Source organism: Oncorhynchus tshawytscha, linkage group LG06 (assembly GCF_018296145.1).
Source record: "Oncorhynchus tshawytscha isolate Ot180627B linkage group LG06, Otsh_v2.0, whole genome shotgun sequence".
Classification (NCBI taxonomy): domain Eukaryota; kingdom Metazoa; phylum Chordata; class Actinopteri; order Salmoniformes; family Salmonidae; genus Oncorhynchus; species Oncorhynchus tshawytscha.
Genome location: NC_056434.1, coordinates 47,168,147 through 47,240,235, shown reverse-complemented (window position 1 = coordinate 47,240,235; position 72,089 = coordinate 47,168,147). Strand labels below are relative to the sequence as shown.

Sequence of the window (72,089 nt, the reverse complement as noted above, 5' to 3'; positions counted from 1 at the left end):
GTCATCCTGAAGGTCCCAAAGATAAAATGTAGCATAATTTTGTTTGATAAAATCCATTTTTATATTCAAATGTAGGAACTGGGGTCTACAGTTTGACCCCACTGCTGTCTCTGCTGGCTCCACACCCACCCTGCCTATGCCATCTAGATGTGTGAAAGTGAGTGTATTTTCTGTAGGGAAGCTAATGATTCATCATGTATGACATTCCTGGGAGTGTTTAAACTTAAATGTTTTATTACCGTAGCATTTTATATGTTCTCTATAATTATGTACTTGAATATGTATAAACTGACCAATTCTGCACATTTGGGCAGACTCCTGGCAGACATGATACAAAATATTGTGTAGTGATGTAATTATTCACTTAATCAGTCTGAAACTTTACACACACGGCTGCCATCTTGTGGACAAAATATAAATTACACCTAGGATCCTAACTCAAGGTAATGTGTTATATTCTCCTACATTCATTTCACATTTCCACAAACTTCAAAGTGTTTCCTTTCAAATAGTATCAAGAATATGCACATCATTGCTTCAGGTCCTGTGCTACAGGCAGCTAGTTGGGTATGTCATTTTAGGCCAAATTTGAGAGATTGGGTGTGCCATTGGGCGGCGCACAATTGGCCCAGTGTTGTCTGGGTTTGGTTGGGGTAGGCCGTCATTGTAAATAAGAATTTGTTCTTAACTAACTTGCCTAGTTAAAGTAAAGGTTAAATAAAAAAATAAAAAGATTCTCTGGTCTGATGAAACCAAGATTGAACTCTTTGGCCTAAATGCCAAGTGTCATGTATGGAGGAAACCCGGCACCATCCCTACGGTGAAGCATGGTAGTGGAAGCATCATGCTGTGGGGATGCTTTTCAGTGGCAGGGACTGGGAGACTAGTCAGGATCAAGGGAAAGATGAACAGAGCAAAGTACAGAGAGATCCTTGATGAAAACCTGCTCCAGAGCGCTCAGGACCACAGTCTGTGTCGAAGGTTCACCTTCCAACAGGACAACGACCCTAAGCACACATCCCCCAAAAATGCCCTAGTGGCTTCGGAACAAGTCTCTGAATGTCCTTGAGTGGCCCAGCCAGAGCCCGGACTTTGAACCTGATCGAACATCCCTGGAGACTTGAAAATAGCTGTGCAGAAACTCTCCCAACCTGACAGAGCTTGAGGGATTTTGCAGAGAAGAATGGGAGAAACTCTCCAAATACAAGTGTGCCAAGCTTGTAGCGTCATACTCAAAAAGACTCGATGCTGTAATTGCTGCCAAAGGTGCTTAAACAAAGTATTGAGTAAAGGGTCTGAATCCTTATGTAAAGGTATTTACATTTTGGGATTTTAATATATATTTTTTAAATCCATTTGCTTTTTCATTATGGTGTATCATGTTAAGATTGAGGATTATTATAATTTAAAAAAATCAATTCTAGAATAAGGCTGTAACGTAAGAAAATATGGAAAATATCAAGTGGTCTGAAAACTTTCCGAAGGCACTATATACAGCCTAAATCAGTGGTTCCCAAACTTTTTATAGTCCCGTACCCCTTCAAACATTCAACCTCCAGCTGTATACCCCCTGTAGCATCAGGGTCAGCGCACCTGCAAATGTTGTGTTTTTGCCATCATTGTAAGCCTGCCACACACACACTATAGGATACATTTATTAAACATAAGAATGAGTGTGAGTTTTTGTCACAACCCAGCTCGTGGGAAGTGACAAAGAGCTCCTATAGGACCAGGGCAAAAATAATAATATAATCAATCATGTTGCTCTTTATTACATATAAAACCTTATTTCATCTACAAGACCCTGCTAGGTAAAGTCCCCCCTTATCTCAGCTCGCTGGTCACCATAGCATCTCCCACCTGTAGCACACGCTCCAGCAGGTATATCTCTCTAGTCACCCCCAAAACCAATTCTTTCTTTGGCCGCCTCTCCTTCCAGTTCTCTGCTGCCAATGACTGGAACGAACTACAAAAATCTCTGAAACTGGAAACACTTATCTCCCTCACTAGCTTTAAGCACCAACTGTCAGAGCAGCTCACAGATTACTGCACCTGTACATAGCCCACCTATAATTTAGCCCAAACAACTACCTCTTTCCCAACTGTATTTAATTTGAATTAATTTATTTATTTAGCTCCTTTGCACCCCATTATTTTTATTTCTACTTTGCACATTCTTCCATTGCAAAACTACCATTCCAGTGTTTTACTTGCTATATTGTATTTACTTTGCCTCCATGGCCTTTTTTGCCTTTACCTCCCTTCTCACCTCATTTGCTCACATTGTATATAGACTTGTTTATACTGTATTATTGACTGTATGTTTGTTTTACTCCATGTGTAACTCTGTGTCGTTGTATCTGTCGAACTGCTTTGCTTTATCTTGGCCAGGTCGCAATTGTAAATGAGAACTTGTTCTCAGCTTGCCTACCTGGTTAAATAAAGGTAAAATAAATAAATAAAATAAAAATGTGTTCATCAATATGGTGAATAACTCACCACAGGTTAATGAGAAGTGTGTGTTTGAAAGGATGAAAATAACTATGCAATGATGGGTTGTATTGGAGACAGTCTCAGTCTTAAATCATTTTCTACACACAGTCTGTGCCTGTATTTAGTTTTCATGCTAGTGAGGGCCGAGAATCCACTCTCACATAGGTACATGGTTGCAAAGGGCATCAGTGTCTTAACAGCTCAATTTGCCAAGGCAAGAAACTCTGAGCGCAGCCCTATCCAGAAATCTGGCAGTGGCTTCTGATTAAATTCAGTTTTCACAGAACCGCTTGTTGCAATTTCGATGCAATCTCTTGCAATCTCTCTTGTTCAGATATTGGTAAGTGGACTGGAGTCAGGGCATGAAAGGGATAATGAATCCAGTTGTTTGTGTCGTCCGTTTCGGGAAAGTACCTGTGTAATTGTGCACCCAGCTCACTCAGGTGCTTCGCTATATCACATTTGACATTGTCCATAAGCTTGAGTTCATTTGCACACAAAAAATCATACAATGATGGAAAGACCTGTGTGTTGTCCTTGTTAATGCAGACAGAAAAGAGCTCCAACTTCTTAATCATAGTCTCAATTTTGTCCCGCACATTGAATATAGTTGCGGAGAGTCCCTGTAATCCTAGATTCAGATCATTCAGATGAGAAAAAACATCACCCAGATAGGCAGGTCGTGTGAGAAACTCATCATAATGCAAGCGGTCAGACAAGTGAAAATCATGGTTATTAAAGAAAACTTTAAGCTTGTCTTTCAATTTTAAAAATTTAGGGAAAAAAGAGAAAAAAAACTCACCTAAATGCATAGCTCTGTTGGAACATGTAAATGTACTGTCTGAAAATGTGAAGATCTATATTTAATTTAAAAAAACATTTTTTAATATAAAAACATGTTTTATGTGAATCACATTTTTATTTGGTGTACCCCGACGGCATTGCGCTTGTACCCCAGTGTGGGAATACCTGGACTAGAGCTACAAAATCAAATTTCTCCGGGTGATTTAATGCTTAATTAAACAATCAAAATAGCACCGACATCACAAAAACGTTCTGCAGAAAAATCCATAAAAAATGTCTACGACTGTGAAGCCATTCCCGTTAAACCTGCGTAGACTACAGCTATCCAAGTAATGTTTTTCTTTATAGCTGAAATTTGCGTCAATCAGAGAATTGTGTAATTGTCTAATATAAACATTTTTACTCATAGGGTTAGCCAAATGAGCATATGGTATTTGGTCCATCATACTCTTGTCAGTGGCATTAAGTCGAAGTATTTTGTATGGTTGGATATTGGCCTGCAGTAGGTGTCATTAGTACTGTTCTTAATAACAATTACAGAGGTTAACAAATACTAACATATGTGCTATTTTCAAATATCTTCAGTTATTGTCACGCCCTGATCTGTTTCTCATGTCCTTGTCTCGACCCCCTCCAGGTGCCGCTTATTTTCCCCGGTGTATTTATCCCTGTCTTTCCTGTCTCTCTGTGTCGGTTCGTCTTGTTTGTTCAAGTCGAACCGACACAGAGAGAGTGTTTTTCTATTCTCTTTTACTAGTCCTCCCGGTTTTGACCTTTGCCCGTTTTTCTGGACTCCATTCCCGACTGCCTGACCATTCTGCCTGCCCTGACCTCGAGCCTGCCTGCCATTCGTTACCTCTGGAACTCTGAACTGGTTTTGACCTTTTGCCTGTCCACGACCATTCTCTTGCCTACCCCTTTTGGATTGTTAATAAACATCTTGGACTCTAAACATCTGCCTCCTGTGTCTGCATCTGGGTCTCGCCTTGTGCCCTCATAGTTATATTTATAGACATAGAACAGAAGTAACCTCGCTCTCAGTACAATAGTATTTCTCACTCAAGCTTATAGAAAATAAATATTGATAAGCGTTACATAAATGGTACACAGGTAAGACGTGTGTGATCTTAATGGTCATTCGCTGTTGTGATGGACAATGTGAACAAAACAAACCAATCGTATTTGATAGTTTGCCAAATTCAAAAGGCCTATTCCGAAGAGTTGCATTTTCCACAAACATTTATTTTCACTCTGAAAAGCTGGAAAAGAACTTGTCCTTGATGTAACACATAATATAATATTAACTTTGTTGATAGGTTTGACATTTTCAGAAATGAGCAGTCGCAGAGTAGACCTGCTCGTTCCAGGACAACACAAAGACGAAATGTAACCGCTACGTTTAAGGTTAGTCTTCTTAGGGCAGGAGTCCAGCGCTTCACTGCTGCAGGCGGTAAGAATATTTTAGTGCTATAGATTCATTTGCCACCGTTGTTGTTGTTGTTACATTCGTAAGAAGTATGCCCTTATTCAAAACCATATTTTTAAAAATTAACATTTGCCTTTTAGATGTCACTACCGCTCAGAGAATAGTGGTCCCAAGAGCACAATCTGATGAGGGTGGTCCCTCAAGGGAATTTCTCTGGCTGCTAATGAGTGCCTTCCTTTCCTCTGCAATATTTGAGGGACCTGATTGGCAACAATGCCTTACTTGCAACTCTCAAGGTGAGTTACACTTTTACACCAACAAAGGCAAGTTTGTTTATGGCAATATGTAGGACTTCAGTAAGAAGTGATTTTTGTATGTTATGTAATGTGTCCTTTATTTACTGTTTATCTTCTGTGTGACAGCACTCTATGATGGCGTATACAAGCAGGTGGGCTGCATGATTGCTGTCTGTCTGGTACATGGGGGTGTAGAGCTACAATTTCTTTCAGAGAGGCTATCCAGGCACGTGTGTGGCCTACAACCTCCTGTGCCAGAACTGAAAGAAATTGTGGAATATGACTTCAGAGAGAAGTTGGAGAAGGTAAGTCACTTTATACTGTGATGGATGTGATGTTACTGTTAATTTGCAGTAAAAAAAATATTAGGCTTGTAGTTGTTTATGAATACTTTTCCACGTTGATTTGGTTTCCTTTTGTTGGCAGTCAATCTTTTTAAGGGTATTGATAATCAGTTTAGTGTTTTGCTAATTTGTCAAAAACACTGTTATTGAGCTATCTAAGATTTAGTTAGCACAAACTGTTGACGAGCCACAGGAAGCAGTCATGGAGGCCTCCGAACAACTGGTCATGTTGGGTTCAATGCGATACATTTGGACATTGGAGGAGAGGGATGCCCTGGTGGAGTCAGCCACAAAGTTCTACTTAGAAAGCAGGCTCCGGGATGTTCTTGAGCCGTGAGTTTCCATATATCTAAGGAATATCATAAGCTGAGTTAAATTCTTCAGGGTAAATTCATTATGTGACTTTTTAAAAAACGTTATAGATTCAAAGAGGGTCTGGAGTGTCTAGGTCTCCTGCCTTACATGAATAGACACTCAGGCCTCTTCAGAGAGGTTTTCATCTACACTGAGCCTCTTTTGGCCAAAGACAAAGCTTCTCTCTGCAAAGCAGAGCTCTCCCCACCTGGTACCAATCAAAAAGCAATAGAGAGCAGAATCGTATGTTTCTGAAGGGACTTGCTGCTGGAGGTGGAAAGTTAGATGCAAAACCATGATCATTAAAGTTACACGGCCCACGTCAAAATGTATCACCTAATCACTCTCACAGCTGTGGGACAGCATTTTATAGCCTTGTTTTTTCATGGCCCCCCTAAGAACGTAATAGATCAATTAAATCCCTAACTACTTTCACTTGAGTATTGTGTTCTCCAATAAGTGTTAATTATGGACTTTAATGCCCCCCCTTATTTTTTCAGAGGGGAACACATACCATTTATTACCGCTGGAGGAGTCTTCGGCCATTCCTAGGCTGGAATTCCCAGTGGAGCCAAAGCTACAGTTCTTACACAAACAAGAGAATGAGTCTGCCAGGATCTTCCCGGAAGCAAATACATGCAGCATTGGTTTAAGGCTGCCAATACACCCTAGTAAAGTTCGGAATACTGCAGCCAATGTTAATTGGTGATGTGTCCCAAGAGGATTGATATATTATGAAAGTTTCAGACAGGATCGGCCATCAGCAAAAGACAGTTGTTTAGCGAAGGTTTTCAAAAACATTACAACCAACCAGAATCGGTTGGACACAGTAATACATAATGCAGCTTTAATATTTTAATAAATGTATGATTTCTTAGTAGAGTGGGTAAACGGAGCATTATGCTAAGTAGTTAATAGTAGTTAATAGTAGTTATAGTCATGTATGTCAACTGACTATAATGTTACAATATGTTCAATGTTACCATAAATAAATCTTACAGTAAATATGGACAACATTTCATTTACATGTGTTATGGCAATAAAAGACACTGTAGTTGGAACATAGGTTGTGGTGCAGCAAGTTGATGAGGAAAGTGGAGGTGTACTGGTGGGACTTTGAGTGAAGTGACTGAGGGCAGAAATGGATATCAGGGTGCCCAGGAACTTGAAGCTGCTGTTCATCTCCATGTCAATGTACAGTAGATGGGAGAATGGTCAAGTCTCACCATCTACTTTGTTTTGCTTAGGCTGAGGCTGTTGTTCTATCACCATTATGTCAGATCCCACAGCACCTTCATGTACTCGTGATCAGGTGGTACCATGGTATTGTCGTCATCATGTTTAGGTGTTGTGTCCATTATGGGGATAGACATTCTTGTGATAATGTAAAAAATGTAATTCGTTTTACAGGGTTTACACTCAGAGGCCTGAGTCTGCTAACCAGTTTGTGGGTCAGGATGGTGTTGAAAGCAGAGCTATAAAAGAAACCACGCTCTGACGTAGGTAAAAATGCATAATTGACAAATGTGTTGGGACAATAGGCAAACTGGAGTTGGGCAAGTGAATTTTTGCTGCCATGTGCAACACGATATCTATTGTTCCAGTTTTTAAAATCGATATCGACTGGGCTGCAGTGAAGATGGTAAGGAGCTTTGATATCATGGGGACCTAACTTCAAACGTCCTTTCCTGGTACACCCACACAGACACCGCTGTCAAAAATGCCAACCAGCGGCTCTCCACCCTACGGTGGCTGAAGACGTTTTGCCTGACGTCAAACATTAACAAGAGTGTCGGATTGAAGTGTCTGGAAAAAATGTAAACAGAACCATAAGAGCAAATCCCTTTTTTAAAATCTTTACTGGCACAGTGGTTTTTAAATCATTCCTAATTGTAGTCACTTTCAATTAATTTATTGACTCCAAGAACCGTAGATTGTTTGTAGTTCATTACATTAACACACAACTGACATTAAACGTTGCTTGACAATAGATTGGGAAACATGTTTTAATAGCATTGGATATTTGATTGGGCTTAATGTTGCATACCTTGCCGTGTTGCGCATTCCAACCAGGTCAGAATCACCAGAATTAACCGTGATACTTGATGAATCAGGTCTTCTCTACTGCTTTATCAGCCTCTCCCTTGCCCACTCCAAGCTCCTCTTCATGGCTCCCTTCTGCAAGACACAATTGTGTGAAAATAAAGCAGAAGGAACCCTATTCCTTTGTTGCAGTACTATATAGTACTGGGTATATGCCTGAAGTTGTTATTTTACCCTAATAGGCATTGATGGAATGTAAATATTCAAAAAACGAAGTGAACGTCCACATTAAAGTCTATTCTGTTCGAAAACGGATATGTTGTAGATGTTAACAAAGGTTTTACAAGGTTGTCACTGGACAAATTTGTTTTATGTGAGCTTTTCAGTGTCTTCATGCTAATCGTGAGCTAGCGCAGCTAACGCTAGCATTGAAATGACAGCCAGTCAGGCTGAAGAAGTTGCCTACCTTCAGCTGTTGTTTTGCTTAAATGCAAGGTTTTGGGCTAAAAACTTAACTCAAAAACATGTCCTTCAATGCTGGCCGATAAGTCACATTTAGGTAGCTTGTCTTCCTTTAGTCTATGATAAAGCAAAATAGAGACAACATAGTACAAAAATCAACAACTACCAGGATTATGAGTAGGGTGTTTTTGGAGTATCTCTGTTGTCTAATCTATATATGCCTGGCCCTGCATTCAAGCAACAATCTTTCTAGCATGTAATTTACCTCGATTGTGTTAACATAGTCCAATGTGTTCCCATGGCTGTTGTAGTTGATGTTTTTTCATCAGAGCTTTTAATAAAACACAAGATGGCGCCGTTCACTGCGGTTAGCAGTATGGCCGGGCAGAGGCTAACTATAATATAATATGGCCGGGGTTCGAGGCTACCTACGTTAGCTAAATTAGCTAGCCAGTATCTGACTTAGTTTATGCTAAGCACGGCTGATCCTGGTGCTTGATTGTTAGCCGAATTTTATAGCCAGTGATGAGAAACAGATCTTTCCACTGCAAACTAGCTGATAAACATTATGATTCAGTAACAACAATTTTCAAAGACAAAATCATTATCTTGTGAAGGTTCATACTCTGCTAGTAGTGGAAAAGGAAGTTCCTTCAAACTGTGAAATCTGGTTGAAAGGAGGACCTAGGGAAATTGGATGGTAAAAGAACATTAAAGAACGGCTAAATTAGCATGTTAATTTGACATGTGCAGGACTGCTTGCAGACGTTTATTTCGCACATGCTGGACCACCTGCAAGCACATTTGCACGAGCTTAATTTAGCGAGTGAAGACGCTAATTTAACGCATGCATGTGTTCATTTAGTACCTGCACCTGCTTACTTAAGTAGCGTACATAAGTAGCGTTAAAACATATTGTTTTGACCACGTGCTTTATGACCCAAACAGCGTTCCATAGACTGCTGCAACTGGTGGTACACGACTCCAGGATTTTTGTATTCGACCCGGACTCCTGTGTTTCCCAAAACATGCTGAAACGAATGCGCACACACGTACACACCACCTCATTATTGCATATTCATACTAGGAATAATACATGTGTATTCTAGAGAGGACTTGCATGTGCATGATGCTGCCCATTTGCTTATCAACTTATAAAAAGGCATATTTTATTTGAATACATGTGTATAAACTAGAATATTTCAGTCACATTTCTGCTGTGCAACCTTGACAGCTCCCCTGGTATTAGGCATCGCACTCTCTTCGCTGATAGGCATATTCTTTGACGATAGCTTGTGTAATTTAAATAGCCTAAAACCAGAGAGGAAGAGGCGAAGTAAACAGGTAAGTTAAGTGTTATAATAATTAACACTGTACATTTTTTACAAAAAAGAAATGAAAGACAAAACGAGAACCCTGTCTAACATGAATAAATTAGACTAATTCAATCCCTATGACAGGCGCGTAGGCCTATGTCAAAATGCAATTAAAAAAACAACAGTAGCACCAATTACACATTTACAAAAATTGCAGGGTTAACTCATGCCCATTCACAGAGACAGCGGAACAATGTTTTCACAGTTGGGTGCAGAAAAAAAGTTCCAAACAACCAGTTGACTGGTTTTAAAGAAATAAAAAACTGTGAAAACAATCAAACATATTTGTCATAAGATTTCAGTTCCTGGAGTATCCTTTAGGTGTTCTTCAAATTGAAACGGTGGGGGTACCCCTATAAGTTCTTTGAAGAACCCTTTTTAATGGATCCTCAAAGAACCTTTTGAAGAAAATTTGAGTAATTGTTTTACATACCCCACCAGCCCAGTTATTATTATTATTATTCATTATAATATACATAATAATAACAACAACACAATCCTCTAGTTCTCAGTGTTTGTTATGATTTTAGTAGCAAAGTCCAATGGGTATATCCTCTGGCGTGTTGATGTTCTCCGTATCCATAGCCAGAATGATTTTGCAGCGAATGGTGATCGAGCAGGTTTCCTGTTATATTCATCAGAGGTGTAGGTATATGCCTCCTTGTCTGTATACCTGCAGACAGACACAAAAGTGAGCATTTTTGGCAACAAAAAAAAACAATACCGATAACCGATATTTAAAAACGTAAGCATTCTAGTACAGTTAAATAGTTAACACACCCACATGGACGCAGCGGTCTAAGGCACTGCATCTCAGTGCAAGAGGCGTCCCTACAGTCCCTGGTTCAAATCCAGGCTGTATCACATTTGGCCCAGCGTCGTCTGGGTTTGGCTGGGGTAGGCCATCATTGTAAATAAGAATTTGTTCTTAACTGACTTGCCTAGTTAAATAAAGGTTACACACACACACACATACACACACACACACACACACACACACACTCTCTGGCAGCTTAGGACAGACGGGAGACTCTGCGGGCTCAGGACAGACGGGAGACTCTGCGGGCTCAGAACAGACGGGAGACTCTGCGGGCTCAGAACAGACGGGAGACTCTGCGGGCTCAGAACAGACGGGAGACTCTGGCGGCTCAGGACAGACGGGAGACTCTGGCGGCTCAGGACAGATGGGAGACTCTGCGGGCTCAGAACAGACGGGAGACTCTGCGGGCTCAGAACAGATGGGAGACTCTGCGGGCTCAGGACAGACGGGAGACTGGCGGCTCAGGACAGACGGGAGACTCTGGCGGCTCAGGACAGACGGGAGACTCTGGCGGCTCAGGACAGATGAGAGACTCTGGTGGTGCTGAGCAGGAGAAAGGCTCTGGCGGCGCTGAGCAGGAGAAAGGCTCTGGCAGCGCTGGACAGACGGGAGACTCTGGCAGTGTTGGAGAGGAGGAAGGCTCTGGCAGCACTGGACAGGCGGGAGCACCTGTAGGGAGAAGACGGAGAGACAGCCTGGTGCCGGGGGGCTGCCACCGGAGGGCTGGTGCGTGGAGGTGGCACCGGATAGACCGGACCGTGCAGGCACACTAGAGCTCTTGAGCACCAAGCCTGCCCAACCTTACCTGGTTGAATGCTCCCCGTAGCCAGGCCAGTGCGGCGAGGTGGAATAGCCCGCACTGGGCTGTGCTGGCGAACCGGGGACACCATGCATAAGGCTGGTGCCATGTATGCCGGCCCGAGGAGACACACTGGAGACCAGATGCGCAGAGCCGGCTTCATGGCACCGGGCTCGATGCCAACTTTAGCCCGGCCGATACGAGGAGCTAGGATATAGCGCACCGGGCTAAGCACGCGTACTGGGGACACCGTGCGCTCCACCGCATAACACGGTGCCTCACTAGTACAACGCCCTCTCTCCACGGTAAGCACGGGGAGTTGGCGCAGGTCTCCTACCTGACTTCGCCACAATCCCCGTGTGCAAGACATTTTTGGGGCTGCCTCTCGGGCTTCCTTGCCAGCTGTGTTCCCTCGTATTGCTATACTCAGGCTATACTCAGCCTTGTCTCAGGATGGTAAGTTGGTGGTTGAAGATATCCCTCTAGTGGTGTGGGGGCTGTGCTTTGGCAAAGTGGGTGGTGTTATATCCTTCCTGTTTGGCCCTGTCCGGGGGTGACCTCGGATGGGGCCACAGTGTCTCCTGACCCCTCCTGTCTCAGCCTCCAGTATTTATGCTGCAGTAGTTTATGTGTCGGGGGGCTGGGGTCAGTTTGTTATATCTGGAGTACTTCTCCTGTCCTATTCGGTGTCCTGTGTGAATCTAAGTGTGCGTTCTCTAATTCTCTCCTTCTCTCTTTCTTTCTCTCTCTCGGAGGACCCGAGCCCTAGGACCTGAGCTCCAGGACTACCTGACATGATGACTCCTTGCTGTCCCCAGTCCACCTGGCCATGCTGCTGTTCCAGTTTCAACTGACCTGAGCCCTAGGACCATGCCCCAGGACTACCTGACATGATGACTCCATGCTGTCCCCAGTCCACCTGGCCATGCTGCTGCTCCAGTTTCAACTTCCACCTGACTGTGCTGCTGCTCCAGTTTCAACTGTTCTGCCTTATTATTATTCGACCATGCTGGTCATTTATGAACATTTGAACATCTTGGCCATGTTCTGTTATAATCTCCACCCGGCACAGCCAGAAGAGGACTGGCCACCCCACATAGCCTGGTTCCTCTCTAGGTTTCTTCCTAGGTTTTGGCCTTTCTAGGGAGTTTTTCCTAGCCACCGTGCTTCTACACCTGCATTGCTTGCTGTTTGGGGTTTTAGGCTGGGTTTCTGTACAGCACTTTGAGATATCAGCTGATGTACGAAGGGCTATATAAATAAATTTGATTTGATTTGATTTGATTGCTGGCTCGTCCCTCCGGCTGCCTCTGCTCTCCTAGCTGCCTCCACCTGTTCTCATGGGAGGCGATCCCTTCCAGCCAGGATCTCCTCCCATGTGTAGCAACCCTTGCCGTCCAAAACGTCCTCCCATGTCCAGGAGTCTTGACATCGCTGCTGCTGCTCCCCATTACCACGCTGCTTGGTCCTTTTGTGGTGGTTGTTTCTGTAAAGGTTTCCGTCTGGAGAAAGAAAGGAGGACCAAAGCGCAGTGTGGGAAGTGTTCATGATGATTTTAATAAAAGAAAGCACTGAACACTGAATCAAAACAAAAACGATGACGTGTATTTACAAAACCGAAACAGTACCTTGTGGCCCAAACACTCACACGGAAACAAACACCCACAAACCAAAAGTGAAAACCAGGCTACCTAAGTATGATTCTCAATCAGGGACAACAATTGACAGCTGCCTCTGATTGAGAACCATACTAGGCCGAACTCAAAAACCAACATAGAACAACAAACATGGACTGCCACAACCAACTCACGCCCTGACCATACTAAAACAAAGACAAAAACAAAGGAACTAAGGTCAGAACGTGACAGTTGTGCTGTTTTGTTGTTCATTTGTTCAGTCGTTTCATTCTCAACCAGGATCTCTATGGAACGCCATTTGGGTCTTTGCATGTCAAAAAATATACTATTTAACACTATTGGAAGTGTCAAATAACACTATTTGGTGTGTCAAATAACACTATTTGGTGTGTCAAAAAAGCTTGTTGATCAATCAGGACATGAATATAGCTAACTATATAGCTAGGTGTAATCATCTAAAATAGCCCTTATTTATAAGACAGTTCTTATTTGATTAATGGTGGTCGGACCCATCTATGTGAAGCTAGCCACAATAAGGATTAGCCACAATAATGGACTTTGCGGTTAGCCTTTAAAATAAAAGTATGGAATAATTCTACTATTTGTATTCATTTGCATCAGTGTCAATGACATACTTTTATATTGAAGGCAAACCACAAATTCCACTATTGTGCCTAATCTTTATTGTGGGTAGCTTCACAACACATAACCCGGTCCGGTCTTGCCTCACTCGCCAGATGACGCTAGCTGGCTGCTTATCCGGGTTAGATTTGGGCAACAGGGTTAAGTAGCTGGCTAGCTTTTTATTTTCATGAACTGAAGTTCAATTTCATTAGGTGAACAATAAGTGGCAACCTAGCAAATACTTTCTCACAAGGATTCCGAAATCATTGCTAAGAATAATGAAAATGACTGCAGTTCCTACTGGTCATTGTTTTCAGGCTGGTTGTATTGGTACTAGCTAGGTACCAAGCTAAAGCTAGCTACCCCAGAAGTTGCGGTCGAACAAATGATGCTTTATTATCAATGCGTTATTGTAAACACATAGTTCGTGGCTGGTGTTTGCATGTTTTCAGACTTTTTTTGTACAGCTTTGACAGTGGTACTGTATCTTTTTTGACACCCAAACGGCGTTCCATAGTATGTATGTTGTGAAGCTATTACTGTGTAACTCCGGTAGGGCAACATCTGAAAAATAGCGCACTTGGTAGTGTGTACCGTTGCTCGACAGCCAACATCACCCACGACAGAAAACGGTTGATTGTCAAGGGCAACTCAACTCATTATAACATCTTTGGTCTGACAGATCTTTGGTCTGACAGCTGGCCAATAGCATAGCATTATCTCAGTACAACCTAAAAAAGTATTTTATGAATACCATTATCTTGGCTTTGATGAATTTTGCCTATGAGTTGTCTCGCTGAAAATGTGTTACTTTTTCAAAAGACTGCTTGACTTGTTGACTGCTCGATCCACACAGCAGACATTGTGGGCTAGTTTAGGAATGCTGGGTTTTGCACATCGACGTTAAACTAGACATCGGCATTTTTAGCTAATATCGGCCTATTCAGATATGTTCACCGATATATTGTACATCCCTAGTTCAGATATCTGCATGCAATACAGCTAGCCTTCAACATATTCTTATAGCCTACATATTCTTACCCGTTGATATCTGTTGAATTGTGTCCATTTTCTCTTTTAGAACGATGGGCACAAATATGAAAAGATAGATGGTATCATATTAAACAATATACATTTTGATTTAGGACAAACCTGATATTGAAGAGATCTTTACATTTTTCAGTTAAGTGTCTGCACCTCTTGTCCTTTCAAGATGTGTCTGTACTTGCACTCTGTGAAGCATTTATTTGGGCTGCAATCTGAGGTGCAGTTAACTCTAATGACTGTATCCTCTGCAACAGAGGTAACTCAGGGTGTTCCTTTCCTGTGGCTGTCCTCATGAGAGCCAGTTTCATCATAGCGCTTGATGGTTTTTGCGACTGCACTTGAAGGAACTTGCCAAATTCTTGACATTTTCCGCATTTACTGACCTTCATGCCTTGACCTTTTCACACATACCAACAAAGGGGTGTAATTATTCTACAGTGGTCTCTGCAGCATACACCACTGTAGAATGTGGTTAGAACTTCAAGTTTCGGTTGATGCAACAATCAGCAATTGAGCTGCCCACACTTCTCTCACATAAAAAGTTATGTCCAGAATGTGACCAGTTTATTTTTGGATGCAATGTTCAGACATTCACAGAAGTAGCTACAGCATAACACAATCATCCAACCTGGAAAATGTAGGCTACATTTGTCCTAGTGCTAACGGAGAAAAAAATGGACATAACAAGTGGTCATAACTTTCGTCTGACAGAAACTACAATATGAATTAGCTAATAGCAATTACTATTTATAATTAATCACATCATGGGTGAGCTCACCATTGATGTAAATAATTGAGTAAAACACTTTCTAGAAATCGAAAGTAATCCGACGATGGATAGTTTGTGCATGCCGCCATGTTTGTTTTTTCGCATAAACCAAAGATAAGAGGAGACAAGATGAGTTTTGTCTGTTTATAGTATGCATGTATAGTATGCATGTTGAATGGGGTGTGTCTTCTAAGATCATTCACTTCCCTTCATTCACTTCCGGAAGTTTACCCGAAAGATGAGTGAACCATTCCTTCAACTCATTATAACATCTTTGGTCTGACAGATCTTTGGTCTGACAGCTGGCCAATAGCATAGCATTATCTCAGTACAACCTAAAAAAGTATTTTACACACATCATAGGTGTCCATTACAATCTATGCAATAATCACGATGCATTATTTGTCACCAGTACTTGAAAACATGTGAATAAAACTGTAAATACATTATGCTACATACATACATACTGTATACGCCTACAGTAGAAACGACAACACAATATACAGAAAATAAGGAACTTACTGTGATAGGAACACACACATGTCCAAAGTTATTATTTGTAAGGAAAACAACAAGGAGGGCAATGCGAGCCCAGCCAGAACATTTTCCAATTTGTGCAAGACTGTGCAAATGTCTGCAAACATGATCTGGGCAAACATTGGTGAAGTGCGTGGGCTCTCCTCGAAGAGAGAAGTTTGTCCTGCTCAGTAAAGCCTCGAACATAAATTGTCCGCAACATTGAAATGGGCTACTTCTATGAGAATTAATGAGGAGGCGGAACAAACCTTAATTAAAACTGTTAGAAAATACAACTTGTTAGAAAATATTTTGAAATTGACAAGTTGTAACACAGTTTATAGATAATTAGCAGGCTGCGCGTGTTAACTGTCCTGTTGCGTAATAATCACATTTTGGAACAGTGAGTGCATTCTGACATCACTTGCATAAAACAACTCACGCTGGGGTGACCGTTAGATATATTTGGAACTCACATATGAAAAGGTTAAAGAAGGGCTATCTTCTGTATACCACCCCTATCTTGTCACAACACAACTGATTGGCTCAAATGCATTAAGAGGGAAATAAATTCCACAAATTAATTTTTAACAAGGCACACCTGTTAATTGAAATGCATTCCTGGTGATTTCCTCATGAAGCTGGTTGAGAGAATACCAAGAGTGTGCAAAGTTGTAATCAAGGCAAAGGGAAGAATATAAAATATATTTAGATTTGTTTAACACCTTTTTGGTTACTACATGATTCCATAAGTGTTATTTCCTAGTTTTGATGTATTCACTATTATTATACAATGTAGAAAATATTAAAAATAAATGAGTGAGTAGGTATATCCAAACTTTTGACTGGTACTGTACATAAATACAGTCTACTATCAATGAAGAGGGCACACGCAGCAAAAACACTGCAACAAAACCGGGACACAGTGCCATTCGCTCGAGCTTGACAAGCCCTACTGTCTGGTAATGGTATGGGAAGTAGCTACCTTTTAGCCAATATCAGGGTGACAGTCACGGTAAGCACACGGTAAACTCATCCTCTGGCTTAAAAACATAAGTCCAAACTCTCCCAGTATCGTAGCTCAATTTACGGTAGGTGCGTGGTAAGAAACGGAAGAAATAAAAACCTCAATCAAAACCGTCTAACTATAGCAGAACGCACCCACTTTACATTCAACACGCCCACTACTTCCCCTAAGATCTTTATAACTAAACCAAGATAGGCCACAGCCAGTCGTTTCAAATTTGAAGAAATTAGTCATAGTTGGCAGAACAAGCAAGGAGGTAGGCAGAGCCAAGCACGAGCTAGCGAGATCCTATTGGCGCGTTCTAGCATATATTTTCATATTTCCGTTAGGGAACGCCTACTCTGTGAGACGCGAGTGTGGTGTCCGTCATTGTAAAGAATTTGTTCTTAACTGATTTGCCTAGTTAAATAATAACCCTCATCGAATATTAAAATCAAGATACAAAAATGAGAAGTATCCACCAATCCAAAGAAAGGATAGGCGGATACTTCTCATTTTTGTATCTTGATTTTAATATTCGATGAGGGTTATTATTTAACTAGGCAAGTCAGTTAAGAACAAATTCTTTACAATGACGGTCTACTGGGGTTAACTGCCTTGTTCAGGGGCAGAACGACAGATTTGTAACTTGTCAGCTCAGGGATTCGATCCAGCAACCTGTCGCCCCCTTTTTCAGGAAAAACCTTCTCAAATCTCAGTAGCACTGATAAACTTAAACGTTTTCCTCTTTTCTACAGATCAACCTTTTGGCCTCAATCACTATGTCTACCTTCACATCTTCACATTTGTTTTGATACCATAGTGTGAGGGACCCAATACTCATCCCACTCTATATCTATAAACTCAGACTACCAATCGATCTAAGATTTATTTTTGCAGCTCTCACATTGGAGAGCAAGTTACCACTGTAGATACGGATCTAAAATAATTTTGCATGTTACTACCTCACGGTGAAGGTTAGGATTTTTGGAGGTAATCTGATCTGTGTCTAAAGACCTATTCGCACGGGACGAGTATTACTAAATAATTTTGGTTATGTAATTATAACCCCAGAATGTCCGTTATTCCAGAGCACGATTCGGACGGGACTATTTTTTTCCAAACTGCCACCTCTAATTCTTTCTCTTTTTCAATAAATTGACAGTTCTGTCTGAAGCCTGGAGGTTCCATCAGCCTTCAGATGTGAGCCAAACAGCGCACTTGCACTTGATATGCATTTTTAGGCTATGGATGAGAAAGCGAACTTGTCATTTCCAAACGTTTAGCTCAGTTGTATGCTGCTTTGCGATCTATTAACAGCAAGAGTTGCATTAAATAGACGCAATATTTGTTTATGATGCATTTAGCTTAGTTCAATTAATTCGCACAAAACGTATTTACAAAATCATTCACTGTGAAAGTAGATACATGTACTATAGGCCCTTCATATATATACTATATGCAGCACTTCGTTTAATTTATCGAATCAGTTACTGTTTTCTTACTCAAACCGCGAGCAACATCTGTCAAACTCAGACATTTCTCAGGGATGTCGATTCGCACGGGGCAAGTATTATCAGAGGACTTTGGAGTTTGCCAAAAAAAACAGTAGGTTATTCTGGCTGGAATTGTTACTCTCCTGCCATGTAAAAATTACTGACATGGCAGATTCGAACCGCACTAAAATTACAGATGTGCTGTTTTGTGCTTGTGCACATAATTACGTTACCCCAATAAAACGAATCCCGTCCGAATATGGCTTTAAAGCTGGGCAACAACTCCAAGTAGTGGAGAAATGAAGTGGTTAATATCATTATTGGCACAGCCAAAACAGATAGCAATAAATACTTGTGGAAAAATTCAATAACGTCGAATATAAGATAAAACATCAATGTCTGTCTATTTTGTTCATATTTTAAGCAGATGGATTGTTTCCCAGCAGCCAGTGATATAATTTGTCAAGCTCCGTGACTTCGGAAACACCCCTCTCCGCCCACCTCCAGTCTACTGTCCCGAGAGTGGAGTTTGCGCAATGTTATCAGCTCCGCCATTGACGGAATCGCTGGAGAAAATTGCACATAGCCTGTCGCGTTTGCTCTTAGTAAGTATTCGACGTCTAGATCATGTATTCTCACAACTGAATTTAGTGTCGTTAATACATACAGTTGTTTACATCTACATGATTGGATTTGCATAAACTGTACGGCAGAAGTTGTCAAGCCTCCTGCATCGTTAGCTAGCTTACGCACACCTAGCCAGCAGCGAGCGTGTCGTGCACGGCTGCGTCGCCCGTGTGCTCCACTCCATGGATCCAAGAATCGCCTGGTTTCAGCCAGAACAGCTCGGCCCTGCCAATAGCGCGTGGATGAATATTTGGGAAACGACACAAGGTCTGGGCAATTTGAGTTTGAGTAATCATAACAACCACGGCTCTGCTGTGTGGAACACGCCCACCACCAAGACGAGCCCTAGTACAACGGTATCCGTGAACAGGGTCACGGGAAACGTGATTCAGAACGGAGTCCCCGACGCTGTCACGAGCAGCAGTGAGACGAGGATGCAAGGGACGATAAATCCAAAAGGCGATAATGAAATAGAACATAAATTCGACCTATTGGAAGCAAATATCAACCAGCATCCTGCGGGGAGGGGTAGTAGTGGACCTTGGGTAGTGGGTGGCACTGCGTTCGGTAGCTGGAGAGAACGAGAGAGAGAATGTGGACTTGGGAACAGACGGAGAAGAGACAACCGAGCGAGCACTTTCGGATTTAACCGCAGTTTATTGAGTATTGGCAGTAACTCTGCAGTGGACGACGCTGGGTGCCGTGGAGTTGGTTACACAGGCACGCCTTGGAAAACCAGGAACTACTCTGCAGGGATTTTGGGGTAAGGAAGGATGCCTGGGGCAGCAGAACTCCTCTACACACACGTGTCATGTTTGAACTGGCAGGATGTCAATGTATTACAGAACACAGGGAGGGACATTGGTGTGTGTGTGTTGCCAATAAGTTATAGCCACCTGATAAGTTGATCTACATGAGGAGATTTCTCACACAGAATGATCACATATTGCCTTGTCTTTTCTAGCTCGTCAGTGATAAAGATGACTTTTGCTGAACATCATATGTACTATTCAGCAGCAGTTTAGAATATGGGAAGTCTTATCATAAGACTCATGCAAACACACATTTGGGATCATGTGAGTTGAAAGAGTAGGGGTCCACATTAGAGTAGACCGCTATTATTATCCTCAGTTTTGTTTCCTTCCTCAGAACATGACCAGGTAGATCTGAACTGGCACCACACAAGGCTAGCTCAGCTCTGTTACATTCCAATGACTCATCTGGTTCAGACTCCACAAACTCCTTCCTACTTGACATACTGAGAAGTTCGTGGTACAAGTGTTTTTCAGTGAGAAGCGTGCATTTCTCAATTTTCCGTTTATCATTTTATAATAGTATGTGCTCCTTGAATTATGGATATTTCATCGCTATCCTATATAGTTTCAGAATCAGAAGTAGGTCCTACACCCGAAACTATTAAAATGGCTAGGGGCCCATTCTATGAGCTTTTCAGTTAACCCCACCACTGATCTGAGACCTGAACATGTAGAAATTAAACCGTCCTTTTCATTTTAATCTTATCTCCTCTGCTGTATTAATAGCCTAGCGCAGGGGTCTCCAACAGTATCAGTAGCTCACAGCACACCTATGAGTAGCTTACCAAACAATTATGTTCCACTGCAAACTGTCATAAACAAATCTCACAAGTATCAGACCCCGCAAGTTCCCAGCTACTTACTAATGAATGCAACACTGACATTATCCAGGGCTTGACCTTCACTTTTTTTTTTTTTTGCCTTTGGGCAAGTAGGACTGATTCTTTACTTGTCTGAAAGCTCAAGTCGCTTGTCGCCAACCCCCAAAAAATGGTGACACTTTTTTTTTTTTTTTTTTTTTTTTTGGTACGATGCAAGGAACCACTGTACAAAATAACCTTAATTATTGTCTCTGGTATTGACAATGGGAGGCTGCTGGCCTCTTATCCCATGTATCATATCTTCTGCTGTTGTGGCCTTGAGCAAGGCACTTAACCCCCCACAAATTAAAATACTACACTGATGGGCAACTGACTCAACCATGTGGTCTGTCAACCCTCCATTTTGGAGAGCTACTATCCAACCCTGCTCAAACACACCAGTCAGCTTATCAAGGTCCAGTTGATTGCCAGATTATTATTATTATTATTTTTTTTACAATGTGATGTTACCCCCAATCGTTCTCCTTAATGCTGAGAGCTAAACTGAGATGCATCATGTCCCATTTTTACAGTCGGACTCACGACCTTCCAATCTCAGGACAGACACTCTAACCACAAGGCCACTGAGATGGTCAGTTAGGCTATTCTAATAATATATATGTTTACTTTGTCAGAATTACATGGCCAGTATTGAGTAGAGGAGAATCTGAGCCAATTTTGAGTGCTGCCCTAAATGCACCACCATCAAGCAGCTTAGGGAAGAGATCCTCTGTCTGTTAGCTCAGCTGCGAAAAATGATAACATGCTTCTGAGTAAACCTCTGTAACCCAGGCAAATCGAATCTGTTTTAAATGCCTCCTATAGCAAAGCTGTTGCTGAGTCGGGCGGTGTTGCTCTGTCCCAATCCAACGGACAGATGTAAAAGCTCAACTCCGCGGCCCACGGGAGACTAGACACTCGCAAGGCGTAGAGGATTGGGGAGGCAGTCTGGGCACCCTTTCATCTATACGAAAGATCCGATCCATCTATCTAACAGCTTTGCCCCTCTTGAGACGGACCTACCAGCCCCAGGAGTCTGCACGGATCCTGGGTGTATACTAACAGCCGGCGGCTGCCCGGTGGCACCCTTCCTAACAGCCACCACAGTTCAGCAGATCGCTTCCCCATCAGATTCCATCAACGGCATTATTGTGGGCAGCTCGACGGTGAGATTTTGGCCTGCTTACGATCTGTGGACTGACCAAGGTCCACTGTCACCCAGGAGCCTGTGTCCATGACATCAACCCCCCCCCCTGCCCACGGTTATGGCCAACTACTCCAATATTGACACCATTGTCACTCACACACATTTTAACTACCTTTTTTTTTTAGGCGATCTGAGAAACATTTTCCAAACACCCTCGCTAGCACAGGGAAGATAATAATTATCTATGGCCCCCTCCCGTGTTGCCGAAGGGGTTCGTAACTTTTCAGCTGACTCTTTGCCCTGAACGAGTACACGAAGAAACTTTGTAATGACAGGAATGTTTATTTTTGTGACAACTTTGATTTGCTGTGGGAGCAACAAGCACTTTTTAAAAGAGACAAGATTCGCCCTAACCTTAGCGGTTCATGATTATTTCCAGCAACATCGCAAACTGTTTTGAGACTGACGGACAGGGTCTATTAAGTGCTCCAGTTCGCCCTGTCAGAAATAAGCAACAGAGAACTTGGAAAGCCTATCAACTCCTGTTGAAATGGCACTATGGTTATTGTGAGTAACCTCATTTTATGTTCCTTTTAACTTTGCCTTCTAGTGAGTTTATACAAACTGTCATCTCCTACCACACTGATAGATAAGAGACTGTCAGAAAACATGGTTGTAACGTTAATAAGTTATTCCAACCAATACCCCCCTACCCAGACAACAGCTTTTCATACTCTATCAGAAAAGGAAATAAGGGGTTGGGGGGACAGCCTCTATTTTATTACTAATGCTCTCAGCTGTAAGACCATTTGTTTGGCGACTTTGGGTCTTTTGAGCATCATGCTGTACTGTTTAAATTTCAGGCACCCGTGCTTGCCATAACCCCGTATAGGCCACCAAAACACAGTGGTGTAAAACTACTTAAGTAGAAATACTTTAAAGTACTACCGTAAGTAGTTGTTTTGGGTACTTTACTATATATATTTTTGACAACTTTTACTTCACTACATTCCTTAAGAAAATATTGTACTTTTTACTCCATACATTTTTCTTGACACCCAAAGTATTCATTTCATTTTGAATGCTTAGCACGACAGGAAATGGTCCAATTCACGCACTTATCAGCATAACATCCCTGGTCATCCCTACTGCCTCTGATCTGGTGGACTCGTTAAATAAACACACATGCTTTGTTTGTAAATCATGTCTGAATGTTGGAGTGTGCCCTTGCTATCCACAAATTAAAAGAATTGCGTATAGTGCCGTCTGGTTTGCATAATAAGGAATTTGAAATTATTTTTATTTCTACTTTTGATACTTATGTCAATTTTAGCGATTACATTTACTTTTGATACTTCAGTATATTAAACCAAATACATTTAAAACTTTTACTTAAGTAGTATTTTACTGGGTGACTTACTTGAGACGTTTACTATTAAGATATCTTTACTTTTACTGAAGTATGACAATTGGGTACTTTTTCTACCACTGCCAAAACACTGCCCCACTTTCTTTACTGATTTTAACTGAACTATTGTCTTTGAGAACTATGATAAAATAACTGTTGGGTGCATTTAATATTCATGTTGACCAAGATACTGACTCCATAGCCATTTAATTTCTGAATCTTTTGAGCTCTATGGACTTTATCCAGCATGTTACTGGGCCCACCCATAAATGCGGCCATACTCTGGACCTGGTTATTACCAAAGGGCTTTCTATTGACGTATCTATTGTTGATGTTGCTTTATCTGATCACCACTGTGTATTCTTTTACTACCTCGTTGCCTATTGCACAGGGTAATACTGAACGCATTATTAAGAAATGCTATCTTACCTGTGAAGTTGCTACAGAATTTATTGAGTGTATGAACAATACACCACCACCTATTCTGCCTTCATCTTGTGATGATTTAGTTGATCACTTTAATTGCAAAATAAGGGCAACTTGGCATATATAACAAGGCAATTTAGAAATGCCAGACGGGCTCATTTTTATAACTTGCTCACTATTTATCAGAATAATCACATAGTGCTCTTCTGGACCATTGATGGCTTGATAAATCCTACCCCCGCAAATCTTTGAACTTTCCTCCACATCTAACTGTAATGAGTTTGTGCCATATTACAGAGATACCCAGCCTAATGTTAGTTATCAGTCAAGCAAGACCCGGTGAGAATTTTGACATGTGTCCTAGGCTACCGCGCAAAGGGACTATGGATTTATTTTCCCTGGTTGGCACAGACATGCACTGGAAAGTGATATCACAACTTAAGCCTTCTACCTGCCTTCTCGAGGCTATCCCCACCACCTTCTTCATATCTGAAGAAGTGCAAGCTATTGTTAATCTCTAACTGTTCACAGGCACTTTCCCCACTGCACTAAACTGCTATGGTGAAACCCCTTCTGAAAAAAGTAATCTAGATTCTTCTGATTTTAGCAAATTTTCAGCCAATTTCCAACCTACCATTGTTAAGCAAAAATCTGGAGAAACGTGTTAAGTCCCAATTTTATTTTAGAAAAATTCCAATCTGGTTTTTGTAACTCCCACAGCACAGTGAAAGCCTTAGTTAATGTGATTTGAGCTGTTTGGCAGCTGTGTTGGCTCTATCTAGTTAGTCTCGTACAGTGCATTCAGAAAGTAGTCAGACCCTTGCCCTTTTTCCACATTTTGTTACATTACAGCCTTATTCTAAAATGGATTAAGCTGTTTTTTACCTCACAATCTACACACAATATCCCATAATGACTAAGCAAAAACAGGTTTTCGAAATGTTTGCAAATGTATTAAAAATAAAGAATACTCTCAAATTTACATAAGTATTCATTATAGACCCTTTACTATGAGACTTGAAATTGAGCTCCAGTGCCTCCTGTTTCCATTGATCATCCTTGATGTTTCTACAACTTGATTGGAGTCCACCTGTGGTAAATTCAATTGATTGAACATGATTTGGAAGGCACACACCTGTCTATATAAAGGTCCCACAGTTGACAGTGCATATCAGAGCAAAAACCAAGGAATTGTCCGTAGAGCTCAGAAACAAGATTGTGTCGAGGCACAGATCTGGGGAAAGGTACCAAAAAATGTGTGCAGCATTGAAGGTCCTCAAACACATAGTGGCCTCCATCATTCTTAAATGAAAGAAGTTTGTAACCACCAAGACTTCCTAGAGCTGGCCGCCAGGCCAAACTGAGCAATCGGGAGAAGGTCCTTGGTCAGAAAGGTGACCAAGAAACTGATGGTCACTCTGACAGAGCTCCATAGATCCTCTGTAGATTTGGGAGAACTTCCAGAAGGACAACTATCTCTGCGGCATTCCACCAATCAGGCCTTCATGGTAGATTGGCCAGATGGAAGCCATTCTTCAGTAAAAGTCACCTAAAGACTCTCAGACCATGAAAAATACGATTCTCTGGTCTGATGAAACCAAGACTGAAGTCTTTGGCCTGAATGTCAAGAAAAACATCTGGAGGAAACCTGGCACCATCCCTACGGTGAAGCAAGGTGATGGCAGCATCATGCTGTGGGGGAATGTTTTTCAGTGGCAAGGACTGGGAAACTAGTCAGGATCGAGGGAAAGATGAACGGAGCAAAGTACAGAGATCCTTGATGAAAACCTGCTCCAGAGTGCTCAGGTCCTCAGATTGGGGCGCAGGTTCACCTTCCAACAGGACAACAACCCTAAGCACACAGCCAAGACAACACAGGAATGGCTTCAGGACAAGTCTCTGAATGTCCTTTAGTGGCCCAGCCAGAGCCCGGACTTGAACTCGATCGAACATCTCTGATGAGACCTGAAAATAGCGATGCAGCAATGCTCCCCATTCAACCTGACAGAGCTTGAGAACATCTGCAGAGAAGAGAAACTCTCCAAATACAGGTGTGCTAAGCTTGTAGCGTCATACCCAAGGACACTCAAGGCTGTAATCGCTGCCATAAGTGCTTCAACAAAGTATTGAGTAAAGGGTCAATGGAAAGGCTCTCAATACCTACAGTTGAAGTCAGAAGTTTACATACACTTAGGTTGCAGTCAGTAAAACTCGTTTTTCAACCACTTCACAAATTTCTTGTTAAAACTATAGTTTTGGAAAGGTGGTTAGGACATCTACATTGTGCATGACCCAAGTAATTTTTTCCAACAATTGTTTACAGATAGTGATTTATAAATGAAAAAATCTCACAATTCCAGTGGGTCAGAAGTTTACACTAAGTTGACTGTGCCTTTAAACAGCTTGGAACATTACAGGAAATTGTCATGGCTTTAGAAGCTTCTGATAGGCTAATTGACATCATTTGAGTCAATTGGCGGTGTGGATGTATTTCAAGGCCTACCTTCAAACTCAGTGCCTCTTTTCTTGACATCATGGGAAAATCAAAAGAAATCAGCCAAGACCTCAGATAAAAAAATTTAGTCCACAAGTCTGGTTCATCCTTGGGAGCAATTTTCAAATGCCTGAAGGTACCACGTTCATCTGTAGAAACAATAGTACGCAAGTATAAACACCATGGGACCACGCAGCCATCATACCGCTCAGGAAGGAGACTCATTCTGTCTTCTAGAGATGAACGTACTTTGGTGCGAAAAGTGCAATCTATATCCACAGTAAAACTAGACCTATGTCGACAACCTGAAAGGCCGTTAAGCAAGGAAGAAGCCACTGCTCCAAAACTGCCATAAAAAAGCAAGACTACGGTTTGCAACTGCACATGGGACAAAGATTGTACTTTTTGGAGAAATGCCCTCTGTTCTGATTAAAGAAAAAATAGAACTTTTTGGCCATAACGAGCATCGTTATGTTGGGAGGAAAAAGGGGGAGGCTTGCAAGCCGAACAACACCATCCCAACCATGAAGCACGGTGTGGCAGCATCATGTTGTGGGGTTGCTTTGCTGCAGGAGGGACTGGTACACTACACAAACTAGATCAATAGATCATGAGGAAGGAAAATGATGTGGGGCTGTATTGAAGCAACATCTCAAGACATCAGTCAGGAAGTTAAAGATTGGTTGCAAATGGTCTTCCAAATGGACAATGACCCCAAACCTACTTCCAAAGTTGTAGCAAAATGGCTTAAGGACAACAAAGTCAAGGTATTGGAGTGGCCATCACAAAGCCCTGACCTCAATCCTTTAGAAGATTTGTGAGCAGAACTGAAAAAGCGTGTGCAAGCAAGGTTTCCTACAAACCTGACTCAGTTACAAAAGCTCTGTCAGGAGGAATGGGGCAAAATTCACCCAACTTATTGTGGGAAGCTATTGGAAGGCAACCCAAAACGTTTGACCCGGGTGAAACAATTTAAATGCAATGCTACCAAATACTAATTGAGTGTATGTAAACTTCTGACCCACTGGGATTGTGATGAACGAAATAAAAGCTGAAATAAATCACTCTCTACTATTATTCTGACATTTCACATTCTTAAAATAAAGTGGTGATCCTAAGACAGGGAATTTGTAGTAGGATTAAATGTCAGGAATGTGAAACTGAGTTTAAATGTAATTTACTAAGGTGTATGTAAACTTCTGACTTCAACTATGTTTAAGGTATTACTGTTTTTATTTTAATAAATGATCAATAAATTCTTACCTGTTTTTGCTTTGTCATTATAGGGTCTAGTGTGTAGATGAATAAAAAATAAAAAATCTTTCAATGTAACCTTTGTTTAACTAGGAAAGTCAGTTAAGAACAAATTCTTATTCACAATGACAGCATAAGAACTGTGGGTTAACTGCCTTGTTCTTTCGCACAACAGATATTGCTAGTTCATCTAGCTTGTCCTGCGTTGCATATAATCGATGCGGTGCCTGTTAATTTATCATTGAATCACAGCCTACTTTGCCAAACTGTTGATTTAACAAGCGCATTTGCGGAAAAAGCAATTCGTTGCACCTAACCATAAACATCAATGCTTTTCTTAAAATGAATACACCAGTATATATTTTTAAACCTGCATATTTAGTTAATATTGCCTGCTAACATGAATTTTTTTAAACTAGGGAAATTGTGTCACTTCTCGTGTGTTCTGTGCATGCAGAGTCCGGGTATGTGCAGCAGTTTGGGCCGCCTGGCTCGACGCGAACTGTGTGAAGACCATTTCTTCCTAACAAATACCGTAATTAATTTGCACATTGTACATAATTATGACATAACGTTGAAGGTTGTACAATGTAACAGCAATATTTAGACTTAGGGATGCCACCCGTTTTGATAAAATACGGAACGGTTCCATATTTCACTGAAAGAATAAACATTTTGTTTTTGAAATTATAGTTTCCGGATTTGACCATATTAATGACCTAACATGATGACCAGACCGGACACGTCACATAATAAATGTAGAAATCCTTGTTATTCAATTATTGCACCCACACTGCTCACGCGCGACAACGTATGTCTGCGACGCCAAGGGCTAAAATAGAACTCATTCCTATTTCTGACGCAGACCGCGCTGCAAGTCCTACCTCTCCCATCTCCTCATTGGTTTATAGAAACGGGTACCCACATGCCATCTCCTCATTGGTTATACCCACGTGGGTGAATGAAAGACGAACTGTTTTGCCGGTAGTCGTAGTAATACAATGAAAGTTTAGTTGCGATCACCATATAAGTTAAACAATGAAAATGCCTGGAAGGAGGAGAGATGACTAGAAATGATTCGGTTGTCCGTTTTATGTGTGGATTAATTGTCGGAGTAGAGGTCCTTGTGCATTTCAGGTAAAATAACAACTCAATGTTTATATCCCAGGACAAATTAGCTAGCAACAGCAAGCTAGCTAAATAGGAAAAATTAACTTTAGCTAGCAGGTACAAGCTAATATTACAAGCTAAATTGCCATACATGTTTAATGCTTTTCGACCTGTCCCCAAATAATGTAATTGGTTCAGAGTTTGTTTTGATATTTTAACCTGTGTATCGTGATCGTGTTTGGTGTGTGGGGGGGGGGCAAAATAAATGTATGCACGATAGTGCACGCAGCCGGTTTTGGTTCCGTGTAAGTCTCGTATTTCTGTGTTTATTATAATTGTCTATGATTTGATAGATTAGTCTGACTGAGCGGTGGTAGGCAGCAGCGGGCTTGTAAGCATTCATTCAAACAGCACTTTCGTACATTTGCCAGCAGCTCTTTGCTGTGCTTCAAGCATTGCCCAGTTTATGACTTCAAGCCTATCAACTCCTGAGATTAGGCTGGCAATACTAAAGTACCTATTAGAACATCCAGTAGTCAAAGGTATATGAAATACAAATGGTATAGAGAGAAATAATCCTATAATAACTACAACCTAAAACTTCTTACCTGGGAATATTGAAGACTGTTAAAAGGAACCACCAGCTTTCATATTTCCTGAGCAAGGAACTTAAACATTAGCTTTTTTACATGGCACATATTGCACTTTTACTTCTCCAACACTTTGTTTTTGCATTATTTAAACCAAATTGAACACGTTTCATTATTTATTTGAGACTAAATTGATTTTATTGATGTATTATATTAAGTTCAAATAAGTGTTAATTCAGTATTGTAATTGTCATTATTACAAATATATATGTGTGTGTGTATATGTGAAAATTGGCCGTTTTTTAAATGTATTTTTAGTAAATTTTTATCGGTATCGGATTTCTTTGGTTTTCCAATAATTGCCGTTGAAAAGTCATAATCGGTCGACCTCTAGTATGTATGTCTCTCTGGGTTTATCTGCCCTTTCCTTGCTGTGTCCGGTCCTCTCCTTCCTGCCTACGTCTCCGTCTGGTGTAAGCTGCAGTCACTTTATGACCAACTTCTCCATCTTGTAGCCTTGAATGTCAGTGTTTCTCCTGATGGCATCTTTTGAATAATAGAAAAAAAAGTAGTTACAACAATTACTCCAATTTTGACTCCACACAAACATCCTTGGAATCACAATCTAGACCTGAAATGGGAAGCACATCAACACAAAAACCAACAAGGTTTTAAAATTCAAAACTGCGTCAAACAGATCAAGAGATATACAGTGGGGCAAAAAAGTATTTAGTCAGCCACCAATTGTGCATGTTCTCCCACTTAAAAAGACGAGAGGCCTGTAATTTTCATCATAGGTAGTACACTTCAACTATGACAGACAAAATGAGAAAAAAAATCCAGAAAATCACATTGTAGGATTTTTAATGAATTTATTTGCAAATTATGGTGGAAAAGAAGTATTATGTGCCTATTGTAGCGCCACCGTGTGTTCAATCTGAATGTGCTTGCATGTGTTGAATCTTGACGGGGTTTGGAACTTGTACCAAGTTTGGTTACAATACAAGTATCTGGGTTTGATTTTGTATGCGTTTATGTTCCAGACCACGCCCACATAAATGTTTATTGGTCAGTTTTGACATACTAGCGTGGAAAATATTGAGTTGAAAGACCTTGGTCAAGTTTCATCCAGATCGGCCCTGTGATTCCGGAAGAGATGTCATTTAAGTGTTTTTCAAATTCAAAATGGTGGAAAATCCATCATGGCATACTTTGAGGGTCCGTGAGGCACATTTGTTCCTTGTGAGAACAGGGACCGATGCACAGAATTTCAGGACTCTAGGTCGGGGATGGGCAACTGGCGGCCCATGGGCCACAAAGGCCTCGGATCAATTTCCCTCTGAAAATAATTGTTCTCTGTGATCTATTGTCAGACTATTGTCAGACTATGTTATAATAGTATCCTAATTCTATGGTCAGGCCACTGTCTCTCACACCATTCTCTTGTCTTGTGTCCCCTTGCCCAGTATGCATGGTTAAAGCTCTCAGGTGATAAACATATGGTCCGTGCCATTCAGAATCCTTGGGACTTCCCTACCCCATTGAAGTTGACATTTTAAAATGGTTAGGGTTATGAATTAGGGTAGGGACGTCCCAAGGATTCCAGATAGCACTGACCATAAACATGTAGGAGCTATGGATGCAAGGACTGGCTAACCATTATATACAAATGATAGTTTTAACCATGTTTTCAGATAAACAGGTTTATGTTTGGTTCTGATGGGGAAGAACAGTTCAACTAAGCTCAACATAACTTATCTTCTTCAAGAATCAATGGGTATACAGTGCCTAGGGAAAGTCTACACACCCTTGAACAGTTTTCACATTTGAGATTGACTCCTTTACTGTCCAGCCACACCAGCTCAGGGTGCCAGCCTTCGGATTCACATTTTGAGTATTTTTGGCGCACGGTGGTGGAAGGTAGAGAGAGTCCATCAGAGAGGCTGAGGGTGGAGAGACAGTCTACTGGCAGGAAGACAAACAAGATGACATGTATTGTAGAGCACATCACTTTACCTGGGGTTCAAGTGATGAAGGGGGTCAGCTGGAAACACTCGTCATTCAACCTATAGAATGTTGTTTTACATTATAATTAGTTATTATTAGTGGCAAGTTAAAATGTATCGTAAACCAGAATGGATGAACTAATTATTGTTCAACAAATACTGTTATTATGAGTGATAACTGTTGTCACAAGTTTCTGCCTGTGAACAGTGAGTATTTGGTGCATGGTGGTGGAAGGTGGAGACAGTCTGTCAGAGAGGCTGTGTGGTCGACCACTACTGGAAGCTAACGCACTTCTGTACATCGTGCTGTAACGTACAATGGACCTTATTTTAGCGTCCCAAAAATGTAATACTTCCAGGTCAACTGTAATATGAATACCATTGTAAAGCACAATCATTGACGAGACCATCATGCTGCCCGTCTCTGCATGATTGAAGAAGGTGATGAGCTCCGCCATGACAACATTTTCTGGAGTTTTCCAAGCTGTTTAACTTCTCTAGGGGGTGTGGATTGTAGCGTCCCACCTGCCCAACATCCAGTGAAATTGCAGAGCGCCAAGTTCAAAAACAGAAATCCTCATAGAAATGTATAAAACATGCAAGTGTTATACATCGGTTTAAAGATGAACTTCTTGTTAATCCAACCACTGTGTCAGATTTCAAAAATACTTTATGGCGAAAGCATACCATGTGATTATCTGAGAACAGCGCCCAGCAGACAAATCATTACAAACAGTTACCAGCCAAGTAGAGGAGTTACCCAAGTAGAGGAGTTACACAAGAAATAGCGATAAAATTAATCACTTAGCTTTGATCTTCATATGGTTGCACTCACAAGACTCCCATTTGCTCAATAAATGTTTGTTTTGTTTGATAAAGTCCCTCTTTATATCCAGAAACCTCCGTTTTGTTTGTGCGTTTTGTTCAGTAATCCACAGGCTCAAAGGCAGACGTAAAATCTGAAAACTATCAGTAAAGTTCGTAGAAACATGTCAAATGTTGTTTATATTCAATCATCAGGTTGTTTTTAGTCATAATAATCAATAATATTTCAACCGGACAAAAGCTTTGTCAATATAACAGGAAAACAAGAAAAGCGCGCTCTTGGTCACACGCATGGGAAAAACCTCTGGGACACTGCGGTGTCCGCTCATTCAGAGTGGTCTTACTCCCTCATTTTTCAGAATACAAGTGTGAAACAATTTCTAAAGACTGTTGACATCTAGTGGAAGCCATAGGAAGTGCAATTTGAGTCCTAAGTCAATGGAATCTGTATAGGCAGTCAATGGAAATCTACAAACATAAATCCATCCAGGAAGTGGGATTTCTCAGGTTTTCGCCTGCCATTTCAGTTCTGTTATACTCAGACATGATTTTTAACAGTTTTAGAAGCTTGAGTGTTTTCTATCCAAATCTACTATATGCATATCCTAGCTTCTGGGCCTGAGTAGCAGGCAGTTTACTTTGGGCACACTTTTCATCCGGAGGTGGCATCCTACCCTAGAGGTTAAAGGCACAGTCAACTTAGTGTATATAAACTTCTGGCCCACTGGAATTGTGATTAAGTGAAATCTGTATGTAAACAATTGTTGGGAAAATGACTTGTGTCATGCACAAAGTAGATGTCCTAGCCGACTTGCCAAAACTGTAGTTTGTTAACAAGATACTTGTGGAGTGGTTGAAAAATGAGTTTTAATGACTGCAACCTACGTGTATGTAAACTTCCGACTTCAACTGTTTTTGAAGGTTTGTGTTGAATTTGAATCAGGTTTTTAGGGCGGTGCTAAAGTTGTCTTCAGAAGTTAACAGCGGCTTTTGAGTCATGATGGCTTGCAGTGATGACACAAGAAATGTATGCATTCAGTTGTACAATTGACTAGGTATCCCACCTGTCCCTTTTCTTATTTTTAAACTGCGAGAGAAGTGCAACACCTGATGGAGAGAGGCTGTACAACACAGAATGAGTTGCATTATGCGTGCTGTACGTTACGTCATGACACTACACAATTTAACGTACAGCGTCGGAGGGGTGGGTTTATTTTCTCCAACTTTTCTCCAATACTATCGCGCCATTAGATTTCAATCAATGCTTGAATAGAAACGTAGTTCACACCCCAGATTTTGATGCCAACACGGTCGCTACAGTCCCATTAGTTTTTATTACAGTCTCTTTTGAATGCCGTGGTTGCGCAAATTTGTATGGAGTGGGGTTAGTCAACAACAGTAGCTAATTCCAAGTAATTCAGGTAGCAAATGTTACACAGAACCATCAGGACCATATAAAAATAAATATGTATACATGTATTTTATGTGGTACTGTAATTCAGCGTTTAGCTGCCATAGTACACATGAAACTAAATAAACTTCTCATTGAATCTTGGCGTGTTTTTGCCAGTTGGGGTCGCGCAAGTCCTTTAACTCACTGGACCTAGTTAGCTAGCTAACTAGCTAGCAAGCAAATGATAGCTAGCTAACTGTCACTGTTAGCTAGCTATGTAGATCATGTGCTTTCCTAGTCTTAGCTAGACTACCAATGTTTTACAAATAAAAACACTAGCTAGCTTAATTAGCTACCTAATATCACATCGGCTAGACCCTAAACATATTGCCTTAGCTAGCTCGCTCTGCTCTAACAGTTAGCTAAGCAAGCTAGTTGGCTAACATTAACCAAGAAACTTTGACAACCATGACCAGTCCAGAAATTAAGCTAGCTACAATGTCACAAACTAATTAGCGACAGCAACGAAATACACTGCTACAAATACAATAGCTACAATGACCTATTTTTAACTTTTTGGTATCTTTTCTGGCTGGCTTGGCAGGCTTGAGCTGCAAGGCAGACGGCTCAAGCAGCGGAGGCCACCGTTGCTGTATCGTGTGTTTTTGGTTCCTTTAGAGGTAATGCTAGTTCCTTATTAAGGATACTTCAGAAAGCATTGATGAGGGTAATTGACGATACATGTATGCTGCTATTTGCTATGTTGAAAATTACAATCATAGATTTGTAAAACAGACAGGAAATAGTAGCCTATTGTTGACTTGGTGATGTGAGGTCTCAATCTTGAATTAAACTTTGTCTATGTTCAGGTTCAGCAAAAATGTGGCATGCAAACTTGGGTTATGACAAAGAAACACTGTCAAAGTTACACATTTGGTGATAGTTATTTTGTTCTGTCTTCTCAGAAAGCGCAGGCAACCCATAACTACTGTCAAAAGATCCATGCAGGAAATTGTTTGATATCTCACACGAGGTGTGCAAAAATAATACATGTGACATTAAGCAGACGCTTTTATCCAAAGCGACAGTATGCATGCGTTCATGGCCCCGGGAAGTGAACCCACAATCATGATGTTTCGAAAGCCATGATTTTTTTCCCCCATTGACTGTTATGGTCGTTATTTATTTGGCTATTTTAATAGGCTATAGACTACAGTAATTTGCGGTAATTCAACATGCATGGTTGTAGGGTCCATCACTCTTTCAGCCAAGGTAACAGATTATCAAATGGAAGATTTTGGCCTACTTTTTAAATTTTTTAAAAACAATTATTCTACATCCTAGGCTACAACAACCCAGTGTAATGAGGAATGTATTATTGTTAGTACACAATTTGTCTAGGCTGTAAACTGCAGTGATGTAGGCTAATTTTGAATAACCGCTTACATGTCCTTTTTGTGTTTCATGCCGAAATAAAGCCCTGATTTTATACAACCATTTGGATCAGTTATGGGTTTATTCTCGACCGTTTACAAGGTCCAGAAAGTGAAACTAGTCCACTCATATGGTGTATTTTGTCAGGATGTATCAGCATTTACAGATGGGCCGTCCATAGAAAAATAGGTTATAGCCTACGACACTGATGCGATGTCTGTTGTGTATCATGTATCCCAAGTCGTCCTATAATTAACGTGGCCTCCACCATATGCATAAAAATTGTCAATGCCATTTCATATTAGGGCAGCGTTGGCTGAATGACTGAAATTAATAGAATTAGTGTGAGTGGGGTTCCAAAAAACATCTGTAGTAAAATCTCATTTATTTATATCATAGATTCTCTAGGGGCCTTCTCCATCTGATAGCCTATAGGCTGAACATTTGCTAGCAAATTCAACATGAGATTATTACATTAATTTGTTTTTGTTCTTTCATCACCTGCCGAATAAAAACCTCATATGGCCCTACTATTGAAAATGTTAATTCTGCCAGATATGCTGATGTGGACTTGGCCCGAGTACCATTAGTCAGAACCAAGAGTAATATGATTCTGCCATACTCGGGAAGAGCTCAGCCTGTATGAAGCATTCCAAGTCGATGCAGAGTCTCAAACGTAATAGGCCTGAACCCACCGGGTTGATTGGGTATTAATGCCCATGATTTTGGAATATGTTTGACGAGCAGGTTTACACATACTCATATGCACTACATGACCAAAAGTAAGTATAATGCCTTCAGAAAGTATTCAGACCCCTTGACTTTTTCCAAATTGTTACGTTACAGCCTTGTTCTAAAATGGATATTAAAAAAATACTGCAATCTACACACACTACCCCATAATGGCAAGGGCAAAACAGCTTTAGACATTTTTACAAATCTATTAAACATCAAATACAGATACCTTATTTACATAAGTATTCGGACCCTTTGCTATGAGACTCAATTGAGCTCAGGTGCATCCTGTTTCCATTGATCATCCTTGATGTTTCTACAACTTGATGGGAGTCCACCTGTGGTAAATTCAATTGATTGGACATGATTTGGAAAGGCACACACCTGTCTATGTAAGGTCCCACAGTTGACAGTGCATGTTAGAGCAAAAACCAAGCCATGAGGTCGATGGAATTGTGCGTAGAGCTCAGACAAGATTGTCTCTCGGCACATATCTGGGAAGGGTACCAAAAACATATCTGCGGCATTGAATGTCCTCAAGAACACAGTGGCCTCCATTTTTAAATTGAAAAAGATTGGCACCACCAAGACTCTTCCTAGAAATGGCCGCCCATCCAAACTGCGTAATCGGGGGAGAAGGGCGTTAGTCAGGGAGGTAACCAAGGATGCGATGGTCACTGTTACGAATCCCTTTTGGCCTGACAATCTAGGGGGGGATGGTAACGAGACCCGTAACATGACTCATGCAAATTATAATAGTGAAAAAGAGTGAGAACGAAATAACCACAGACAAATAAATGACCGTCAAACACTCATGGTTTATTTGAAAACACACGGTAATGGGGGGAGCAGGAAAAGGGGCTGAGCTGGACCTACAAATCTGTCATTCTGCCCCTGAACAGGCAGTTAACCCACTGTTCCTTGGCCGTCGTTGAAGGAATAATAAGTATCCAAAAACACCCCCAAGCTAGACTAGCCTACTTCACCAACGGCTAACTAACTAACCAGAAATACAGTTGGTGGTCATCACAGTTCTAACTAGTATTTTTATACAAAGTATTCCTACGGGTAATGTATGCCCATGGGCGACTTTTCCCACCGTCAAACACACACTACTACAAAACCAATACTCACAGGTGGGGACAAAGTGACATGTAGATGTAAAAAACCAAACGAGATCTACAGACAGATGGCATTGACAGAGAGATTGAGCTCTTGAGGAAACAACTGAATGGGTTTTTAAACCAAGGGAAAGGGAATGTGATAGGGTAATGAAAACAGGAGGAGGTGTCTTCTGATTAGCGACTGATTGATGACTGATTGGGGAATGATGATTGCCACCTGTGAGGAGGGGAGAAGGTGAGAAAAGAAATATATACACACACACACACACACACACACAGGTATACCTGTATCCATAACAGTCACTCTGACAGGGATCCAGAATTCCTCTGATGAGATGGGAGAACCTTCCAGAAGGACAACCATCTCTGCAGCACTCCACCAATCAGGCCTTTATGGAAGAGTGGCCAGACGGAAGCCACTCCTCGGTAAAAGGCACATGACAGCATCTAAAGACTCTCGCACCATGAGAAACAGGATTCTTTGGTCTGATGAATCCAAGAATGAACTCTTTGGCCTGAATTCCAAGCGTCACGTCTGGAGGAAACCTTGCACCATCCCTACGGTGAAGCATGGTGTTGGCAACATCATGCTGTGGGGATGTTTTTCAGCGGCAGAGCCTGGGAGACTAGTCAGGGTCGAGGGAAAGATGAATGGAGTAAAGTATAGAGAGATCCTTGATTAAAAACCTGCTCCAGAGCCCTCAGACTGGAGCAAAGGTTCATCTTCCAACAGGACAATGACCGTAAGCACACAGCCAAGACAACGCAGGAATGGCTTCAGGACAAGTCTCTGAATGTCTTTGAGTGGCCCAGCCAAAGTCCGGACTTGAACCCGATCGAACATCTCTGGAGAGATCTGAAAATCGCTGTGCAGCAATGCTCCCCATCCAACCTGACAGAGCTTGAGAGGATCTGCGGAGAAGAGAAACTCCCCAAATACAGGTGTACCAAGCTTGTAGCATCATACCTAAGAAGAGTTGATGCTGTAATCGCTGCCAAAGGTGCTTCAACAGAGTACTGAGTAAAGGGTCCGTGTACTTATGTAAATGTATATTTCATATTTTTTTGGGGGGGGGGGGCTAAATTGGCAAACATTTCTCAACATGTTTTTGCTTTGTCATTATGGGGTATTTTGTGCAGATTGATGAGGAGAAAAAACAATTTAATACATTTTAGAATAAGGCTGTAACGTAACAAAGTGAAAAAAGTCAAGGGGTCTGAATACTTTCCGAAGGCACTGTGTAGCATTTGTATCTGTTATTTGTTGTTTGATAACTTCGTCATGAAATGAGCAGCAGCAGTTCAGAACCATCGCTAGACTGACACATTACTCACTCGCTAGATATGCAATTAAAGTGCCAAATCAAAGAAAACAAAATAACAGATGTAAAACAAATTGTGTGTTGATGTGATTTAAGCATTGACATGGACTCAACATTCCAATTCCATTGTTTCTTTATGAACAATTGTAATTTTGAAAGTGAAAAACAGAAATGACAGATTTTGTGGGGGAAATCTCAGATTCTTAGTTTATTAACCATTTATTTTACCGGGTATATTGACAGAAAACAACAGTGTGCTACTTTCTCTTGTACACAAAGGACCTGGGGAAGAGTTGCAAGGGAAAGGATAAGAGTCTGCCTATTTGTAAGAAATATAAAGTAGCTCTCATGCTAGAAAAGGTTGGAGACCCTCGGCCTAGCGTAATGCAGCAGATAACCGTTTCTTGTACACCATGCAGAAGAGGGTTATTCTAAAGTGCTTTATTACTCTGGATGACATATTTAAAAGCAGCTGGCTGGGCTGGCGCACATTACATGTCCTCCTGGGAATACGCACTGCTGCTCTTTTAGTATAGTTGCATATGTGTCCACTAGAGTGTATTTATAGTAACTCCCTGCTCTGTAATCACAGGCTTCATAGCACACTGACAGACTGAAGGCCACTTCTAGGCTACATACTGTAGTGCTACGGGATTAGTTGGCTATAACAGAAACCTATCAAATGTAATGGGTGTCTGGCCTACCTGTTTCTCAATACGCTCCAGACTTTATGTAAACAGATTTAAATGAATGAATCGTATGAAAAGTTTGTAGGTTGTTTGTTTTTTCAGTTTCATGGCTTTGCCAGGGAACCCCTGACTGCATTACTATTTAGGGATTTCACACGTGTTCTAACCACGGTGTGTGTGTCTGACTTTGTAGGCTCCATGAGGAGATCCAGGATTTCTATGCCTACATGTCTCCACGGCCGGAGGAGGAGAGGATGAGGAGGGAGGTGGTGGAGAGGATAGAGCGGGTTATTAAGGACCTTTGGCCCACTGCTGACGTAAGTCAATCCCTTTCACTGTCGTAAAACATGTAAACCCCCTTGACCATTGACTTCCTTGTCCAGTTATTTATTGGATTTGAAATGGTGTAGTAATTCTGATTTACATTTGGATACCATTGGTTACCAGTATGATAATGTTGTAGCTTATGGTTGCTGTTAGGGATGCAACAAGTCACCAGAACGCATTGGTCCCCGGTTCAAATGTTTTTAAAATGCGAGTGCATCGGTCCGCGGGAGCCTAAAACGATCCAAATGAAGCATGCATCGGTAAGAAAACCAATTAAAACATTAAGGAATCCCAGGTTTTACAAAAAGAAAATTCTGCCTTATTACGAAATACCTTTAATCTGTTGTGATTTGAATTCATGCGTCCTCTCCTTCAATCTATCACATTTTTATGCATGTTAACACCATATGACATTAATCTACAAGTCAGATGAGAACTGTGCGCACAGTGCGGGAGACGCAGCTGCTCGCACCAAGGAGCAGAAGGCCTACCCTATCCCTGTTTTATATTTATAGGCTACATCTGTGTGGCACCTTCAGCATTCAGATGTTTGTAAAAATGGCTTTTGTAATATTAAAAATAGGCTTTATTAATTGAGGGGCAACCCCATGTAAGTTGTTGGGCCAATGTTACCAAATGCGCTGTGGAAAATTGTGTTTTACCGGCAGAGCTGTGTAGACTACCGGAATGAACACAACTCACATCTTGCTGATTGCACATCTAACTGCTGATTGGGGCTTTTCAATTGTCAGGTTCACCGTACAAAATATTTTTGGTAGTTCTGCTTTAAAGATTCATTGCATTTGGTAACGTTTACATGAACCGTGTAAAGGTGGAATTTCATAACAAGGACAGCAATCATTTTTGCAAGCAGGACTGGTCGGAACGGGAGAAGCAAGCAGCTCTCCTCAAAGTCCCAAACGGTCAAAACCATTCGCTCTGAGACTGGTGAAATCCAAAGCTGTGTTGTATTAATTACCTATGTTTTCATAGCTAATTTCTAAAGATAAATATTGACATATTACTAGCTCAAAACATTTGACCCTTTCTAGCCCGTCCATAAAAAAATCGGAAACATGTTTCCGATGGTTGTCAATATCACTCCCTAAAAACACAACCTTATGGAACAATCCTTGGATAGCTTTTCAGAATTCACCAATAAATTGGTCCACATGGAAAACTAAAGGCATAGAAGTAGTACAAAACTTAGTAACATGAAATACATTCATTTCCATGACAATATAAAAAAATGATAATATTGGAACCCAACATTTTAAACTGTTGGCACAAGATGGAGGGAAAGTTGGTGCATAGCTAACAAAATAACAGTTAGCGAAAATGTATGTTAATCCAGTATAACCTAATGTATAGAATGTATTATAAATATTCTACAGCATAACAGCAGAGTCATGTATTAAGTATCAAAGTAAGAATGACTCAATAAGTCATGCTTTCTTGGAGTGCTATAAAGTCCGGAAGTTGTTGGCAGAGGTAGGAAGTTGGCTGTCAGAAGTATTACAATGTAAACATACTTTTAATTAATCTGCCGGCAGATTTCGAGACATGGCACATGGGGGTGTAGTGACTAGAATGCTTTTCCAACAGTCTTGAAGGAGTTCCCACATATGCTGAGCACTTATATGGCTTCTTTTCCCTCACTCTGCGGTCCAACTCACCCCAAACAATCTTAATTTGATTGAGGTTGGGTGATTGTGGAGGCCAGGTCATCTGATGCAGCACTCCATCACTCTCCTTCTTGGTCAAATAGCCCTTACATAGCCTGGAGGTGTGTTGGGTCATTGTCCTGTTGAAAAACAAATGATAGTCCCACTAAGAGCAAACCAGATGGGATGGCATATCGCTGCAGAATGCTGTGGTAGATATGCTGGTTAAGTGTGCCTTGAATTCTAAATAAATCTGTGTCACCAGCAAAGCACCATCACACATCCTCCTCCATGCTTCAAGGTGTGAACCATACATGCGGAGATCATCCTCTCACTTACTCTGCATCTCACAAAGACACGGCGGTTGGAACCAAAAATCTCAGATTTGGACTCATCAGACCAAAGGACAGATTTCCACCGGTCTAATATCCATTGCTCGTGTTTCCTTTAGTAGTGGTTTCTGATTCACGCCACCCTGATTCACGCAGTCTCCTCTGAACTGTTGATGTGTCTTACTTGAACTCTGAAACATTTATTTGGGCTGCAATCTGAGGTGCAGTTAATTGCCGATTTTTCTGAGGCTGGTAACTCTAATTAATGAACTTCTCCTCTGTAGCAGAGGTAACAATGGGTCTTCCTTTCATGTGGCGGTCCTCATGAGAGCCAGTTTCATCATAGCGATTGATGGTTTTTGCGACTGCACTTGAAGAAACTTTCAAAGTTCTTGAAATGTTCCGCATTGACTGACCTTCATGTCTTAAAATAGTGATAGACTGTCGTTTCTCTTTGCTTATTTGCTCTGTTCTTGCCATAATGTGGACATAGGTACAGAAGAAAGCCCTATTGGATAAAACACTATCTCCTACCTTGTAACAACACAACTGAATGGCTCAAACGCATTAACCTCTACGAAATTCTCCAAATGAACTTTTAACAAGGCAGGTTAGTTGAACTGCAATTTGTGACTACCTCATGAAGCTGGTTGAGAGAATGCCAAGAGTGTCCAAACTGTCAAGGCAAAGGGTGGCTATTTGAAGAATCTCAAATTTGAAATATATTTTTATTTGTTTAACAATTTTTTGGTTACTACATGATTCCATATGTGTTATTTCATAGTTTTGATGTCTTCACTATTATTCTGCAATGTATAAAATAGTAAAAATAATGAAAACTTGGAATGAGTAGGTGTACATAAAACCCCTCTTTTGATTGGTTACAATGTCTGCATCAACGATATATGATTGGTTTAGTGGTTCAGGGGTGGGAATTAGGCTTTCTCTCAAGGTAAAACTCAACACGAAAATGGCTCATTTGACGCTGCTGGCGCAGGGAGACGTTTCTCCCCCACTCAATCGGATAGGGTATGAACTTTGGCAGCGCCACCATGCCGATTTGGACAACAATATCAAGGTAAGAAACTGTATATAATTTGTTTTATGTTGGTAATAATAATATTTGCATTTTAGAGTACTTTTTCCAATTGATAAGATGTTCGTCTGCAAAATTAACTTTTGACGCCTGGTGAGCTAACTACCTACCAAGCCGAGTAGACTTGAAAAGTAAAATCCGCTTGAAAGTGAGTTGACTATTTCTATCTGAGGTAAAAGTTCATATCTGCTCAATGACGACATAATTTTTGAAGTACATGAAAAGCTTTATTAAGTGAATCAAAGCTTTTAAAACATATCCTCAGATAAACTAGGTGGCAAACTAGCCATCTACCTATAACTATGATGACTAGTTAGCCTGTGTTGGTCTAGTCGGTCACTCAAGATGGAATGAAGCAAGGTATGCTAACAGTACTTGATTTATCTCTCCTCTTGCCTTCTCGATGTTCATGTTTTCTTTGATAACTGTACAAAATAAAATGCATTTCTCATTAGGTATTAGAGCTTAACTAACGTAAACTCACCCCATTCCGTACAAATGTGCGCAACTGCAACATTCAAACGAGGCTACAAAGAAAACTAATGGGACTGTAGCGACTGTGTTGACGTCAAAATCGGGGGTGTGAACTAGGTTTCTATTCAAGCATTGATCGACATGGTAATGGCTCTATAGTATTGGAGAAAAGTTGAGAAAACTGACCCTCCATTACATCTTGACGTGTCATGTCGTAACGTACAGAACGCATAAAGCAACTATTTCTGTCTTACAATCTCTCTTCACCTGATGTAGCACTTCTATCATCCTTTAAAAACAAGAAATGGACAGTGACTGGGGTAAGGGGGAGACCTAGTCATTTTTTTAGTCATCATTGCATGCGATCATCATTCTCAAAGCCGATGTTTACTTCTAAGATCACTTTAGCACCGCCCTAACAACCCGATTCAAATTCGATACAAAACTTCAAATAGATATGTAATGACATATTATATGAACTCTTTATAGTGTTTTATTTACATTTTAGAGGCGATAAGGTGATAAGTTGGACAGATCGAGTGGAAAAAAATGAATTTTCCCACACAACATCTCTCCTTCTCACTATCACGCATTAGTTTCGCTTCCCCACCCACCATTTAAAAAAAGACCTGACGGGGCTCATTGCCTTGCTTGAATTATGCAGAAACGGGGAGCGTTTCGGTCATGTAATTGATTCTGTTGGAAAGGGGAGAAATTGTGCTTCACAATGGTATTGACATTACAGTTGATCTGGAAGTATTACGTTTTTGAATCGCTAAAATAAGGGCAATTGTACGGACCAAGGCGATGTACGGGTTTACGTGAGTTTACGTTAACTGGCTAGTGATTTTATATTTTGACCGTAGCTAGCCAGCCAAACGAGAGAAGGGTGCTGAGAAGGAATGTACAGTGTTTTCGGAAAGTATTCAGACCCCTTGACTTTATCCACACTTTGTTACGTTACAGCCTTATTCTAAAATGTATTAACTTGTTGTTTTTCTCATCAATCTACACACAATACCCCATAATGACAAAGCAAAAACAAGTTTTTAGAAATGTTGGCTAATTTAGAAAGAGAAAAAAACACTACATTTTACATACGTTTTCAGACCCTTTATTTAGTACTTTGTTGAAGCATCTTTGGCAGAGATCACAGCATCTTCTTGGGTATGACGCTAAAAGCTTGGCACACCTGTATTTGGTGAGTTTATCCCATTGTTCTCTGCAGATCCTCTCAAGCTCTGTCAGGATGAATGGGGAGCATTGCTGCACAGCTATTTTCAGGTCTCTCCCAGAGATGTATGATCGGGTTCAAGTCCGGACTCTGGCTGGGCCACTGAAGGATGTGATGCGACTTGTCCCAAAGCCACTTCTGTGTTATCTTGGCTGTGTGCTTACGGTCGTTGTCCTGTTGGAAAGTTTACCAGTCTGAGGTATTGAGCGCTCTGGAGCAGGTTTTCATCCAGGATCTCTCTGTTCTTTGCTCCATTCATCTTTGCCCCGATCCTGACTAGTCTCCCAGTCTCTGCCACTGACAAACATCCCCACAGCATGATACGGCCACTACCATGCTTCACCGTAGAGATGGTGTCAGGTTTCCTCTAGACGTGACACGTGTAATTCAGGCTAAAGAGTTCAGGCTTGAATTCATCAGACCAGAGTATCTTGTTTCTCATGGTCTGAGAGTCTTTAGGTGCCTTTTGGCAAACTCCAAGCAGGCTGTCATGTGCCTTTTTACTGAGTGGCGGCTTCCGTCTGGACACTCTACCATAAAGGCCTGATTGGTGGAGTGCTGCAAAGATGGTTGTCCTTCTGGAAGGTTCTCCCATCTCTACAGAGGAACTCTGGAGCTCTGTCAGTGACCATGGGGTTCTTGGTCACCTCCCTGAACAAGGCCCTTCTCCCACGACTGCTCAGGTGGGCCGGGCGGCCAGCTCTAGGAAGACCTAGAGGAAGACCTAGTGGGACCTTATATAGACAGGTGTGTGGCTTACCAAATTATGACCAATCAATTGAATTTACCACAGGTTTACTCCAATCAAGTTGTAGAAACATCTCCAGGATGGTCAATGAAAACGGGATGCACCTGAGTTCAATTTTGAGTCTTATAGCAAAGGGTCTGATTACTTATGTTAATGTATTCCTGTTTTTTTATTTTTTTTTATACATTTGATAAACTTTCTTAACCTGTGTTCGCTTTGTCATTATGTCTAGATTACTTATTAATATTATTTATTTTTATTTATTACAGTTTAGAATAAAGCTGTAACGTAACAAAGTGTGGAAAAAGTCAAAGGGTCTGAATGCTTTCCGAAGGCACTGTATGTATGTACTGGCATTCTCAACTTTCCTAATATTAAGCGCGTTGTTTATTTTTACAACAGGAGTATAGCCTACCTGGCTGACATTAAATGATAATGGTCCATTCCAAATCAAAACACATATCTATAAAGTAGTATATGTAAAGACGAGATTAAATAAAGAACAGTCTGATGGGTGACAATATTAGCCAATCGCTTGTGAATGATATATTATCGCTTGTGAATGATGCCCAGCATTAGGAACTTTTTTTTTTTTTACACATTTTTCAGAATCATAGTCGCACACCTCTTGTAGCCTAGCCCATAGGCCTATATGATTTCATAAGGTTCTTATCACAAATAACTTTTAAAAATGGAACACATTAGGCTAAAACCTTGTAAAGCAGACTGGCATGCATAAGCAGTGTGCGAGTTTTTAGTTCGGGGAAGCTAATCGTCACCATAAAAATGCACCTTTGTTATAAAAGCATTATGTGCCTTGTCGCATTTGCGTTCACTTTTGATAATGGTGTTTTACTGCTAATGAAACATTCACGCTTATAGCCTACTGCAATGTGTGCTTTGCTGCACTTATAATGTGATGAAATAAACTCTTAGCCTATCAACATTTTAAGCTAAATGTTCTGATCTGTTGCGTCAGCCACATTGCGTAATTATTTTAAATTATTTTTTTGCTAGTGATTGTATTAATTGGGGATCTATTGCATCCCACAACTGTCCCAGACCTGTGTTTGGAATATTTATTTCTCGCACAGAATAGAATAGGTTGACTTTTGTACTATGCGGGATAGTAGATTGACAGGCTAGTGGTTTTGCTGTTCATTAGGCCTACATCTTGTTGTCTGACAAAGTAAATGTGAAGAGTTCTTTCAATATGAACCTCTGAATTGGATAAGGGTGCGTGCAGTTGCGTCCCTGATGTGTCTGTCTTCACTTGTAGCCTGTGAGAAAGACCCGATCACGTGATTGGGAGCCATGTGAGTGAGAGGTGCTTAGGAGCGCGCAGCACTCGGGGAGAAGGGCACAACGCAGCACTCCGGGCCAAGGCATGGATGGTTTTAGTGTGCATTACGGCCACGAATGAAGTGTGTAGAGCCTGCGCAGAGCCCATGCCTTTCAAGCAACTTTTTTCAGATAATCATTAGTCGCATCATGCAGCCTTACATTGTATTAAAAATCAAAACATATAGCCCAACGTTTATAGAACTGCAGTTACATTAATACCTATTTTAACCGCTCAACACAGAATGGCTGCATGTGCACACACCCTCAAATCGTTTGGAGAAAAATGTTATATTTAATCAGCTTTGTTCAATTGTGTTCTTCATACTATAAAATAATGCCCTGGAATTCTAGGCAAATCTTGTCTGCTAAATGAACTAGTTTAGCCCACAGCCATTTGGCATAGCCAGATCAGGACCTAACATAAGGACAACTTAGAGTATGCGTTTCTGTTCTGAAAAAGATTACATTTTCTTCATATCATGCTTCTTTAGACCGGTCTAAAAAATAATGAATTTATTGTGACGGTGTAGGCTATATTACATGGATTTTTTTGACTTTTTATGTTGATGTTCCAAAGGTTTGCATCAGTGGCTTGTAGACTGTGTGGAAGCTAGAAGATGCTAAATGTGTTTGTCAATTACCGTAAGGCTGGCAGTTATTTGCTTGACAATCACCGGCTGACAATTTTGTGACCGCCACAGCTCTAGTCTGGAGGAAACCTGGCACCATCCTTATGGTGATGGCAGCATCATGCTATGTGGATGTGACAGTTGTGGGACGTAATCCCAAATTCATACAACCTGTAGGCCTAGGCTACAGTACATTAAGTAAAATAACTTTAAAAAGCAACGAGTCTGTAACAGATCAGAACGTTTGCCTCATATGTATTAAAACATTCAATTTTCAAACGTTGCACATTGCAAAGTGGTGTGTGACGTACTGATGAAGCCTGCCTTCCATTGCCGTTTGACGCATTCAAAACAACTGGGGAAATTGTTAATCTCTGACTTCCGACTTCAGTTCGTTCAACGATAACTGGGAAGAAACGAGCACCGACTGGGGAAAAGTATTTTTGAACCGTCATCCAACTCGGAATTTCAACTCAGGAACTCTAGCTTTCCGACCTGCAGATCACTGACGTCATGATTTGAGTTCCCAGTTGTCCTTGCGATTTGATAACGTGTGGATACACTAATCACTTTCATTCATGATTACCATTTTTATGTACTGAAGTGTATTCTGAATATAACTTTGTCTATCTTAAGCTATTCTTCGGCGGGGTTGTCACTGATTTTACATTTGAAATGTACATTTTCCTTGTTTGTCTTTGAGTTTTAGAAATGGACAAAGGGGACCAGTACCATCGAATAATGCAGTCCCTGTCTATGAGGAGGACACTGATGGCAAATGAGCTGCGGGTCATTGCCGCGCAAGTCCTGTAGGATGAGGACGACAATGAAGACATGGCCTTCTTAAAGGAAGATACCCTATGATGCTGAGCTACTCGGAGAAGACGAGGCTGAAGAGAATGAGATCAAGGAGCCAGAGGAAGTGGAGCCACCAGCTGAGGCCTCTCAGCCAAGCTCTTCAACTGGAAGGTAACTATAGATGTGTTATTGTTATCTATTATCGCGCCTGATAAATCTATCTAAAGGACTATTTTATTTTATTTTTTATTAATATATTATTGAGCATACTAACAATTAATTTATTTTCTCTCGTCTTGTCTTTCTGTTCGTGCTCCACTTCCCGTTAGCGTAAATGCTCTGTCTTGCCCGATAGCATGTTTCAGTCCTATGGTGGTGTTGATACACAGGCACCGGAGTCCATCTCTTTCAGGCCTGAACATCCAGCAGGTTTAAGTCTTGGCAGTGTACGTCAGGCAGTTCGGTCGACGGCTCAGGAAAGACTAAGGGAGAGACTTCTTTTTGTTGTTTTTCATGCAGGCGTTGGTGGTGGTGGTTTGTGGGTTCCCAAATAGTCAAGGTTGGGGTCTTGTTTTGGGGGTGATTCCGTCAAAGCATGGCTTGAGGTTACACCTACAGTATTCTACCGGTTTCTTGGACTGCTCATTTACATGGGATTTACCGAACTGCCGGACCTTCATCGGTACTGGGGTGCAAAGTCTCTTCAGGGCTCTCTTGGGCTAGAGCTTTAATGTTGCGTAATCTTTTCAAAGCTCTGTTGGCTGCTTTACACGTTGTGGATCCTGCCACTGAGGATAATGCAGATATGCTTCGAAAACTGCGGTCCTTCCTGGACCACCTGAAACAGACCTGTAAAAAGCTGTATCAGCCAAAGAGAAGTGTAGACCTAGATGAGTGCATGTTCAAATCAAAGGGGCGATCAGGATTCAAGCAGTATTTGAAAGGGTGGCCAACTAGAACTGGAATTTAAATGATGGGTCATTGCTTCATCTGACACAGGCTACACTTCAGGATTTAAACGTTTACATATGGGGATATGTGTTGGCGTAGGATAGGGGGCAATGTATTTGCCATGCAGTAGAGAGACACACGTACTGTTAGTTGCCTTCCCAATTTTTCCCAATGCAAATGATTCCAGTCAAGTATAGGAAGGTGGTCCGCCAGCCTCCTGTAATCCACGATTACAACAGACATATGGGTGGGGTTGACCGGTTTGATACGTTCAAATTTGATCCGTTGATCAACTCCTCCATTGTTTTGCAGAATACCCAGAAGTGGTGGGAAACACCCCCCACCCCCCACTGTGTTGATATTGCAGTCATCAACAGTTAACTTTTGTTCCAGGAATGGTAGCGTAATCACGCAGCACCTGGCAAGGCAAATGAGCAAATTGGTTACTGCCAGATTACATTCAGAGACGCTTTCTCATCAGTTAGGAGGTAATTGTGTTAATGACCGGTATCTTTTGACAGACCTTTGTCTGTGAAAACTGTAAGCTCATCTTTTCACACACAGCACGTGCCCAGTCTACAGGCGCCCTCTATAAATTGCTGGCTGTGTTTCCTGTGTCACAGGAAAGATAAAAGAGAACAGGACCCGGTTTGTTTGTGTGGCATATGATTTTGCATCGTGGAGGACCAACGTTGTTTTAGGTTATGGCACTCATCTGATTTAGACTCATAGCAGAAATAGGCACTAGTAAGGGGACTCTGATGTAGCCCAGATGTTCACTAGTAAAGGGACTCGGATGTAGCCCAGATGTTCACTAGTAATTTTGCCTCTCTTGCATGTTTCCTTTTCCTGCATGTCCTTTCTTCCTTGGATGTTTTCCCTTTCTTTTCTGAGACATCCTGCATGCCAGCCTCCCTTTATGTTTCATTCATGATTCTAATGGCTTGGGGATGTAAAGGACTTGTAAATTGTAATGAGTGTAAAATAATGTTGCGCTTTTGGAATTGTTCCTGTACTGATTATTTGTGTAATAGATTAAATGCTAGTTGAATGTAGAAATGGAAGTTGTAAAAGCTAATAATTATTGTAAAATGCCTTATTTGTTCATATTTTGTCATTCCAGTTCAATTCTGATGAAAGTAGCCCTGAAATGAATGTTGTGTTATGATTATGATAGCGGTTTTAAATGGCTTCATTTTCAGGTTTGAATGAGATAATGTATTCCGCTAAGATTATTCTTTCAATAAAGTTCTTGTTTTATGAATATTATATCACTTGTTTTGTCTTTTCTTATCATATGTAAGACTAAATGCTAGTTGTAGTTTTTGGTGCAGATACAGTTGAAGTCGGAAGTTTACGTACTCGGGTTGGAGTCATTAAAACTTGTTTTTCAACCACTCCACAAATTTCTTGTTAACAAACTATAGCTTTGGCAAGTTGGTTAGGACATCTACTTTGTGCATGAAACAAGTAATTATTCCAACAATTGTTTACAGACACAGTGAATTATAAGTTAAATAATCTATCACAATTCCAGTGGGTCAGAAGTTTACATACACTAATTTGACTGTGCCTTTAAACAGCTTGGAAAATTCCAGAAAATGTCATGGCTTTAGAAGGTTCTGATAGGCTAATTGAGTCAATTGGAGGTGTACCTGTGGATGTATTTCAAGTCCTACCTTCAAACTCAGTGCCTCTTTGCTTGACATCATGGGAAAATCAAAAGAAATCAGCCAAGACCTCTGACATTTTTTTGTAGACCTCCACAAGTCTGGTTAATCTTTGGGAGCAATTTCCAAATGTCTGAAGGTACCCTGTTCATCTGTACAAACAATAGTACGCAAGTATAAACACCACGGGATCATGCATCCGTCATACCGCTCAGGAAGGAGATGTGTTCTGTATCCTAGAGATTAACTTACTTTGGTGCGAAAAGTGCAAATCAATCCCAGAACAGCAAAGGATCTTGTGAAGATGCTGAGGAAACGGGTACAAAAGTATCTATCCAGAGTTAAACGAGTCCTATATCGACATGTTGTGGGGGTGCTTCACAAAATAGATGGCATCATGAGGCAGGAAGATTACGTGGATATATTGAAACAACATCTCAAGACATCAGTCAGGATGTTAAAGCTTGGTCGCAAATGGGTCTTCCAAGTGGACATCGAACCCAAGCATACTTCCAAAGTTGTGGCAAAATGGCTTAAGGACAACAAAGTCAAGGTATTGGAGTGGCCATCATAAAGCCCTGACCTCAATCCCATAGAAAATGTGTGGGTAGAACTGAAAAAGTGTGTGTGAGCAAGGAGGCCTACAAACCTGACTCAGTTACACCAGCTCTGTCAGGAGGAATGGGCTTAATTCACCCAACTTATTGTGGGAGGCTGGTGTAAGGCTACCCTAAACGTTTGACCCAAGTAAAACAATTGAAAGGCAATGCTACCAAATACTAATTGAGTGTATGTAAACTTCTGACCCACTGGGAATGTGATGAAAGAAATAAAAGCTGAAATTAATCACTCTCTCTACTATTATTCTGACATTTCATTTTCTTAAAATAAAGTGGTGATCCAAAACTGACCTAAGACATGGAATTTTGACCAGGATTAAATGTCAGGAATTGTGAAAAACTGAGTTTAAATGTATTTGTCTAAGGTGTATGTAAACTTCTGACTTCAACTGTATGTGTTTAACATACTATCCACATAAGAAAGTGTCTGATCACAGGACATTCTATAGAATTTGAGAAAAAATACCATTGGTCACTAAAACGTCGGTAAACCATTCACAGTAAAATGTATTTTGATTTTTATTTCGGATCAATCCTTACAAAATAAGGAAGACTCAAATTTCGCCAAGTTTTTCCTCGATCGCCATGAGAGAATTTTGTAAATTGCAGTTGTTTTGGAGAAAAGCATTGATTTTTGTGTAAGATGCACATTTTCACAGGTGTTTTTTCTTGACTGATTTAAAGTTTGATTGAGGTGGTGCTATTGTATATCATACCATTTGAAATAAATGTTTTTCAGCTTTGAGAATTTGTAACACGTTTTACTATAAATGTTTGACCCCAGCAAATTATTCTAATTTATGCACACCAAGGTCATGGTCCAGCAAAATATAGAACATTCCGCTGGGCAGGAAATGGTTAATCTGCTATATGACAAATTAATCAGTGGTGCATTAGGATTTCCGATAAGTTTGAGGACAAAAACAAATTGCCCAACCTAATCAGATTCACATTCTGCCCTATCGCTCAGCTCACACACTACGTCATTCTCTGTCACACACACACACACACACACTGAGCTCAGACAGATCCAGCTGAGCTCCATCAGCATCAGATATTAATTTAGAATGTAAAATGAACGTGTTAATGCAGCAATTGTTAGTGCATCGTATCAAACCGAATGGCATCAATTCGCTCCACCGATCAAATCGAATTGTTTCAAACTCGTTCTTGTATCGGAGCCCATGTATCTAGATGCATATCGATTCGTGCTTGGAAGGAGAGATGCACATCCCTAGTTGCTGTCATGGAGTTTTATATGCAATGTCACAATCTAATTTACTAATGCTGTGAACAATGCTTTGCAGGTTCAGGTATTTGGGAGTTTCAGCACAGGTCTCTATCTACCTACCAGGTAAGCTGTCCTTCCATTTCAAGTCATTTGAAAAGTTAACTAACTGTTATATTCTACCTAACTGTTATATAACTGTTATATTCTACCATGGCATGAGTTTGTGATAATTTGATTTTTTGTGTTGCAGTGATATTGACCTGGTGGTGTTTGGGAAGTTCAGGGAAGGAGACAGCCTCCCTCTGTGGAGGTTAGAAGAGGCCCTGAGGAAACACAAAGTGGTGGAGGAGAATTCTGTCAAAGTGCTGGACAAGGCCACGGTTGGTGTTTTGTGTCCTGTCTGTGGAGGAAAGCCTGTTAAGTGTGTGTGTGTGTGTGTATGTTGTGAACTTGGTAATTATTCCGTGTCTGTATGCCTGTCAAATCTGATCTCTCCTTGTCTTCAGGTGCCAATCATCAAACTGACAGACTCTCTCACGGAGGTCAAAGTTGACATCAGTTTCAACATGAAGAATGCTGTCAAAGCTGCTGCCCTCATTAAAGATTATAAAAAGGTACAATGCTCCCAGTGTGTGTGCTTGCACACGCATACGTGTGTACGTACGTATTTGAGCTCATATCTGCATTCGAGCACAATTCTCCTAGTTTGAACTGTTGTTCTAATGTTCTCTCTCCCTCGCTCTCTCCTCAGAAATATCCTGTGCTTCCATACCTGGTGCTGGTCCTGAAACAGTTCTTATTACAAAGAGACATGAATGAAGTGTTTACAGGAGGAATCAGCTCCTACTGCCTCTTCCTCATCGCTGTCAGCTTCTTACAGGTGGGTCGGTGGCCTTCCTCTCTATACTGTATTCAGACCGTTTGCTATGAGACTCGAAATTGAGCTCAGGGGCATCCTGTTTCCATCGATCATCATTGATGTTTCTACAACTTGAACGGAGTCCACCATTTGTAAATTCAATTGGTTGGACATGATTTGGAAAGTCAAACGCCTGTTTATATACAGTTGACAGTGCATGTCAGAGCAAAAACCAAGCCACAAGGTTGAAGGAATTCTCCGTAGAGCTCTGAGACAGGGTTGTGTCGAGGCACAGATCTGGGGAAGGGTACCAAAACATTTCTGCAGCATTGAAGGTCCCCAAGAACAATGTGGCCTCCATCATTCTTAAATGGAAGAAGGTTGGAACCACCAAGACTCTTCCTAGAGCTGGCTGCTCGGCCAAACTGAGCAATCGGGGGAGAAGGGCCTTGGTCAGGGAGGTGACCGAGAACCCGATGGTCACTCTGACAGAGCTCCAGAGTTCCTCTGTGGAGATGGGAGAACCATCCAGAAGGACAGTCATCTCTGCAGCACTTCACCAATCAGGCCTGTATGGTAGAGTGACCAGACGGATGCCACTCCTCAGTAAAAGGCAGCCCGCTTGGAGTTTGCCAAAAGGCATCTAAAGGACTCTGACCATGAAAACAAGATTCTCAGTTCTGATGAGACCAAGATTGAACTCTTTGGCCTCAATGCCAAGCGTCATGTCTGGAGGAACCCTGGCACCATCCTTCCAGTGAAGCATGATGGTGGCAGCATGGGCATGTTTTTCAGCGGCAGGGACTGGGAGACTAGTTAGAATCGAGGGAAAGATGAACGGATCAAAGTACAGAGATCCTTGATGAAAACCTGCTCCAGAGCGCTCTGGACCTCAGACTGGGGCGAAGGTTCACCTTCCAACAGAACAATGGCCCTAAGCACACAGCCAAGACACAGCAGGAGTGGTTCGGGACAAGTCTCTGAAGATCCTTCAGTCGCCCGGACAGAGCCCGAAGCCAATTGAACATCTCTGCAGAGACCTGAAAATAGCTGTGCAGCGTCGCTCCCTATTCAACCTGACAGAGGTTGAGAGAATCTGCAGAGAAGAATGGGAGAAACGCCCCAAATACAGGTGTGCCAAGCTTGTAGCATCATACCCAAGAAGACGCTGCCAAAGGTGCTTCAACAAAGTACTGAGTAAAGGGTCTGAATACTTATGTAAATGTGATATTGCTGTTTTTTTTTTTTTTAATACATTTGCAAAAATGTCAACCTGTCTTTGTGGGGTATTGATTGTATTTAATCCATTTGGAATAAGGCTGTAACGTAAAAAAAAATTGTTGAAAAAGTCCAGGGGTCTGAATACTTTCCTAATGCACTGTATCATAATTATTACACTCCCAATCTTGTATTCTAGTGAAATTATTATACGAAGGATTTTCTCTGCCTTTTCTCAACCATTGAGAGCAAGGAGTAATTACTTCTGTACTATTGACTAAACTTTATTGATCCCTAGAAGGGAAATTGGATTTGTCACCTGCAGTATAGTGTTCTTAAGGTAGAAACAAGTGATAGGCTGTATTGTGTGTGTGTTTCAGCTCCATAGCAGAGAGGACGCCTGCAGTCCGAACGCCAACACTGGCGTCCTGCTCATAGAGTTCTTTGAGCTGTACGGCCGCCATTTTAACTACCTGAAGACAGGGATCCGGATCAAAGACGGGGGCTGCTACCTCTCCAAAGACGAGGTTCAGAAGAGCATGTTGGATGGATACAGGCCATCCCTGCTCTACATCGAGGATCCACTGCAGCCAGGTGAGCCCTGGCTCACACACACACACCTTTAGTTTGTCTGAGATTGCTTACTGCAGTGTTTCCCAAACTCGGTCCTCGGGACCCCAAGGGGTGCACGTTTTAATTTTTTCCTAACATTACACAGCTGATTCAAATGTATAAAAGCTTGATGATTATTTTAATCAGCTGTGTAGTGCTAGGGCAAAAACCAAAATGTGCACACCTTGGGTACCGCGAACAGAGTTTGGGAAATCCTGGCTTCCTGGCTACGCATTCAATGAAGTGTCTTATGCTTCAGAGTTCTGCCATAACTAAGACATCAGATGTAGTTGTTTTATAGAGATGTTTGAGAACTCTTATGGTAGGCCAGATACAATAAGCAGCTGCCAAGTTTGTTTGTACCTGACCGTGAGCGTTTGGTGTTTGTCCTGTGTTGCCCAGGTAATGATGTGGGCCGTAGCTCGTACGGGGCCATGCAGGTGAAGCAGGTGTTTGACTATGCCTACATGGTGCTGAGCCACGCTGTGTCGCCCATCGCCAAGTACTACCCCAACAACCACAGCGAGAGGTACAGGGCAGGGCTGGGACTCATGGGGGAAGGTTACTGTCACATAATCAGTAGTGATGGCAGAAATAGACAATAGTTACATATCGCAGTATTATTTTTGGACAATATTGGATCGATATTTGACTCCCATCCTATAGCTTGCTCTCAGTCTTCTTTTTAAATAGTGAGCCAACATTGTTCAGCACTTATTTCCCTGACTGATCAAAACGTGTAGTTTTTGTATTTTTTTCAGTGAGGGTTTCAAATCACAGACAGGCAATTATCTTCCAAAAGTACTTTGATCCACCACCCCCTCCCGGCGACCAGAAAAAAAACTCTCCCCATACCACCCTTTCCATGTGGGCCTGAAAGCAAAGAAAGTTAAAAAATATATATAAAAATAGGTATATAATGTGCCTTCAGATAGTATTCACGCATGCGCATACCGATAGGGGAGTGAGTAGCTCTGTTTTGTACCGATTAAACTGTGGTTATATGTAGAAACCAGACGAGTTCAACTTAAGTGTCTAAAATCGCTAGATCAATATATCCTTAAGCAACTGGGCGCGAGTGAGTGGTCAGTTATGTACAACAGCGAACCAATCAGTTGGTAAAGCGATGAGGCGACAAGAGCCCAATGAGCCATTGTTTACCTCAGAGGAAAAGACGAGGAACAATCTGGAGATGCAAATTAGAGTAATGAACAGCTAAAGGAAATCCAGAAAACATCGCTAAAATGCTCTCAATGCTCATCAAAGCAAACGGTCACAATCTGTTGTTAAAAAAAAGATTTGTTCGAAAGGAAAGTGGAGTCTATCATGTCAGACATGTTTATACAAGGTTTGCGCATAAACGCCAGACATTGAAATTAGCCTTCTGGAAACAAGGTTGCAAACTTTAGGAGATGAACTGGAACAGAAAGAAAACAAAATGAGATGAAACATGGGAATATTGTCCTTCCCGGAAGACGTGAACAAAGGAGACCTTTCCAGCTACGTGGTCAAACTGATATCAGAGGAGCTTAGCGTGGATGTATCACCAGAGGTTCTGGAACGATGCCATCGGATCAGTGTGAAACAGAAGAATGCTAAATACCCTTGCATGGCAATTTTCAAGCTGTGGAACTATCAGACCAAAGTCAACGTTCTGATGGCACGGGAGGAAAGGAGATCAAAATCCACGGCCAGTCCATTCGTCCAGGACCTGTCTGCGAAGCTGAGAAAGAAGCCACTGGAGGAAAAGGAATCAAGTCTCAACTTTGCTTCCCGGCAGTGCTGTGGGTATGGAAGGGAACACAAAAGCTGGAATTCACAAGCACCGAAGCCCTAAACCGTCTGCAAGAGACCTATCCAGTTGAAGGAGAGCCCACCGCCCTGAGGAGAGGACAAAGCAGGGGGAAAAGCAATAAGCACATACAGTGATGTCTAAAACCAACTTATCGTAAATTGAGACCATATTCTTTCCTATTTCCCCCAATACAACCTAAACTCTACTGTCCCAAAGTAATGATAGAAGTACCGATGCCAATGGACTACATGGACACAGAAAAGTCAATACAAAAGAGAACATTTAACACGTATGTCAATAATTGTTGTATGGATGTGTGTGTGTGTGTGTGTCTGTGCATATGAATGAGAGGGTGAATATGAGGGTGGGAGAGAATGGGTGGGTGGATGCATAGGGTATATGTTGTATGTGAATAAAGGAGAATGGATAAGTTGATGGGTGTAAATGTGTCTGAGAAGAGGAGATGGAGAAAAGATGGGAGGTTGGGATAAACTTTCCCTGGACGCGTAAGGGAGGTCATGGCTCGGAGGTGGTGGGGTAAGGGTGAGAGGTTGGGACAAGCTTGGGTGGGGTAAAGGGGGGAGAATTGGGAAAGGGCGGTGGAGAGGGAAGGGTTGGCTTGGGAGAGAGAGAGAAAAGGAAGGATTTAACTATACTACAATGTAATTGTATTTATTTTTGTGACTTGCAAACCTGCTGTAAAATGAACGAGTTCTGGAGAAATTAGCAGAGAATGTCGAGTCATTATTATTCCTCGAGTCATTATTATTCCTCGTTTGTCATTATAGCTGAGATTCAATGGTGGTTATTGGTGAGAGTGTAGAAGGGCTCAATCCACGGTATTGGGATGGGGTGACTGGGAGGTCATCTGACACTTCTCTGACGTATGTGTGGGGCTCTACTCATCCCACTTCGGTCTCTCGGTGGACCCCACTCTCCCCAAGTAGTCCCCCACCAGCCACTATACTTTTAATTTACAAGGTAATACAAACTGACCACAGTTCTTATGTGTCTGTGTTCCTCCAATGTATGTAAAATGACATAACCCAGTCTTCTGGATTTTTTTTGTTACATTAGGAGAGGAATGGAGCTTGAAAGCCCTAAAACGGCATAGCGCCACAAAGTACAAAGAAGTACTTTGCTTTATGTTTCCTGTTTCCTGTGGGGCAGCAGGGTAGCCTAATGGTTAGAGCGTTGGACTAGTAACCGGAAGGTTGCAAGTTCAAATCCCCGAGCTGACAAGGTACAAATCTGTCGTTCTGCCCCTGAACAGGCAGTTAACCCACTGTTCCTAGGCCGTCATTGTAAATAAGAATTTGTTCTTAACTGACTTGCCTAGTTAAATAAAGGTTTAAAAATTTTTTATTTTTTAATGTTAAATGTCTGCTCAGCCCACATGCTCACACACTATATATGTAATGTATATAATAACTATGTATTCATACTGTCGGCTAAAATGTTTTATCTGGTTTGTAAATGATAGGCGGAACAGACAAGGTTGACTTTGATTCTATTCAAGTAAAGACTCCAAAAAATCCAACTAATAACTTGGAAAGGTCACAGGCTTCATGATAGGAAAAAAAGCAAATGGTTCTTGAACACTTAAGAGATTGTCAGCTGTAGTAACAGCAGAGGTGTAGGCATCCTGATAAATACAAATACACCCTTTTTCCTTATATCCCAGCAAATGGACTAAGAAGGCCGTTTTCTAATGTTGAATTGTACATACATTGTGAAGAATACACATCGTTTTCATTGGAAGTGAGTAAATGTTTTACTCACGTTTCTTTTTGTAATCCGTGATTGACTGTAGACCCTGCCAAAAAACGTCTCGTGTTTGAGCTTTTGAATTGCGTCTACTTTGTCTCTATACTGGCGCTTTGCTTATTTGATTGCCCTGCGGAGGAAATACACTGGAGGGAATAGCTGCACTGTTTGTATTCGGTCATGTTTCCGGTCGCCTTGCCATGATTAAAAGCGGTGGTTCGTGCTTTGTTTTGCGCGAACGCTGCCATCAATAAACTGTTTCTGGTTGGGGGAGGTTTTAATAGTCACAGTGGGTACAACATCACAGATGCACTTGCTAATAAACTCTCACCGAGTCAGCGTATATGTCAATTTTGTTGTCTGAGGCTACCCGGAACATATCCAAGTCCACGTGATCTAAGCAATCTTGAAGCGTGGAATCCGATTGGTCAGACCAGCGTTGGATAGACCTGAGCACGGGCTTTTCCTGTTTTAGTTTCTCTCTATATGCTGGGAGCAACAAAATGGAGTCATGGTCAGATTTGCTGAAGGGAGGTGAAGACAGAATTTGTCTAGAACATTATAGTTTACACAGGTTCCACCACTGACATTCAGCATTATGATGGGCTTGTGGTGTTCGGGGCCGTGGTGATGACCATGCTGGCTCCTCATCTCGGCAAGGGACACACTTTGTATGTGGACAATTGGTACAGCAGTCCCACACTCTTCTAGCATCTGCTCTCCAACAGCACAGGGGCCTGTGGCACAGTCAGGTCGAACAGGAAGGGGATGCGCCGGCATTCAGATGCAGAGAGGGGAGGTGGAGTTCAAGGAGAACGGTCAACAGCTCGCAGTAAAGTGGCATGACAAACGGGCCATGTCTTCTCCACTGTCCAATCAGCAACCGTGTCGGCCACAGGGAAGGTGGATCACCTGACTGGAGTGAGAAAGATCAAACCAAGACTGTGTGCTTGACTATAACCTCAAAATGGGGCCAGTGGATAAGGCGGACATGATAAACAGCTTTGTGGAATGCGCTCTGAAAACTACCAAGTGGTATAAGAAGATATTTTCCCATCTGATCGACACTGCTGCCCTCATTGGCCACATAGTTCACAGCCAACTGACAGCCAACTGATTACTGAACAAGGTATTTTTTGTAATTGGACGTAGTTCACATACAGTTCCATTATGCAAATATAGTGACAATATCTCACCCACCTACCCACTGCCTCATCCTCTCCCTTTACTCATCCTCCACACTCCCTCTCCCCCATAGGTAAAGTAATTACCTACCAAAAGTACAGAGAGAACCTAATGAGAGCGCTGCTGGAAGGAGCACCACACCCCTCGGCGCCCATCCACTAGGGGCTGTGCTGCTGCAGACAATCCCCTAACGCCTCGCTGCACGGCATTTTCCCTACGAAGTCCCTCAAACTGCTACTCAAGGTAGTCGCACACGGAGGCACGATAAAGTCTGCCTGTCTGGCGCCAGGAGAAGGAAACCGAGGTTGACAAAGTACATGTGTTCAGCTTGCGACACACCTCTGTGTTTCAACCATGCTTTGGGGAGTATCATATGCTCAAGCACTATTGAGCACATCTGCAGCAATTAGTGACTGACTGACCTGACAGGTGACTTGACAGGTGACCTGCTATGATGCTATGCCTTTAGGGGTGGGGTGTGGAAATGCAGTTGTTCAATCACTGCATGAATATGAAATATGGGTTATGCATATTCATAAGTTGTCGGTCTTTTTTTGCAGTTTTTTTTCTCCTCTAGCAGAACAAGTTGTTCAACCTCCACCAATACTTCAATAAAATAGACGACTATTACATATAGGCCTATGTGTTTTCTTGCTTTGTTTTCATCCATTAAAACTGTTGAGGGTACGCTAGCATACAAAAGCTGTCCTCAATCTTCACCTCAAAAGATGTCTGGCTCCATTTATGACATTGGCAAATGATGTCCAATACGGTTTGTGTGTGTGGTTTTTGAAAGTACAGAATAAAGAGGAATGATTTTGTAATTAGAATACAATGTCAGGATATAGCATTACAAGAATATTACAAAGAAGTAACATAACACTGCTTTAAAAAAATAAATAATACATCGTATTGACCAAATCCTAAATATGAGTTATAGAGCGGTAAGAAACGGTAGCTGTTGTGCTCCACAATTGTGCAGGGCAGGACAGCGCTATGCTAAACGGGCCGAATGAAAAACAACCATAGTCATAAGGCCTGGGTAGCTTCAAAAGGACAACACAAGCTAATACTTCTCTGACGCAATTATCATTTGTTTTACAGAGCTAATAGAAGAATGTAGCTAGCTACATAAGGACAATTGTGTGTAACACCATAACGGTTATGAAATAAGTAACGTTACCTCACGTGTCTGTAGTTATAAGGAATACACACAAATGATGCTCCTTACATACAGTGAGCTACAGTAGAAATGACATACAGAAACTATTATAACATAATAAGGCACTAATTTTGATAGAAACGCACACATGTCCAAAGTTATTATCATGTAGTAATGAAAACAACAATGAAGGCATTGCTGTCACCAGCTGGAAAATTCAGCTCAGTAAATGTATTGTCTGTGAAAGTGAAATGGCCTACTTTTATACGAATTAATGAGGAGGCAGAACACACCTCCATTCGAACGGTTAGGAAATAAAACAAGTTAGAAAAGCATTTGAAATTGACAAGTTGAAACAGCCTGTAAGTAAACCAAGGCAGCGCGCCTTAGTTTGAGGGCATGACACCGTCCATGGCACATGGTTTATGAACTGATATGCAAAACAACGGCAGATTCAAAACTGAAATTATTATACAAAATTCTTGCAACCAATGGAATGTTATATACAGTAGCAGTCAAAAGTCTGGACATTCAGGGGGTTTTTCTTTGACTATTTTCCACATTGTAGAATTTTCTACATTGTAGAATAATAGTGAAGACATCAAAACTGTGAAATAACACATGGAATCATGTAGTAACTAAAAAGTTTTAAACAAATCTAAATATATTATATATTTGAGATTCTTCAAATAGCCACCCTTTGTCTTGATGACAGATTTGTACACGCTTGGCATTCTCTCAACAAGCTTTCATGAGGTAGTCACCTGGAATGCATTTCAATTAACAGGTGTGCTTTCGTAAATTCATTTGTGGAATTTCTTCCTTAATGCATTTGAGCCAATCAGTTATGCTGTGACAAGGTAGGGGGGTATACAGAAGATAGCCCTATTTGGTAAAAGATGAAGTCCATATTATGGCAAGAACAGCTCAAATAAGCAAAGAGAAACGTCAGTCCATTACTTTAAGACATTAAGGTCAGTCAATACGAATCATGTCAAGAACTTTGAAAGTGCAGTCGCAACAACCTTCAAGCGCTATGATAAAAATGGGTCTCATGGGGACTGCCACAGGAAAGGAAGACCCATAGTTACCTCTGCTCTAGAGGATATGTTCTTTAGAGTTACCAGCCTCAGAAATTGCAGCCCAAAAAATGCTTGACAGAGTTCAAGTAACAGACACATCTCAACATCAACTGTTCAGAGGAGACTGCGTGAATCAGGCCTTCATGGTCAAATTTCTGCGAAGAAACCACTACTAAAGGACACCAATAATAAGAAGAGACTTGCTTTGGCCAAGAAACACGAGCAATGGACATTAGATGGTCTGATGAGTCCAAATGTTAGATTTTTGGTTCCAACCGTCGTTTCTTCGTGAGGCGGATGATCTCCGCATGTGTTCTTCCCACCGTGAAGCATGGAGGAGGAGGTGTGATGGTGTGGCGGTGCTTTGCTGGTGACACTGTCAGTGATTTATTTAGAATTCAAGGCACACTTAACCAGCATGGCTACCACAGCATTCTGCAGCAATATGCCATCCCATCGGGTTTGGGCTTAGTGGGACTATCATTTGTTTTTCAACAGGACAATGACCCAAAATACACATCCAGGCCTTGTAAGGGCTATTTGACCAAGAAGGAGAGTGATGGTGTGCTGCATCAGATGACCTGGCCTCCAATCACCCTACTTCAACCGAATTGAAATGGTTTGGGATGAGTTGAACTGCAGAGTGAATGAAAAGCAGCCAAGTGCTCAGCATATGTGGGAACTCCTTCAAAACTGTTGGAATATCTGGTTGAGAGATTTCCCAGAGTGTGCAAAGCTATCATCAAAGCAAAGGATGGCTACTTTGAAGAATCTAAAATATATTTTGATTTGTTTAACAGTTTTTTGGTTACTACATGATAGTATGTGTTTTTCATAGTTTTAAGGTCTTCATTATTATTCTACAATGCAGAAAATAATGAAAAACCCTTGAATGAGTGGGTGTGTCCAAACTTTTGACTGGTACTGTATATATTTTTTGTTACAATATTAAGTGGGAAAAAAGATTGCACATGTACGTGTGTCCCCTTTTCCAACCTGTGGTAACATTGTTTGTTGTGTGTCCTGCAGTATACTGGGCAGAATAATCCGGGTGACTCAGGAAGTGGCAGAATACAGGGACTGGATCACCATGAAGTGGGCTGATCTATCACTGAACTCCCTGACCTTAAACGGTAAGGAGATGAGACATTTTACAGCCCATTTTATATAATTGTTTTTTAATAGATTTTCACAGTTATCCAGTCCAAGTACAACACTATATCAAAACAGTGTAATCTTGTCTTGCCCCACATTTCTTACTGTTTCCCACATGTCACAGGAAATGATGTCACGTTACTGGTGGAGCCTCAGCAGACGTATGAATGCAACAATAATCTCTCTGAGGAAGGGGCGGAATCACCAAGCTCCTCCTCTCCTCCTCCTTCCTCTCCATCCTCCTCTTCATCATCCTCCTCGCCGCAGTCTTCATCAGCTAGCTCCAGCGATGCTGTGGGTGCCTTGTGAAACCGAACGTGTTCTCTCCACACATTTTGCACCTTAAAGACCAGGGGCTGTATGTGTCAAGTGATACTCTGAGACGCTTAATACCTACAGCCCCAGTACTGACTTTCCTTAGCAACTATGATGTAAAATCTCTAAAGATAGCTCTAAAATAGTTTTCTAACTAGTAGTTAGTCTATCAGAAAGGTCCCTTAGGCAATCTACCCTTTCATTTGTTAGAAGTTTGAGATACCTGTCGTTAAACTGTATTTTGCCCTTGTTTGATTGGATGCTCTGAACCCTCCAGGATTCGGACGGAAGCCCCTGTAAAACGGTGTTGCCGCGTGGCAGGCGGGGCTTATCCGCACACAGAGCTGCCCCCCTAGGATTGACCAATCACAGGGCTACAAGTTCCTCTTCCGGAAGCCACGTGAGCCACTCGAACAAGAGCAAGGTAGGTGACTAACTATAGCATTGCTCACCAACCGGTCGGTCGCGATCGACTGCTCGATCTCCAAGGCATCCGTAGTCGATCACCAAACGTTTCTGTAAAAAACAACGATAAAACCTTGCATTCCTATTTTATTTTATTCTCCGTTTAGCTCTGTTGGCGGTAGGTGCACTTGATTTAGCAGCCCTAGTGCCAGGAAGCCAAAGTGTTCCCATTTTGAATAATTTCATGTGTCTGACAGTAGAGCTTACCCTGCAGGCCTACCGTGGCCAATCCGATAGCTCAGATCACTGTGTCTGCACAGTTTCCTCAAGCCATTTGTTGTAAAAATAAGCCTCTAGTGCACAGCAAATTGAGACTGAGATTTCCAGACTTGACGAGAGAGATTCAATGAATACAGCAAAGAGCTGCTGTTTTTTCAAATTAAGTTAATGTGTAAGTTGTTATTCAGCACCGTCATCTTGCTCAACACTTTTTTATAAGCCATAAAATGTGTGTTCTCCGTACTTTCACTCATGCTACAACCAGTGCTGCAGCTGCAATGAGTGAGTATAGCAAAGTGTTTCGATAAGTTTGCGTTGTTATTATTCAAGGCAGAGGCTTGTCTTTTTTTAGTATCAAGGAATATTTTACTTTCTCTGTTCATAAGAGTAGCAACTTGTATTGCTGCACGATTCCGAAATAATGCAGTGCGACTTGAGTTTCGCCATCAGCTGGAAGAATTTGTCTCAGTGAGAGCGGAGGTACGGTGAGTCGGGTGAGAGGCCGTTATTCTCCTCTCTCCCTCCCCTCAGACTGACCATCAGATGCAGGCCATCACACTAGTAAAATAAAAAGCTAAGGCCTGTTATATTCAGTGAAGTGCCCTTTTAATATAGGCCACATGGAAAATTAAATCAATCAGACTGGCTAAAGGGCCAAAATTCAACACCATCTGTGACTTCTAGGAAGACAACACTTAACCCTGACATTTCTACAAGTTCTCTTTGCCAGTCAACTTCAGTACAACATACTATGGGGAGTCGCACTCTCGTGACTTCGGTTGAAGGATCTACAATGAAATCTGTGCCTCGCTGGAAGCCAACCTTCCACAGGTGATAAGCGTGAGGCTTGGATTCATTCCTTCAATTATGCCGCTCTTCACGTCTGTTAACAGGAACAATTCACGCTACACAAACAAACAATTGGAACTCGAGACTGTCTTTTCGTTGCGCCAACTGAACTGTCCCTTAGTGTTAGAGCATGATCTCCCACTGCTGGATGTTGTGAGTTGAAGTTTGTATGGTTCTCATAAGTTTCCTAATCGCAAACAATTAGTTAATCTTTTAATTGCTTGGCCTGATTTTAGCCGTAAGTAAGATGGCTAATGCCACTGAAACGACGAAGGCAAACAAGCTGGGTTTAGTTTCACGAACATGCCCCAATGAATAGAAAGATACTCACGTTTGTTGTCTTGTATGTCTCGGCTCGGTGCATGATCAGGCTGCCCTCGTTCAAATCAGTTTGTGTGTGAGACTAGGGGATGTCTGGCACTGTTCCCCTACTAGTCCGCGGTCCAGGTTCTGTTGACAATCGTGTAGCATTCTTTCGGGGCCTTGGTGTTTCCGATAGTGACATTCTCTCCCGGATGCCCGTACCTCGGATGAGTCGGTGTTGCGGAGTCTGATGTCGGGTCAAATGTCTCCTGGCTTCTGTGGGTATCCCCCCCCCGCCTGTGCCTGGGTTCAGGTCCCACCTCTGTGATCCGGTCCTACATAGACTTACGAGACCAGGCTAGCTAACACATGCTGCATAGCGTGCTAGCCTGGTTAGCTAACTTGCCAAGGTGAGCTAGCTTCTACTAGCTTTTCCTGTCTCCCCCGGGTGGAGTTGCTTGGGTAGCTCTCGTTTAGTGTAAGTAGTGCTATGTCAATTAGTTATTCTAAATTTACTGTGCTGCGGTCAGAGGCTAGCTAGCTTCGCTTAGACTAAAGAGCCTCCTGACTAACTTTGGCTATCATGCATAACTTCCAGTGAATTAAGCTTACTAGCATTCCCCCAGTGCTATGGCAACCCCATCCCTATTTTCTATTCCTGGAGTTGGGAGGGGTAGACCGAGTGGAGCTTGCATGCTCCTCCGATGAGGAAGTAGCCCCTGCACCACAGAAACATTGCTATGACGACAGTGCTCCCACATTTTGCTAGGTCAAACAGGATACTACGTCAGTCATTGCCAGAGCCCTCTATGCCCGTAAGAGCTGGGCTTCATGCAAACCTGGGCACATAGATTGTGCTAGCCACTCACCTGACGCATCTTGCAGCTGCTCACTTCAGGTGTCCCTGTCAGGCATATGGGCCATGGCCCAGTGGTGGAATCCTCTGCTATTGTCAGGGAGCTTTCATGGGCTGAGTTGTATTCCGTAAGGTGATCACATCAGACGCATCCTACAAAGGCAACTCTGCTCATCTGCGTGAACATGCCTTAGGCATGCTGCAAGGAGGCGTGAGGACTGCAGATGTTGCCAGAGAAATAAATTGCAATGTTTGTACTGTGAGATGCCTAAGACAGCGCTACAGGGAGACAGGACAGACAGATGATCGTCCTCGCAGTGGCAGACCACATGTAACAACACCTGCACAGGATTGGTACATCCGAACATCACACCTGCGGAACAGGTACAGGATGGCAACAACAACTGCCCGAGTTACTCCAGGGACGCACAATCCCTCCATCAGTGCTCAGACTGTCCGCAATAGGCTGAGAGAGGCTGGACTGAGGGCTTGTAAGCCCGTTGTTAGGCAGGTCCTCACCAGACATCACCGGCAACAACGTCGCCTATGGGCACAAGCCCACCGTTGCTGGACCAGACAGGACTGGCAAAAAGTACTCTTCGTGTTTATCGTCAAAGGAATGAGCGTTACACCGAGGCCTGTACTCGATTTGGAGGTGGAGGGTCCGTCATGGTCTGGGACGGTGTGTCACATCATCGGACTGATCTTGTTGTCATTGCAGGCAATCTCAATGCTATGCGTTACAGGGAAGACATCCTCATGTGGTACCCTTCCTGCAGGCTCATCCTGATATGACCCTCCAGCATGACAATACCACCAGCCTTACTGCTCGTTCTGTGCGTGATTTCCATGGCCAGCGACGAGCCTGGAACTCAATCCCATTGAGCACATCTGGGACCTGTTGGATCGGAGGGTGATGGCTAGGGCCATTCCCCCCCAGAAATGTCCGCAAACTTGCAGGTGCCTTGGTGAAAGTGTGGGGTAACATCTCACAACAAGAATTGGCAAATCTGGTGCAGTCCATGAGGAGGAGATGCGCTGCAGTACTTAATGTAGCTGGTGGCCACACTGACTGTTACTTCTGACCCTCCCCCTTTGTTCAGGGACACATTATTCAATTTCTGTTAGTCATAAATGCAGTTGACAGTGAGGATGTTTCTTTTTTTTGCTGAGTTTAGCAGCAAGAGGCAATGCTTACCTAGCAGTGTACGCGCCCACTCCACCAGGGGTCTGTCAGCGTCTTGGGCATTGTTTAAAGTGTTGACTGTAAGAGATATTTGTGATGCGGGGAGTTGGGCATCACCACACACTTTCGAGTTTTATTGCTTGGATGTCACTGCTCCCAGTGTAGACCACAGCATGCTTACGGCTGGGTCTGGGGGAATGTCACTAGGCAATGCAATACCCAGAATTCCGCATCTGGCAGGGTCAGGTCTGGGTGGTCTGCCATGGGGCGTTTTCATTTAGTATCTGTTGGCGTCCGTATGGGGCGTGATTATTTCCCCATAATTAGTTGTACCGACATTGAATGACTGAAAGGTAAAGTAACGTTAAGACTATAACTACTTTTCCCTGAAGGAGGGAATGAGGTACATCTGTTTGGCTCCGCACCCCCCGTTCCTGGGCTCGGTGAAGAGCGGTATTAAATTGAACGAATTAATCGGAGCCTCACGCTTGTCCCCGCCTTCCACAGGTGATTTCACTGTCCTGGACAGGTGTTATTGTAGATACTTCAACAGAAGTAGTGAGAGCGCAACTCCCCATAGTATGTTGTATGTAATTTCCCTACTTCAGGGAACAGGAGTTATAGTCATAACATTGTTTTCACCATCATTGCAAAGCAATAGTTTTGCTTTGACAAAGTCATTTCTTAATGTTATTTATTTCATGAAATTAGTGATTTATTTATGTCTGTCCCTCATTTTAAGGTCAACTCTGTTATGTGAACTGAACTTTCATTTGGTATTTTTTTCAAAGCAACATTAAACATCTAATAGTCAAATTATAGTGTAAAAGCAGGTGAGCTGGTTCTACTCTTTTTGGCCCTTTTCTGGTGTTTTGTGGTGGACAATTGAGCATCAACCCCGTTACCCATAGGTAGACAGGCTATAATGTTTTTACACTTTAAAATTAATCTTGCTTTCAATTGCGTCTTTTCACAAGTGGATTTATGGCTGATTTAAGATGAAATCGTCAACCTGTTACTTTATTTGCCATTTAATAGGCACTTTTTATAGTATTATTTTTATTTATTTAACCTCAGCAAATGGGAATACGAGTTTTTTTAAAGTTTAACATGTGCTCTTTATGACAATGTTAAAATGTGGTGATATCCCGTTTTTTTTTTTACCAAGTTACATGTCTCAAAAGACACGGAATTGGTGGAACGACCCTATATCAAACAAGCTTTAGTGTTAACTTAACACACATCCATCCATGTCACACTAAATGTTATTCCAAGACAAATTTCCCATCAGGGGACAATACAGTTCATCTTGTCTTATGTGTTTTCCTGGCAACAGGTGGACAGAGAAAGTTTGACGTCTCGTCAGAACAGCCATGCCAACACACAGCCAAGCACAGAAACAGGACAGTCGTCATGCAGGAACCACCAAGGCAGCAGGCGGAGCTGTACGGGCAGGAGGAAGAAGCCTCAGCACCAACGCAAACCTGCGCCTGCGGTGGAGGACCTCTGTAGATAGGATGCGCCATGTCACAGAACTCAACTCCACTCTCTGCCGCCGAAACAAAGGCCATCGTGTTACTCTTACCAGGGCTTTTGGTCGTGATATTTTTAAAGCCAAGTTGGAAGGAGATTTCTCCTTTTTCTGTTAGTTGAATGGGCAGATTGACGCTATCCTCGTCTTGAGGGCATAGTCTTTCTGTAATTTGAACACACTGCCCATTGGAGGAAGGTCGTCGAGCCTGAACAGTTGTTCCTGTACTTTATGAAGTGGCAATACACCCTGGTGCATTGGTTGGGTCTATACCGGCAGTTAAACTTTACAGCATAAATGACAAGGGAAAATGTATGGTATAAAACTATGGATATTATTGCTATATTGGGCAAAATGCTTGCACTGACAACACGAGTTGTTGAAAATGTACGTATTTCAGCAACTCATCTACATTTGCAATGGAAAAAGTAGAGCAAAATGTTATTTAAAAAGGTGAAATGGAGGTTAGAGTGAGACAAAAAAACAACAACAATGGATAGGGATTGTATATTTTTCACCAGCTGAATTAAAATGAATATCGATTTGCCATCTCTCCTGGACTGGTCCAAGTGTGGGTTCTAAGTGCCAACTCCAACCATCAGCAAAATAGATTACTACAGTACCATGTATGAGAGCACAAGATCACGAAAGGATCAGGCCAAGGGATCAGCCCAAATGGACCAGTTTCCGTGCATAAAGGGGATGATTTTTGTAATGATCTGTTCAATGGCTATTTCACAATACTGTTTAATCACCGTAATATCTTACAGTCTAATGTACCTACTGGTAGAATACAAAATGCCACAATATCTGCAATTTGCAAACTTCCTGTACATGAAAACATCAGTACTCCACTATTTTGCCTATTTACAAAATGATTTGTATTTGTTTATGTATTTATTTTTTTAGTATATTTATATGAATCTATAAATGTTACTCCCTGTGGATGGAAAGGTTAGGAATAGCCTGTATGCGTGTGTAAGAGAGGGTTCAGATGCACATTTTGTGCCGACTATCTCAGACGCCTCTGTTCTAAAAGTCTTACACCCCTGAATGGTTTTGGAAATGGTGTCTAACACTTTGCTTTTACGTATCCGGTGCTTTCAGGCCACTGATTGAAAGTCATTGGCTTTGTTCAATTTCTGTCTCTAGCCCTTTTCTCTAGCTCTTACTTCTTCCTTGTCTGGCTTTTATATAAAAGGATTGGACTGGATGTAAACAATATGGTGATAGTTCCTCCGAGCCTTTAACGAGGGTGAGTTCCTCCAAGCCTTTAACGAGGGTGAGTGCAGCTTCTTCCCAAGTCACTTTCACCCATCTAATCCTTTCAGATCCGCCTAAAGAATATAGGCCCAACTTTGACAGTGCAAATAAATTGTGCTACTGTTAATTGAGAACATTATACACCTGACACACTGCATTCATTTTAAAAGTTACATAAAGTTTCAACAAGAGCACTACTTTTGACGTTATCAAAATGGCAGGTTGATGTTTATTGGGATGAATCTCGTCTTGGAAGCAGAGCGATTTCTGAAAAGGTTAGCAGTGTGGTTGGGGGTTAGGGTTCAAATCAGATGTTGACTGTGGCTGTGCCAGCTAGTGACTAGCCTGCAGTGGCCTCCAGTTCATGAGTCATCCCAATAAATTCCAGCATCAAAATGTCACTAAGGGTTGGGCCACTGTTAGTCCTAGCATTTTCGTCTTTCTTTTTTTCTTCAAAAATTGGTCCTCACAAAACATTTTGTGTGCAGTCCAGACATTTGTTCCAACCTTCAAGATAGCTCATTGTTTTACAAAGTGATAATATATTGTAAAAGAAATGCATATTTCCCATTGCCTGTTCTTTATTATATGTGATTAGAATATAACAAAAATTCATTGACTAAAGCAATGTTTTTTTTCTTCCTGTTTTTGTCTTTCACGGCAAATTTGTTCATGTGTTCTCACTGCCCAATCATTTCAACATTGAATTGGTTTTTCAAGCAGACGAGCCACCATCAAACATCCTAGAAGTCAACAAAATGATTATTTACATTCAGTATGCCATTGTCAATTCAATACCAGTCAACATTTCTCTCCGCGTTCCGACCATGAATGAATTTGAAGTTGGGAAAAGGTTTTATTGCTGTGAACAGTAAAGCTGTTTTGTTGAATGGTAATTTTCCTTATCTTTTCTTAGCGTTGTCTACAGCAAGTGTACAATCCCTGCATTGAAGTTGTATTTTCATATGATTATTGATATTATTTAGCTAATTATATTTTTGTGGAAGATGAATAGATATAAATGTCAAGAACCCTGCGGGTAAAAGTGGCAAGTGGGAAAATGTAAGTCTCTCATTATTAAAATAAACTTTTGAAAGAACTGCTGGTCTGTCTGTGTGTACATGTCCCATTTAGCACTCTTTTGAAAACGTTCTCCCCAGTTGAAATTTTTCCACAACTCTCCCATTGATGACATAAAATATTTTACAATAAAGTATAAATTGTGCACCAAAGAACAGCATCGCGAGTGAGAAGAGCCGAATGAGATACCATTGAATGCCTACCATTGAACGTCTGACTGACATGTCATGATACCAACAACTGACGAACGTCTGCGTGACACCTGCATCTTAAATAGCATTGAGCTATATTGTTAATCTGTGCAGGCTATTATAATACCATAAAATTCAACTGCGTGAGGGTTTACTAATACAATTAGATTGTATTTATACTGAACAAAAATATAACCGCAACATGTAAAGTGTTGGTCCCATGTTTCATGACCTAAAATTTAAAAAAATCCAGGAAATGTTCCATAAGCACAAAATTATTTACCTTAAATTTACTTCCTGTTAGTTAGCATTTCTCCTTTGACAAGCTAATCCATCCACCTGACAGGTGTGGCATATCAAGAAACTGATTAAACCGCATTATCATTACACAGGTGCACCTTGTGCTGGGGACAATAAAAAGGTCACTCTAAAATGTGCAGTTTTGTCACACAACACAATGCCACGGATGTCTCAAGTCTTGAAGGAGCGTGCAATTGGCATGCTGACTGCAGGAATGTGCACCAGAGCTGTTGCCAGAAAATGTTTATTTCTCTACCGTAAGCTGCCTTCAACGTCGTCTTAAAGAATTTGGCAGTACGTTCAACTGGCCTCACAACAGCAGACCACATGTGGGCGAGCGGTTTGCTGATTTCAAAGTTGTGGAAAGACTGCCCCATGGTAGCGGTGGGGTTAGATAAAGTTTCAATGTTATTTCCAATAAATTTTAGCACATTTGTAAGCTAGCTGCTGACTTAGCTAGCTAAACAGAAAAGGCTACTTTAATTTGCCACTTTACAAGCTGGCCAGCTAGCTAACTCTTTCAAATAAAGGTCATTTTTTATTAAGGGATACACTAAATATAATTACAGACCCAGCCAGACATTGACAATTAGCGAAGTTTATTTCAGGGTGCAACATTCACTGGGGGACATGACCCCCCCCCACATTCATTTTGGTCCCTCAGTTTTATCATTACACTGTGATAAACTCGGCACTGTTGTGATTTATGACTAAGTGGACAACTCCGAGAGGCCGGGTAGCCTGTTTTCCGGTTTCAGCCGGCTGGATTTAGGACCGCACAGACACCACAGAGCAGAGTGTGCAGACAGGCGGTGTGAAGGCAAAGCTTCTGTGTTGGACCAGCATAGGAGAGATGAACAGAGGTAGCTGCTGTCTGTTGCACCTTTCGTCAGAGTTGTAAAAGCAAGCAGAGCAGAAACTGGCTACTCTTTGGTTGACTGATCTAGCTGGCAAGATAACTACTGTTTGACAGAAGAAAAAAAGTATTCCTAGTGCTGTGCTAGTAG

The 72,089-nt window shown here is 41.6% G+C and overlaps 1 protein-coding gene across 1 annotated transcript; it reads left to right on the top strand.

The window, feature by feature from the left end:
- The first annotated feature begins 18,804 nt into the window (after positions 1-18,804).
- LOC112252635 (terminal nucleotidyltransferase 4B) lies at positions 18,805-70,610 on the top strand. Its single transcript, XM_024424063.1, has 12 exons — positions 18,805-19,702; positions 38,765-38,888; positions 51,766-51,812; positions 51,940-52,069; positions 52,196-52,303; positions 52,441-52,569; positions 54,147-54,360; positions 54,781-54,907; positions 62,399-62,502; positions 62,649-62,818; positions 63,117-63,263; positions 68,054-70,610. The coding sequence occupies exons 1-12, from the start codon at positions 19,122-19,124 to the stop codon at positions 68,231-68,233; spliced, it is 2,061 nt and encodes a 686-aa protein (XP_024279831.1). The 5' UTR covers positions 18,805-19,121; the 3' UTR covers positions 68,234-70,610.
- Positions 70,611-72,089: the final 1,479 nt, after the last annotated feature.

Bases quoted from the DNA above. Each gene is read 5' to 3' on its own strand.
- LOC112252635 (XM_024424063.1), top strand. From the start codon at position 19,122: ATGGATCCAAGAATCGCCTGGTTTCAGCCAGAACAGCTCGGCCCTGCC. The intron at 52,304-52,440 runs GTACAATGCTCC...CTCTCTCCTCAG, and splicing joins TCATTAAAGATTATAAAAAG to AAATATCCTGTGCTTCCATA. The intron at 62,503-62,648 runs GTAAGGAGATGA...CACATGTCACAG, and splicing joins GAACTCCCTGACCTTAAACG to GAAATGATGTCACGTTACTG.